The 72089-nt window shown below is 36.8% G+C and overlaps 5 protein-coding genes and 1 pseudogene across 9 annotated transcripts in view; 3 read left to right on the forward strand and 3 right to left on the reverse strand.

The window, feature by feature from the left end:
* Positions 1–5404: 5404 nt before the first annotated feature.
* Positions 5405–6285, forward strand: LOC147491288 (uncharacterized). The gene is made up of 3 exons (XM_086567222.1): positions 5405–5647; positions 5735–5833; positions 5917–6285. The coding sequence occupies exons 1-3, from the start codon at positions 5405–5407 to the stop codon at positions 6283–6285; spliced, it is 711 nt and encodes a 236-aa protein (XP_086423348.1).
* A 2243-nt stretch (positions 6286–8528) lies between these two features.
* LOC147491289 (WD repeat-containing protein ATCSA-1-like) lies at positions 8529–18056 on the forward strand. 4 transcript variants are annotated; one of them, XR_015198282.1, is made up of 10 exons: positions 8625–8966; positions 9042–9302; positions 9380–9539; positions 10115–10290; positions 15787–16027; positions 16430–16584; positions 16684–16773; positions 16855–16995; positions 17418–17489; positions 17593–17972. XR_015198282.1 is itself a non-coding variant. In XM_086565386.1 (9 exons), exons 1-9 carry the CDS (start codon positions 8817–8819, stop codon positions 17650–17652), a joined length of 1365 nt encoding a protein of 454 aa, XP_086421512.1. In that variant the 5' UTR covers positions 8529–8816; the 3' UTR covers positions 17653–18056. The 4 variants fall into 4 exon arrangements, 2 of the variants coding, with proteins under 2 accessions (XP_086421512.1, XP_086421513.1); XR_015198280.1 differs by having other exon boundaries at positions 16855–16932; XM_086565386.1 differs by lacking the exon at positions 16855–16995 and having other exon boundaries at positions 8529–8966; positions 17593–18056.
* A 1064-nt stretch (positions 18057–19120) lies between these two features.
* LOC147491290 (adenylyl-sulfate kinase 3-like) lies at positions 19121–23249 on the reverse strand (annotated as a pseudogene). Its single transcript, XR_015198900.1, has 7 exons — positions 22125–23249; positions 21369–21509; positions 20738–20887; positions 20476–20592; positions 20283–20367; positions 19763–19809; positions 19121–19519 (listed from the first exon to the last, which is right to left on the reverse strand). The product of XR_015198900.1 is annotated as an adenylyl-sulfate kinase 3-like (transcript).
* Positions 23250–24403: 1154 nt separating this feature from the next.
* LOC147491291 (Phototropic-responsive NPH3 family protein) lies at positions 24404–28895 on the reverse strand. The gene is made up of 4 exons (XM_086568864.1): positions 28691–28895; positions 28499–28568; positions 26420–26950; positions 24404–25350 (listed from the first exon to the last, which is right to left on the reverse strand). Exons 1-4 carry the CDS (start codon positions 28828–28830, stop codon positions 24571–24573), a joined length of 1521 nt encoding a protein of 506 aa, XP_086424990.1. The 5' UTR covers positions 28831–28895; the 3' UTR covers positions 24404–24570.
* Positions 28896–61815: 32920 nt separating this feature from the next.
* Positions 61816–63334, forward strand: LOC147491292 (uncharacterized). Its single transcript, XM_086567223.1, has 4 exons — positions 61816–62041; positions 62405–62650; positions 62800–62964; positions 63051–63334. The coding sequence occupies exons 1-4, from the start codon at positions 61816–61818 to the stop codon at positions 63332–63334; spliced, it is 921 nt and encodes a 306-aa protein (XP_086423349.1).
* A 7736-nt stretch (positions 63335–71070) lies between these two features.
* Positions 71071–72089, reverse strand: part of LOC147491293 (uncharacterized) — a 1901-nt gene continuing 882 nt past the window's right edge. Inside the window, exons 1-2 of the mRNA XM_086566673.1 lie at positions 71697–72089; positions 71071–71598 (exon numbers count right to left, since the gene is read on the reverse strand). The exon at positions 71697–72089 is cut by the window's right edge and continues 882 nt beyond it. Coding sequence (XP_086422799.1) covers positions 71521–71598; positions 71697–72089 — 471 coding nt within the window. The 3' untranslated portion in view covers positions 71071–71520. The remainder of the gene's footprint in view (positions 71599–71696) is intronic.

A 72089-nucleotide genomic window follows, 5' to 3' on the forward strand; every position in this document is an offset into this window, starting at 1 on the left:
ACTCTCCACCTTTTCTTTCAAATCTCTATTTTGGTATTAAGTGCATATTTTCAACTTTAATGTCTTTCTTAATGTTTGTGTAGGAAGAAAATCCTAGCTTAAATATTATAACCTTACTCCTTAGTTCCCTTAATTGTAACATCCAATTTGTAGTTGTTCTAAACTTTAGGTTAGTTCGAATCCTTATTCAAACTCTATGAAACGAAGATCGTGAGTAAGGAACCTTGAGTGCTTTTGCATCAATTTAGAGAGTTCAAAACTCTAAGTAGTAGTAACAAGCATATATCAGTGTGGAACAAAGTTTGGGTAAGGTGAAATCCACAGACTTGACATGCTCCGCTGAGTTCAAAGTACCGGTGGCTAGAATCCGGATAAAGTTGGATATAAAGGAAAGACTTTTAAAAGGACTAGATATGAGAACAGAAGAAGGAGAAGTCTTTTCAGTGACTTTCAAGTATGAGAAATTAGACATCTTCTGTTATTTTTGTGGGAGGAATGGCCATGATGTATACTTTTGTCAGCAAAAAGAGAAATATCGATTCTAGTATGTTGTGGTGTGGGGGTTCCCCTCGTGATGTTAAACATAATTTCTCCTTTATGATGAGGGCTACAATTTTCTTTAATGGAGTGGTGAATCCAAATCCTACATCGGTAACCTTCTCAGGTACACCTTGAAAATTAAGGTTTGATCAGATTCCGGCTAGGGATAAAGCTGCACAGAGTAGTAGGAACTGGTCTGGTGGGGGATCTTGGCTACACCCCCAAGGAATAGACACATGTCTAGGGATAAAGGTTGTAATACCATTGGAACAGGGACTGCTGAGGACCTCCTTTCGTCAGTTACAACGGGTATGGTTGGTTCTAGGTTTGTTGCAAAGGTTAGTGATGGTGGAACAGTTGGAAACATAGCGGCTATGAGTAGGAGCTTGGGTTCTGTGTCTTTTGGACCTGAGCAAACTCTAGTAGGCTCAAGTAGTGTGGCTAATAGTGTATGTGGTTGCGTTGGGCCTGGTGGAGAGCTTATTAAAGGTAACCCAGTTCGGTTTGAATATCCTGTGGGAACAAAAGACATGGAGCTGGATCGGCAAGGTGGTCTAGGCCTTCTGTTAGACTTTCAAGTTCAAGCCCAAGGGAACCAAGGTACAAATGCTAGGCCCATGCAAGAAACAGGTTTACAAGATCGGGCTCTAGTTGTGTGGGGGAATAAGCTTAGTACGGAGATGGGCTTGGACTTGGTGGTGGCAGCTGGGAAGGATGGAGGTTGTCGGGCCCATTCTATCACAGCTGTCTCTGGAGAGTTAAGGGATGCGTTGGTTTTGGGCAGTGAACCTGGTGAGGTAGACTCGATAGTTTCTGGGGTTCTTTTTTGGGAACAAGGGATAATCTTGTGGTAGAGAATCCCAGGCTTCTGTTTCCTTTGATTTCCAAGGATTTTATTCCTTTTCTTGAGAATATTGATACAGATGGGTCTATTAAACCTTATCTCCCTCCAGGTCAAGCTTATCCTAGCTTCCGGTTCATTGGTCTTCCTACACTTGGAAGGTGGTATAAGACGCTGGCTTTTCAAGGTTCGAGAAAGAGTGGGGTAAAAAGATGTAATAGGAAGTTGCAAGGGGTTTGTGTGGGTTCTAAGAGGAAGTTGTGCACAAGTTTAGGAATAGAAGAAGTAGATATGGATAATGACGATTGGGAAAGAAAGAGTATAAGAAAGGCTGAAAATAACTCGAAGAAGGCTAAAAGGGATGCGGATGATCTGCGAGCTAGGGGTTTAGGGCACTTGCTGATCTCGGAGGATGCCCCTATCATCTCGGTGTCTAGTGATACTATGGAGTCAAGTGAGCCTTCTTTCTCAGATCATTCTATGGACTCTAGTGTTCCATTGGAAGTCTCAAGTCTTGATATTCCTGAAGAAGAGATACCATCGGATGAGTTCTCTAATGAAGAAGAACCTTTTGAAGATTCTAATTAAACAAAATATGGTGGTGTATAATGGTGACCACCATGAGGAGGTGTCGGTTGGGAATGTGCTGGTGGATTTGGTTTAAGGTAGTCAAAATGGGACATGTTATGATTCTGAGGATAGTATCTCTCAACCTCTGCCTCTGGCCATGGATGGTTCGTCTATAAAGTGTTGTCGTCAACTCAAGTTCAAGCATCAAAGCAAAAGTAACAGTTAAAAAGACCCAAGGGGCTCTAATAGTGGGTATTGTGGAGATAAAAGTACGAGTGTTAGTGCTGAGTCTGGTAGCAGTGGAGGTCTGTGTGGTCCTCTTCCAGGGTTCGCAGTGGTTGTCCCCAAACAGCTGCCTCGTCAGAAATGATTCACGCCTGGAATTGCTGGGGAATAGGTTCCTCCACCCATTCCCCGGCAGTTTAAAATATAAAGGATCTAGTCCGTCAACACCAACCGGATATTATATGTTTGTCTGAAACAAAAGTGAAGGATGATAAGATAAGTAAGTTAGGTAAAGTTATTAAGTATGATCATGTGTTTTGTGTTCCTGCTGCGGGACTTCGTGGAGGGCTGGCTATCTTATGGAAGGTTGGAGTTAACCTGGAAGTGCTAGGAGCTACGGCTAACCAAATCTCAAGTAAACTTATTAATTATCATAGTTTTGATCATTGGTATTTTACTTTTGTCTATGGGGAACCAAATGCTAATATGAGACATAGATTTTGGACAGAGTTGAGAGAATGTGCCCCTTATATACTTGGGCCTTGGTTGGTTTTTGGAGACTTTAACGCTATTAAAACTTTAGATGAGAAAATTGGGGGGAGATAGAATTTCTCTAAATGCATGGCTGATTTTAACTCTGTGATTGATGATCTTGGTTTAGTGGACTTGGGCTATAAAGGCCCAAAGTTCACTTGAAATAATAACAGGAGGATAAAAGATAATATCTTAGAAAGACTTGATCGTGCTCTGGCTTCACATGATTGGATTGCTCTTTTTCCTAATATGCTTGTTAAAAATATAGTTAATGCTACTTCTGATCACTTATCCTTGATGATAAATCTTAAAGTTTCTGAAGACCTTGTGGATAGACCTTTTAGATTCTATAATATGTGGTTGAAAGATGCCTCCTGTAAACCTAAAATAGATAAAGCTTGGAACTCCATAACTCATAACTTACCTGATTGGAATGTGATTCATAAGTTAAAAAAGACTGCTCATAACCTTTAGATTTGGAATAAGAAAATTTTGGGGAATATATTTTCTCTAATATCAAACAAACCCAAAAAGAACTAGATAGAGTGCTTCAAAATTATTTTAATCCTGATAATCATAAGAAAGCTAAGATGTTAAAAATGGTGTTGTTTGATTGGTATGAAAAAGAAGAAGCTTTTTGGAAACAGAAGTCTAGTCAACACTGGATTAAATAAGATGGTAGGAACACTAAGTTTTTTCACCTGTCTACTATTTATAAAAGGAGAAAAAATAATATTGATAAAATTAAGGATGATAATGGTATCTGGCAAGAAGGTAGGAACAATGTAGGAGCTATTGTTAACTCTTATTTTGATAATATTTTTGATTCCGTGCATCCTATAGATAATGATAATATTTTAGATTTGTTTAAACCTTTGCATTACGGATAGGGAGAATCATATCCTTACTGCTTGTCCCTCTGATGATGATATTTGGCATGTGGTTAAAAAACTCGGGGCTTTAAAATCACCTGGACCAAATGGGTTCCAAGGGATCTTTTATCAACAATGTTGGGATGTGGTAAGAAATAGTATAAAAGCTTGTGTTAAGGATTTGTTTACTAATGGTAGGATGAACCCTAGTTTAAATGAAACTTTTCTTACTCTCATTCCTAAGATCTCCAATCTTGACCATGTTTCTAAGTTTATACCTATAAGCTTATGCAATTTTTGTTACAATATTATATCTAAGATCCTTGCTATAAGGTTAAAGGCTCATATTAATAAGATAGTTTCTCCTTTTCAATGGGCTTTTATTAAAGGTAGAAGTATAGGGGATAATATAGGTTTAGCTTGTGAGATTTTTAACACGATGAAAAAGATGAAAACTAAAAAAAGGTTTGATGCGTTAAAGATGGATATGTCAAAAGCCTATAACAGGGTGGAATGGTCCTTTATTGATAAAAATTTTCAATAATTAGGGTTTAATGAAAAATGTAGATTGCTTATCTCTCAATGTTTATCTACTGTTTTTTTTAAAGTTTTGCTTAATGGTGTCCCCTTAGAGTCTGCAATTCCTAGTAGAGGCCTCAAACAAGGAGATCTTCTCTCCCTTTACTTGTTTATTCTTGTCTCTGAGGCCTTATCTAGGATGATAGCATCTGAGGAACACTCTAAGGACTTGCATGGTATCAAGATTAGAAAGGATGCACCATCTATTACTCATTTACTTTATGCTGATTATCTGATTCTGATTTAGTATAAAGTGGTAAGTTGAAAAAGGTTTTAGATGATTACTATGATATCTCTAGTCAAATGATTAATTATGATAAGTCTAGTATTTTTTGTAGTAATAATGTGCATAGTAGACATAAAAAGATTTTAAAAAAGTTTTGGAAAATGAGGTTTTTTTATTATCATGAAAAATACCTAGGAGTACCTACAGTTTTATCTAGGAAAAAAAGTGATGATTTTGATTGCCTGGTGGATAAAGTCCATGGAAAGATTAAAGGTTGGAAGGCTAAAGTTTTGTCCTTTCTTTGGTAGAACTACTCTGATTCAGGCAGTTGTTCAAGCAACCCCTCTCTTTGCTATGTCTACTTATCTCCTCCTAAGTTCCACTTGTGAGAAGATTGATAAGGCATGCAGGAACTTCTAGTGGTATGGCACAGAAGATAGCAAAAGCATCCACACCATTGGGTGGGATAACATATGCAAACCTAAAGCTAGTGGTGGCTTAGGCTTAAGAAAAGCACAAGATATAAATCAAGCTATGCTAGCTAAGCTTTCTTGGAAAGCTCTCACAGATAAAAAGTCTATATGGGCCAGAACTTTCAGGGCCATATATGGTAGGAAATGGTTTGATGTTAAAAAGAACCCTCCTCCATATGCCTTTTGGTTTTGGAAAGGGGTTCATAAAGTTGGTCAGAAAATCCTAGAGGGATGTATCTGGGGCATTGGTAAGGGTGAGGATGTGCTGGTCATGAGCTATCTTTAGCTCAGTCTTAACAATCAACCTATCCTTATTTATGATCTCCTTCCTTTGAGACAAGACCTTCAAACTCTCAAAGTGAAGGATATTATTTTGGATGATGGTAGTGGATGGGACACAAATAGGATTGACCACCTATTCCCATATACTATTGGAAACCTTATAAAGCAAGTCATGATTAGACCTCTGTTTGTTGGGAAAGATACTATTATATGGTTGGATACCAGAAATGGTATTTTGTCTGTCAAATCTGCCTATCAAAGAATGGTAGGGAATGGTGGCATGGAACATTCCTCCTCTTTCAACATTAATACCATCAAAGCTATATGGAAAGCTCCTGTCCCAGCTAACATACTTTTGTTCCTATGGAAGTTGTACATGGGAATCTTTCCTACTGGGGATTTGCTAAGGAGAAGAGGGATTAAAGGAGAGTTCTCTTGTCCTCTATGCTGGATGGAGCAAGAGGACCTTATGCATATTTTCTTCAAGTGCGAATGGTCTAAGTCAGTTTGGTTTGCATCTAACTTGGGGGGGAGGGGAACTAGATGAGTGGGACACTACACAATAAGAGACTGGGTTGACCTTCTTGTACAGTGGACTAAGGAGGCAAATCTAGGAATTGCTGAAAAAGGAAGTCTGGCTCTCCTTATACTACAAGGCATATGGGAGACAAGGAATAAGGCAAAGTTGAAGGCATAGCCAGCAACAGAGAGGATCTGCTCAGAAGAACATTAGTCCAATGGATGAGATGTCTCGAAGCCTTTGGTGATATTCAGGGAGTAGGGAATAACAGTTCCCAAATACAACGATCTAGGACTCATAACAACATCCCTTATAATGATTTATTTCCTGTTATTGAATTAGAGACTATACTAATAAGGTTTGATGTTGCTTTTGATAGGGGGACAGGAGATGTGACAGCTGGAGCTTTGGCTTGGGATAGCGAAGGCACCCTAAAGGGAGCAGCGATCAGAAGGTTCAGAGCAGTAGATGTGGAGGAGGCTGAGATGGTGGCCTTGGAGGTGGCTGCAAAGCTGGATCGAAGTGCAGGAGAGAACTCCATTTTGTTTGAGGGAGATAGTCTGTTAGTAATTCAAAATGTTGTATCTCCTTTGGAGCATAACTCTCATAGTTGGAAACTATAACATATTAAGTTGTTGATAGAGGAGCTATGCAGGCCTCTTAACTTTTGTAAATTTAGTTGGATTAACAAGAGGTATAATGGAGAGGCTCATGAGCTGGCTCAATGGGCATATCATGGCCAGCAAATTAGTCTGCTACCACAATACCTAGTGGACAGTAGTATTGTACCCTTGATGTTTTAATATATGAGATGTTGTTAGCGAACAAAAAAAAAAAAAAAAAAACAAACTATATATGTAGAAATTTACAATCATTCTGCCTTTCTCATTGCATAAACTAAAGTGTATTGGATTAATAGCATACACATAGTAAACAAATGGTTAAGGTAAACAATTCTTCTTATCTTCCTCAATATTGTTTACCTATATAGCAAATAATTCAATTTAATCCAAATATCTATTCTTATGAGTTTCATATATTTAATTATGTTTTCCTATATACAAAATTATATTGCAGGGTCATGGAGTAGAAAAATTACAAATTATGTAAAAATAAGTTGCTAAAGGAAATTCTAAAAGCATAACTTGATGTTCAACAAGATCCGTTGTGCAACACAAAAATAGAGATCGGATGATTCATCAGCAGTGTAATAGCATATGTACCAAAAGACATATTTTTTAACAATGAAAACGTCATAGTTTAAGAATTCTATGGAAGCCCTACATATTCTATAGAAAAACCACAAGATTCGGCTGATTTTAATGCAATAAAATTTATAAAAGATGAACATGAAATAGAAATTGAAAACTTCAATTTCAAATAACTCTTGAAGAAAATAAAAGAAGTTGAAGAAAAACGAATTCAATTTGACACCATTAAAAACGTTATGCTAGATTGTATGATTGAAGAAAAAAAAACAAAGACAAGATTTTTGAGCTCAAGGAAATAATTTAAGAGATGAAAGAAAATGAGAAAATTAGTTGGAAAGATATTAGCAACAAAGACAAGAAAAAGGATTTGGTAATAAAGAAAAGGAAAGCATCACAATAAATACCGAGGTTCAATGCTTCTCATTTATGAAAGTTTATCACTATTGAATCTGTCTTTAATTTTTTATTTAAATTTCATATATGATTAACAACTATGTTTGATAATCTTTTCAAGTTTATATGCATTAATTTTATTTCTAGTTTGATTTATTTCCAATACCATATTGTCATGTATAATATTTTCTTAAATAGAGGAAATTGGTTGCCTACATGTGCCTGGAAAATGGGGTAGCATTGGGCGAGCTTGGGGTGGTTCATTTATTTCCTTTATTTGAGTGCTGGGTAGGCATTCCACCTTCAGAGGCAGGTGGCCCAGGTAAGCGCATAGAACAACCATCATGTCTTTACAACTGTTTTAATGATGACAAAATTACAAAAAACAGCTAACTACTCATGAGTCATGATCATAAGTAGAATCGTAAATTAACAAAAAGGAGACGAACCATATGTACGAACCACACCATATCTACCAAAACATGTCAATCTATCAGAATCACTAAGTAGTAAGTGTCACTCTGAAGAGTACTAGCCGTCCCAGCCAATCCGTATATATAGTGGAACAGAGATGCACTCTATATTATTTGTGTTATACATTACTTTGAAGTTTGACTTGAGTATCTGCAGCTAACGTTCATATTTGTCAAACACGTTCACATTGGTGTGTAGTAACTTTTCTGAGTATTGGTCACAACCAAAGCAATCAAGAATGTAGTAAGCTTTTAGAATATTGCTCGGTCAAAACCAATGCTAATTTTAAAGTATATTTCAACATGTATAATATTAGATTGAGGCCGGGCGTATGCCCGGGTCCAAAAACTATGTTATCTAATATCTAGACTCTATCATCACATACCCACTTCAGATAAGTCCCCATTGACCATGAAGGGGCAAGTATGTAAACACACCCAACGACAAAAATCCTTTCTCATATATATATGTACCCCCTAGATGACCTAGAATTTCCCCCTCACTAGATAGAAAATTAGGGTCTCTCTCCAAACACGCGGTCAACTTGGTTTGACTGTTAATTTTTAGGTTAATAACTGAAAATGACACAATTGTCCCCACCTAAGTAAAATTGAACATTTTTTTTTTGAAAACAATGAGAGCTTTTGTATCATTTTCAATTGTTTGACTTGAAAGGTTGACCATGTATTTAGGGGAGACTCTAATTTCCCATCTAGTTGGGGGAGATCCTAATTGGATCATTGGGTCGGGGTAATACTAGTTAACCTAAACAAAATTTGAGAGTTTGTATAAACGAACCAAGCTCGAGCTCGAGTGCTCGACACACGTGAACAAATGTTTTCCAGTTGTGGTCTAAAATTCCAGCCCATTTTAGACCCAAAGGCACTGTACCCAATTCGATTAGACACCTCACATGGGTAACTCAAGATTTATGCGATTCTAATAAAAGTCTGAAAACTCTTCTGTTCTTCAGCACAACAACGATCCATTTAATTAATTAATTAAGAGGTCATATCTGAAGAAGAAGAGTATTAAAGTAAGATAAAAGAGTGTTGGGTAAGTAAGATGCGCGGGAAATGTGGAAGCAGGTCGGAGAACGAGAAGTGGGTAAACTTAAACCTCATTCTTTCGCTAATCGTATTAAATCCAATCGCATCTCTTCCCTCCAACTCAGCAATCACAAAGAAATCGTTTCCGCTCACCGAGGCGCTGTCAATTCCCTCCAGGTCTCCTAAAAACCATATCACAGTAAACAAATTATTTTTTTCTTTATTTACTCACACTAATAATTGTGGGACCAGGTTGATTTGACAGACGGACGATATTTACTAGCTGGTGCATCAGATGGTTCCGCCGCCGTTTACGATATCCAATGTGCAGCACGTTACGAGGGAGGTGGCTTGGTTGCAAAGCACGAGTCTATTTTTGTTGTTGACAAGCAACATGAGCAGGGTCATAAATATGCAGTGTCTTCAGCTGTATGGTATCCTATTGACACGGGCTTGTTCGTCACCGGCTCGTTTGATCACTATGTTAATGTCTGGGATACAAATACTACACAGGTATGTGTTTCCCATAAGAAATTTACTCTGTCATCAATTTTATTCTTCCTAATGTCAATAATTATTATTACTTGTAGGTAGTCATGAATTTTAAAATGCCGGGTAAAGTGTACCGGACAGCTATGTCGTCAGTAGCTAAGTCTCACATGCTAATTGCTACTGGAACTGAAGATGTTCAAGTGCGTTTATGTGATATTGCTTCAGGGGCGTTCACTCACACGTTGTCTGGTCACCGTGGTAAGATGATGGTCTCAGTATGAATTATTTTCCGTATCTCTTGATAGAATTGTTTAGGTCATTTTAGAACAAAAACACATGATCCCTGTAAATGAAAAAAATGTTTGGACAAATGGTGCGGTGCCCTGATGAACACTGTTCTAATGCTTTCAGTATGTGTAATATATACGATGTCCTTAGAGTATTAGACATATGAAATCTAAGTTCCTGTGTTTTCTTTTCCTAATATGACAATGACTACATAATTTTTTTGTATCTATTCTACGCGTACAGATGAAGATACAATCTCGATTCACATGTGTATACATAATTATTACTTACATACGTACCGTATTACCATGAATATTAAAAGTGTCATCATTTTAGATTTTTACTTGTGGGTATTTGTAATGTTTCAATCTTTTTTCGTGTGTGGAAATTGAAGCGTGAAGTGTCTGCATGAATAATGGATTCTAGTTTTGGACTCTAAGTAGTTTTGCATAACATTCTATTTATTGGAATTTGGCTTTTGGATTGGTTTGGAAGTCATTGTATGGCTCAATGACATTTTTTTCATTTCATTGTTGTTATGGCAGACGGTGTAATGACAGTGGAGTGGTCTAATTCAAGTGAGTGGGTTTTGATGACTGGTGGGTGTGATGGTGCTATTCGTTTTTGGGACATACGACGTGCAGGATGTTTTCTCGTTTTAGATCAGTCCCGGAGTCAAGTTGGGAGACGACCACCTTTTCTTCTAAAGTCCTCCTTGAAAGTAAGTGCCTTCTTTCAAAATGCCACGAATGTCGTGATATTTGCCGAAACTTCAAGAATCGGCATTGAATTGTTCAATGACGAAATCTCCATGACATGTGTCGAGATTTAAGGTGCTGAAACTATTATAGTATTGGCACTATCTCCTGTGATCAGAAATATCCGCAATTTAGAGTATCTGTCAGCTATGAAGCACCGATACGTCCCTAAGGGTGAAGTATCCGTGTCGGATACGTGTCCCACACGGATACGCCCCGATATGCGTCGGATACGTGATTTAGAGTATCCGATTTTATAATTAATTTTTTAATTTATGACATGTGGGGATAGTAATCTCACAAATACAAGAAATTTTTTTGGAACTTCAACAAAAAAAAAACAAGTGAAATAAAATCCAAGTTAAGAAGAGATGCAAGAGAAGAAAGATGAAGTGAATCTAAGTTATACATGTAAGTTGCTGTTTAATGTGTTTGAATTTGTCATTTTATGAAGTAGAATTCCCATTTTAATTTGAATTTGGTGAAAAATGCTCAATTATATAATATTTATATATATATTATTCAAATGTGTCAATGATGTATCCGTGTCCTATATTTTTTAAAAATGCTGTGTCCGTGTCACGCATCGGTATCCGTGCTTCCTAGTCTGTCAGTGACCCAATTTTATGGATTTAGTTTATGCATTGTGGAGTCTACTACCCTACTACATTTACTACATGATCTAAACTTCACAAGCCACATATAGAAGTCTAGCTTCTGTCAAAACAAGGAAAGGAAAAAGGTCTTACTTGTTACACTCCAAATTTCGACAAAATCGGAAAAAAATATTTGTTCTCGATTCTTCGATTTTTGAGATGTGAAAAGCAAACCAAACTTCCAAAAACATATATTTTAATTATTTCAATAATTTGAAACCAATAATTTTTTTAAAATTAACCAAAGTCCTCTTTATTACAAAAAGGAAAGGGATAGAGCCACTCCCATTAGAGCCACTCCCAAAACGTACAAGGTCATATCTCATCCTACAAGTTGAATTAAGGGCTGATATTTTGTAGATATGATCTCCCTACCATGAATAACATGCCCACTAAATTTCAGTTCATTCAAATACGTCTAACCTAATCAAATGTTATTATGAAATCGGAAAATTCTGGACCATTAGATAAATGTTCAAAATTGAACACTAGTTATGCAAGTTTAGACATCCAAATAGGATGAAATTTTGTAGGTAAGCTATCTATTGTGAGAAGATCATATCCACAAAAAATTAGGTCTGAATTCAATTTATAAGTCGATGGAGTGGCTCTATCCATCCCCTTACAAAAATTCACAAATTAGGATTAAGTTACAAACTTTCCTTTAAACAACGCTAACGCAAACCACATGCAACAAACAACCTTCTTCAATATTAATCTTGTCAAGACTTATCGACTGTGTTTATATATGAACACACCCGATAAGCAAATATGCAAATCGGGTCAGTATTATAAACAATACTGGTATGAGTAGCCCAATCGTTAATTTCTCTACCGAGGTGCTTTAATTTCCTACTAATCACACAACAGCCATACATACAATAGTTAAAACAGGTAGTTCCTCCATTGAGACACCTTAGCTTCAAACTAGATCAATTGCATCTAACAATAACTAAATGACAAAAGTAAAACTTATTCTATACTTATACTAGTGTAGGCCTTATCACAGAGTGGGTCATACATGCATAAATAATTAATTCTACCCACTATTCTGCAAAACTGATGTGAGTGCAAATAAATTACATTAAAACATAATATATCATATACAAAATTCTAATCATTCCATCAAACCAAGGAGAACAAACTCTACGACAAATTTCACAACCATAATCAATCATTTATTATTGTGTCAACATAGACTTTGACAAATAATAATTATTATTTAGAGTTTCTTCAAGTGTCCCTAGAATAACGTCGTTTTTATGTTTTACTTAGTTTTCTGTTTACTACAATCGCTCCCTTCTATCGAGCTGAATATGCACATCCGTATACCTCATTCGTAGAATGAACCACACTGGTGTAGTTACCCTAAGCGAGATGTCGTATACAAAGTAACCCCCATACGGACGCCAAAACTATTTGAGTAAGCTTTTATTAGCCATAAAATATCGCGCGTTTTGTATTGAATTGACGACGAGATAAATAAAGTCATCATTTGGCTACAAGGGCTCCAAGTTCCCTTGAAACAAAATCACATTCCTTTCACAAGGATTAATTATATAATCAAATGAGTTGTGGTAGCTAGAAACTAGGATTTTCGTTATGTAACTTATTCAGGTATCACACATTCGTATCTCATAACCATTTAACTGTATCACATGCCAAATAAATCATTACCTTAAGCCACAACGTTTGGAACTATCATCAATTCCACTCTATCACGTGCAAATAAAATATATTGCACTATACCATGTATTTATATCTCATATATCATTATCATTCTCATTCTTTCACGTGGCAAATAAACTATTGCACTATAACACAATATTTGGAATTATCACAATAGATCTCATGACCATAAAAATCCTTTAACTCGTCAATCTAAAATCCAACGAAACATTTCCATTTAAACATGTCTCAAAATCTATCCAAAGACACTACTATTTCATAACAACTCAATTATAAATACGATGCCAATTTTATTACGCAATCATTCATCCAAAAATATTGTATAATAGATGACCACCTTAAATATCAAATATCACAATTATATCATTCATACAAGAAGTCATGGTGAATAAGAGCATACTACATCACAAATCATTGCATTGATAATTACAATTATAGCACCTATTAAATGTCATGAATGATTCATCAAAAATATTGCAAAAACCGTTCTAACAATTAACAACACAATTATAGCTTTCACTAAATACTATAATCAGTCTTAAAAGTGCTGCAAATAGTAATATAGCATATCTAACAGCAGTTACAACATTTACAAAAATGCCATTACTAAACAGTAATGCTACGGTATCAAACATTGACGTCACAATACTGAACAATAATGCTACAATACCAAACAGTGACACTACTAATGAACAGTATGCTACAGTATATATTTCTAGTCTTTTTCGGAAAACAGATCTATAATACATATTAAAGCAATATAATTTACTACTAGAGAAGCAACATTCCTTGGTCCTTAGCCATTAAGAAATTCTCACCATTTATTAAAGATTTAATGAAATCTAAGCCAACAAGAAAATCAAGAGTAACTCATATTAAACTAGCACTTACAACACCTTGCATTAAATTATAAATCTAATCCGTATTCATGATTTCATTCACATAAAACAAACAATAAAGTATTTCTTTCATAATATACATATAATATATTTGATACCACACAAAAATATTGGCAACTCACCTTTTGTATTAGTGAAAAGAATGTATGTAATAGAAACTTATGTCACACCACGCCAAAAATTTGAACAAAAGCCAAGTAAAGAACAAGATCCGCCCTTTCTTCTTTCTTCTCTCCTTTTTTTTTTTTTTTTAGTTATGTTCTACTCATTCTAAGCAAAATCCCTTATTTCCTTCATTCTCTTGTATTCTAAACAACATTCCCCTTTTACAAGATGTTCCCATGCATAAATATAGAATATTATTCTAAATACAAAAGTGCTGCAAATGGTATAATCAGTCTTAAAAGTGCTGCAAATAATAATATAGCATATCTAACAGCAGTTACAACATTTACAAAAACGCCATTAATAAACAGTAATGCTACAGTACCAAACATTGTCGCCACAATACTGAACAGTAATGCTACAATACCAAACAGTGACGCTAATCAGTCTTAAAAGTGCTGCAAATAATAATATAGCATATCTAACAGCAGTTACAACATTTACAAAAACGCCATTAATAAACAGTAATGCTACAGTATCAAACATTGTCGCCACAATACTGAACAGTAATGCTACAATACCAAACAGTGACGCTACTAATGAACAGTACATTATAATATATATTTATAGGTTTTTTCGGAAAACAGGTCTATAGCACATATTAAAGCAATATAATTTACTACTAGAGAAGCAAAATTCCTTAGTCCTCAACCATGAAGAAATTCTCACCATTTATTAAAGATTTAATTAAATCTAAGCCAACAAGAAAATCAAGAGTAACTCATATTAAACTAGCACTTACAACACCTTGCATTAAATTATAAATCTAATCTGTATTCATGATTTCATTCACATAAAACAAACAATAAAGTATTTATTTCATAATATACATATAATATATTTAATACCACACAAAAATATTGGCAACTCACCCTTTGTATTAGTGAAAAGAATGTATGTAATAGAAACTACGTCACACCATGCCAAAAATTCAAACAAAAGCCAAGTAAAGAACAAGATCCGCCCTTTCTTCTTTCTTCTTTCTTCTTTCCTTTTTTTTTTGGTTATGTTCTACTCATTCTAAGCAAAAACCCTTATTTTGTTCGTTCTTTTGTATTCTAAACAACATTCCTCTTTTACAAGATATCCCCATGCATAAATATAGAATATTATTCTCTATGAAAAGTACCCAATTTATTATATTTCTTATATTAATATCTTCTTTTATCTCTTTTGAAAACTTTCCATACATTAGAAGTCTCTACACAAAAATTTAAAATTCAAAACGCTAAATTCCTTTAATACCAACTTCGAAAATATTCTCTTATTTTCCCTCTTTTCTCTTTTTATAATTAAAAAAAAGTCAAACCACACATTGATCATACATTAAATATCTAATTCCAAAAATACTAAATATTGCAAAATAATAATTTATAAAAATAGGGGTCTTACAATACTGCTACATTATATCTTGATATAAATGTTGAAATTCTTATATTCTAAAAGAAGGTTAAACAACACCACCACTAGAAGACCAACCAACCCCAACCCTGGACTCCAAAACAAATGAATTCAGTTCCCAAACAACAGGACAAAAACGTTTCTGTTAGTGAGGAAAAATTATTGTAAGAGTTACTTCTTATCTCTCACTCTCTCTTTTATACTACTAGAAGGAAAGATCAACCTTGAAATAAATCAGAGGGGGTGATTCTCGCATAATTGTGGTTATATGCATACAGAAAGTATCCATTCATGTTTTAGTATGTATGGACGATTGGTGATCTCATCTGGTTGTCATACTGTTGTGACTGACACATGTTGCTGGAAAATTAATCATGCGAGCTGCTCTGCCACCTCTTTTTTGGCAATACTTTATGTGTTTTCCTTTTTGAAGCCCGTCTATTAGTTGTTCTTCAAATTTTCAGTTGCGATGTTTGAAAGTTGTACAGTTTCTTTTCTAGTTTGCTTATTTTTGTTTCAGTATGTTTTGTCAGGGTTTAATGCTTACATATATGATTCATAAGTAGCGTATAATTTCTAACATATAAAAATTCTGGTCATGGAACGTTTACACATATGATATCCTCTTAATCCATTTAATCTTACTTAGGGATCGACATCAAATTCCATTCCAGGGAGCCAGTCTTCATTTCCAAAAGCTAGGATGCTGCATAAGAAAGCTGCTTATGGCAATGGAACGAAACACACATCAACAACTCATAAAAACAAGGGTTCCACAAGCCAAAGACTACATCCTGGGATGCTGTCTAGCCATGACCGTGCAACTGCTCATTATGGTGCTGTAATAGGGCTAAAAGTATGTGAAGACAGCATGTACTTGTTGAGCGCAGGTCAACTTCCTATTTCTTATTTATTTATTTTTTTTGATAATTTATTTATAATGGATGGGTAGTTGGGAAAAGAGATACTAACGTACATATCTGGGAAGGGTTCAGGAAAGAGGTTGTTATTACCATCTGGTTGGTTGTTCATCTCTAAGTGGGATCACGAAATGCTACCTCCCTATCTTATGCATATGCTGCAGTTATATGCTTTTGACGTCTATCTTACTTTCTTGGACTGGTTTGTTGGGCTCCGCACCTTTGCCATTATTGTTATGTCCCCTTCTCTAATTCCTTTTTGGAAAAGTTTGAGTTTTTATGTGCAAATGAATACTTTATATCTTCTCTACTTTCTCTGTATGAAGCAACTATTGGACCGTTTGGGTCTTGAACTCTGTACTTGTTTTTCAGGTTCTGATTCACGACTAAGGTTGTGGGATATTGAATCTGGTTGCAACACACTTGTCAATTTTGAAGCTACGCGCCTACAGACTAGCAAAGGAATACAGCTAGCTGTTACTCAGGGTTCATCACTTGTGTTTGTTCCATGTATGTCTGCTGTCAAAGTAAGTATTATTGTATAACTTTGTTATTCTTTGTGCTGTCTAGAAGAAATTAATTCAGTAATACTCCGAATTTTAATTTTTCGAGCACGTCTTTTGCAGGCGTTTGATGTGTGGTCTGGACGGACATTCTTGACATTTCGGGGACACTATGAAAATGTGAATTGTTGCTGGTTTAGCTCGCAGGATCAGGTGTGTCTGCATATCCAATTATAATTTTCAATATATGTTAACAATTGAGAACTAAATATAAACTGTACCCTGAGATTGTAGGTCTTCTGGTCGTTCTGTCTATTCGAATTTCGAACTGCCAGGCCCAGATGTATTTACAAGTCGCCATAGAAGAAAAATGTAAGCTAACATTGCAGCTGGAAATCACCATTATGCCTTCTGAACTAGCAGCCTTATTTTAAGGTTCTGTTCTCTTTTGCTAAACAAATATGTATGACATGAGAGCAAAGTTTGCTGTGGAACCTAAGAAATTAGAAGCAAAATTAAATTATGTTCTAACAAAGTGTAAAAAGGTCAACTAAGGCTCTCTTTCTGTGTGTGTGTGTGTGTTATGGTGTTAGCATTTGTTATATTTTGACAATTAAAAAAAGAAGAAAGAACCGTTAGTATTTGTTCTCTGCAGCTTCACTTACTTTTGTAAAAGTACCACCCATTATGTTTGATAAATATAAAACAAGGTAAGTGGAAGCATGAGGCAGACATGTCATATTGTCCTTGAAGATGGGTACATCCAATTCCTGGTTTGCTTTTAGACATTTGATTAACTTCCACATCCTTATAATGACTAGGAACGTTCACCTGATTTGGTCAATGTTTGTTTACAGGAATTGTATACAGGTAGCAACGACAGACAGATCCTTGTTTGGTCTCCATCCAGATCAGTGCATGCCGAAGTGGTACTCTCTGATACTAGAATTTCGTTGTCTTTTCTTCTGTGAACAAATTAATACTGTTAAAGATTTGTGCTGATGTATTCGCGTGTATATTTTGATTATGCAGGATGAGAGGGGTGGAGAAGCTCTGATGTCCACTTCTGATCAGGATAACTGGAGTGACTGAAGAATGAAATCTGCTCCATGGCTGCTGAGATTAGTGTTTTTGTATTTGCAAAGCCCCCCTTTTCATTGTATATGTCTCATCTAATGTATAGTAGTTTCTTTGTTGGTTTCTATCCATGGATTAGGTTCAAAATAGTGCATTCTAGGGTTTACAAAATAGATCTATCCTGAATTTTACAACTAGTCAAAGTTGCAGTTTTTTGTTTACATCTAGTGATAGGTAACTAGGATTCTGAGCTTTGTGTGCACCGTTCAGACTGCGAAAAAACAGAGCTTGTAAATTGATGTAGGCGAAGAATAAAGGTGAAAGATTTATCTTCCTGTAATCGAGCAGAGCTCTATTTGTTGAGCACCTGCTGTCAATCTTTTAAACTATGTCAGAGATTCTTTTGGTCCTTGTGACAACTGGATGGAGCCGGCAATTGTGTAATGCATCCATCAAATTCATAAATCACATTTCAGAACCTTAGGCTGCTTGCAGTTAGATATTGAGAAATGTTAAACTGTCAGGAAGTGATCTGCAAGATGATGTAGGTAAACGGTATTTGCAGTTGTCTGGAGTAAAATGGAGATTTATCACGTTTTTGTTTAATCTGCGGCTTTTACAATGGCATTTATTTTCTGTTTGTTTAACAATTCTTCAATGACAGTAAACTATATTATAGAATGTGTACTACAATTAAATTCTTTGAAGTTACAATAAATCTGTGGTTATAGGTCATCATGTTAGACAGTTAAAATTCCGATCGTCTGAGCCAAAGGCCAGCTGTTTGCTCCTTAAAAACATCAAAATTAACTTTTTTACTTGAATGATTAGTATGGTGTAGAACAGTGATTGTGGTGCATAAAAGAAAAGACTTTTATGCGATTTATGGTCCTCGGTGCAGATCATCACCTCATGGTGTCATACGGTCATTTCCCTGTTGTTCAGAGAAACAGAGTAGATAACTTTTTACCTAAAAAACGTAGTAAAGAAATTTCGGGCATCATTCATGAGTATTGTAGTGTATCGTGCTTCATAATTGGCTGTGTCAATTTTGACCACTCCGATCCGTTAAATGTTAAGTCAAACAACTTGATAAACAATTGAAGATATATATGATTAAGGCCACTTTTACTGATTTTACTGATAGTAATTGTCAACTAATGCATCAGCTGGTAAAATTGTTTCTATCAAATGATTCATATTCATATTATATTTTATTCCTTGAGCATCAGAAATCAATTTCAAGTGAAAAAGGAATATATAAAATTTTTAAGCAATCCAAATTCAAAACTAATTATTTGATCAATCTCAGCCGTCTGAGGTACTATTATAAGAAAATTGTGTATAATTTCTTGGATAACTTCTCTGAGTTTGACAGTTTCTCCTACAGACAGTAAGATCATCAGTACAGAAGTCGTATATGAAGTTTTTCGATCCGATGTTGTTATTCTTTCAGTTTGATGATGAAAACTAAGAGAATGGAGAGTGAAATATATGGTCCGCACAGCCACATTGATTAAAGTAGATATACACATCCGACACTGTTACAATCTTTTTCCTCAAAGGCCACATTCAATATTTCACTATATCTTTTCAACTCACTATTTACATATAAAAATAGAAGAATTAAAGGAGGAATAATCAATCAATTGGAGATAGAAAAATGGAAGATCACAAGAAGCTGTAGCTGGAGCAATTCTTGACAGGAACAGCTCCCTTTCTCAACTTCTACTGTTCTGCACAATGAGAGCTACAACATTAAGTTATCGTTAAGACTTACAACTCAGGCCTGCAAAAACCCGTTATCCTCCAAGTACAATATCACTTGTTTGGCCATGTCAGCAGGGGATGAACAGTTTCCATCTTTCGCTTGTAAAACAATCTGAGTGGAAAGCAGTTTTAACGTCAACCTTTGATTTGAAAGGATTGTTAGCATACAGTGCACAAAGGTAAACTCTACCTTGTGTCAAACACAGACTAAACATTCGGTCTAGTACAGATCCAACAAATATAAACACTACAGCAAATATACCAAAAACTAGTACTAATAATTTTTTAAATATATGCATGGTCCGATCTTCTCCAGGTTAAACCAATTTAATTATGAGATAAATAACACACACACCTCACAGTTGGATGGTGGTTCGTAAGGATCATCAATCCCTGTAAAACCTATAGAGACATGAAGAGTACGGAAAGGTCAGAGATACTTTACACATAGCTACCATCAATTAGGATCCAAGAAAGGTACTGAAGATATATTATTCATTGCTTATTTTTAATGCAAAGCACATAAAAAGGGAAAAAATGAAAACCCTCAAACAAAAGCTACCAACCAAAAAGTTTAGACCAAGACAGTGATCTTAAGCTACTGACAACTACAGCTGACTTGTTGGATTAAGATGCCATACCAGCAGATAGTACCAAAACAGAAAAAGAGAAAATAAGCAAACAAACTCCCCAGATTCTTGCCTATCTAGATTTGAGACTTGTTTGACTAGTTCACCTTTTTAAACAACCAAATTTAAATGCATCAGATCTACAAACAATCCAAATTGTTCGATCCAATTGAAAAACCCTAATCTTCTGAGAATGTCACAACTTAAAATCTTAGTCAAACTCTAGTACAGGAACTTAGATAGCACCTTTAATCTTTCCAGCACGTGCAAGCTTGTACAGGCCTTTCGAGTCCCTTGCCTCACATAGTTGCAGGGTTGCATCCATAAAAACCTGTAAAATGTAGCATTTATAAGTAACATTGGAAAGTAATTAGAGTTAAAGGCAAGTTTATATGCAGAATAGAGAATATATCAGAAAAAGGAAAAAAATAAAACCAACCTCAATAAAATTCCCCTCTGGCAAAAGTGTGACATGCATCGCGGTCTCTTCTATATGGAGATATTAAACTAGCAATGCAAATCACACCAGCATCTGCAAATAGCTTTGCTACTTCCCCTAAAATAAAATATGTAAAAAGATTAAAATGATGGGCGTTGAATGGAATCATATACCGAAAGTTAAGCATCAGTCCCAGAATCCATTGCCTTCAGATTCTTCCTGGTTTTGGAAATTACTTGGGAGCAACATTACTAAAACTCACCAATTCTTCGTATATTTTCTGCTCGATCTTCTGCTTTGAAACTAAGATCACGGTTTAGGCCATGCCTAACATTGTCTCCATCAAGGATGTAAGTTAGATTTCCCCTAAAGTGCAAACCACGACTTAAAGCACAAGCTAAAGTGCTTTTACCTGGAAATCAAATGCAAGTATCTCACTGAAGAATTTAATAAAAGCATTAATTGAACATACGTAGTAACTGTTTTCGAACACACAATGTGTTGCAGCAAGAACCCCACATAACTGTTTAGTTGCATACTTGCCTAAAGTACATTATAATCGCTAATCATAATCCTAAAAGGAAATATCAATTTCACGACTGTCAAATGTCAGGCTGCAAATCATGCTTATAATCTGGTTAAGTGCAACAGACATGGAAGGGCAATGAAAGACATGGATGTCACATGCACATTCAATCAATAAGTCCTGAACTGCAGATGCAATAATGCAAGTTACATAAACAACTTAGAGTGCTGCTAGCACCATACACTTCAGCCTGCATTCTGAAAGCTAAAGAGAGCACTCTAGTCATAAAATCCTAGAAATGGAGGCAGCAGCAAATGAAACCTATCCATGATCTAGTTATGCATATAAATTAAGAAACGCCACATACCTGAACCGCTGAGACCCGTAATCCATATGACACATCCCTTTTGCTGAAGTAACTTTTCTCTATCCTGTTTTCCAATTGAACATTCATGCCAGACAATATTTGTTGATTTTCCAACACTAGATACCGCGAGGTGATTATTCCCTTATCAGAAAATTAACGAAGTATCAGATATCATCATTTGAACCAAATTGGAAATAAAACTTAAAAAGAACTAACAACAGAATGGCCTAATAGCTATCCAAACAATAACTCCTACAAAATGATCAAGTATATTCTGTTCAACCAATTTATATGATCCCCAAGAACTAATATAAATAACCGGTATTATATCAGACTTGCTGATTTAAAGGTGATTTCGTAAAGCAATATTAAAACATAAAAATAGCCACTGTATTATCAGTTTCTAACCATTTAGTTGACATTTATCAACAATGATTCATTGATTCCTTGACTAATTATTGAAAAAGTGTGGCCGGAAATATTTTCGATTAGCCTCTAAACCAAAATGCTCTTAAAAACGATAACCAAACATTGTAAGAAGAACGAAAACAACATGATCCAAAAAAAACACCGAATTATCAGCGAAGAGAGAAATTTTCCCGTTAAAAAAACAATTAAAAATGATGACCCAGTTTCCTCAATTTGTTCCCAACAATCCAAAGAAATGCACAACGAAAAATCCAACAAATGAGCTCAACAAGAAAGCAATCAAAAGATTTCGAGAAAAAAAAAAAGATGATTTCAAGAGCAATATACCATTACAAGGAAAGCAATCTTTTGCCTCATTCAATCCAGAATCCTTCAAATTCACAAAAGTCGTTTTCGACTCTTCAATCGCCTTAGTAACACCAAAGTTTTTAGATTTCAAAACAATCCTATCAAATCCAACTTCATCATATTCCTTCAAATTCAAGAACCCCAACTTTGTCAAAGAATTTGAAGATGGAGAAAAGTTACGAGAAGAAGAAGAAGAAATTTTTAATATAGATTTGGTTCCAAGTGAAGTCATATTGAAATGAAAATTTAATGAGAGAGAAAGAGTGGTGTGTGTGTATTTTATATATGTGAGAAAAACGAGGAGATGAGAAAAGAAAGTAATAATTGGATTGAAAGGATTGTCTTGAGAGAGAGAACGTGAAACTCGTGAAAACAGAGATTTGGGGAAGAGGAAATTTAACTGTTCTGTTTTTTTTTTTTTAACGGATTTATGGAAAGCGGGAAATAAACGGTTAGTTTGTTAAAACCACCGGATATCAAACAAGTAATCACTTTCACATACATACATCGATTCATTAGGGGCAAGTCTGTTAATTTTTTTTAGATTAAATTTTTCAAAAGTAGATTATGCATGTTTTCCTTCTTATCACTATACAAATTGCCGTCTCTTTCTCTTTACTAGTTTACATAGCTGAATGGGTTCAAAGTTCAAAGAAACTTTCAGACTGAATTACAAACAAAAGTTGTAGTTCACTATATTAAAGAGAAATTTGATAGCTACCAATCACCAAAATCAATCTTTCGTATCGTAACTTCCGATTTTCTTATGAGTGTTGTTTCTATGTAAGTATTGAGAACTTTAGTTAAATCTTCACAATCACTACCCAACTTATCCACAAAAACGATGTTCATCAAACAAATATTTTGTTTTCTTGAACTTCAACAATCGTTTTTGGTTCCATCCAATATCCTAAACTTACAAAAATAAAATATAAAAAACTAAAAATTACATTTGAAACCATACAAATTCCTAGTTAAAACAAAGCAAAAAGTTATTTGATACAATATTGTATGTGTGTGAGTATGAACTACGAAGTTTGATATGAAAGTTGGGCAAGAATAATTAATCGACGAGTAACACTACTAAGAAAAGCAATTCTCTGTACTTTAAGAATTGAGGCTTTCATTGGCTAAATATTATCTTTTTGCACTAATGCTGATGCACCAGCACAATTGATGTGATTTGTTGGCTCATGCTTTATATCAATTCGAAATGATATGCAAATATATCATTTTGCAACCAGTCTTAACAGTTTTACGAACAACACGTACTTCACGTAAAATGGACTCGGTATACATGCCATTTAAGTGATCAAATAGATTTCTAGGAGTATTCAATCATTTAAAAGTTATGTATTACTTCTAACATATACTGCGATCAATAGTTCAATACAAGTACATAATTTTGATGTCATTGTTATTGAGGCACATGAATGATGAATCAAATGTCCTTTTTTATGGGTAACAAATGTTTATAAACGAATAAAAGCTATAAAACTGATTTTTCTTTTTCCATTTCATAAATTTCTGTGTAGTTTAAATCAATTAATAAGACACTAGATTAGCTTGTAATACGATCAGAATATTTTAGTTCAAACCAACTGAGATGAGGGATCATATTGCTCAATTCCAACCCCACAACACGTATTCCCTTAAGACTGGTCTGCTATCACTTGACTTATTTGAATGTATGTATCTCAAGAGTCAAGAGGAATGCAACACTGATAGAGAAAGCAGCTTGTAAGGTCAAGTTAGGTGCACTTGCTATTATATTCTAGTTCTATAGATTACATACGTACAGGGTATGGATCGGAGTTATAGACAATGGAACTTATGTTTGATTCCATATACTTTTTTTCTCAAGTATTTTATTTTATCCTCATCACAACTCACTGTAATTAATCTTATCAAGAAAGCACATCATTAAAATAGCTGAAGTGGTTGCAAAGGGAAATAAAGTATTGTCTGATCATATATCTCATGCTTGTTCATTTACAAATCAACGGGTTTGATATAGGGATTGTTTTCTTGTTGACGACGTACATACTTCATGCTCTGTAATGCATAGTAGGAAGATATAACTGGTTTGTCTTTCACTTTTGGCTCATGAAATTCTCGAGTCATCGTTAATTTCATAACATTGTGAAGCAGTTGGATAAGGAAACAGCAGTTGACACATCTAGCACACTGTCACAAGAATCAATATATATGATCTTGACAGTTTTTTTGTTAAATTTAGTTAACATTTTCTGCGAATATGTCACTAAATTCTACATCTCTTCTTGAAATTGGAAAGAAAGTCATATCTTCTGGTAACTCTACATGTTCTAACAACTATTCTGTTTCATATAAACAAATATTGAATATCTTGCAATCACAAAGCAAAAGAAATTAAAAAGAACAGAGGAATATAAAAGCTTGCTGCTTACACATAGGAACGACTACGCCGGTGAGGTGGGAGGTCCTCTTTGTAAACTACAACACCACCTCCATCTTCTTCCACATCTCTAAGTCTATTTCCATCCACTTTGTTCGAAACCATACTTTCGGAATCCTGTTTGGATGATGCTGACGACATTCTTAAGGCAGTCTTTAGTCCATTCATCAACTTCCTTCCAAAGCTCTTCTCTGTTTTTGTTCCGACACTCTCATTAATAGATATCTCTGATGAAGATGAAGATGAAAACCCTCCATCTCTCTCTTTTCTACCACTGAACCGCATGCTTATTGAATGAGATCCTTTTTCTTCTTTCACAACCTTTCTCTCTGAACTAAACCTAAAGCTTGCTGACCGTCCCGACTCAATAGATTCTCTCTTTTCCTTAGACGAATCCAATACTTTTTTCATGCTCATTAGATCCTTCTCTAGGCTCTCAATTTTAGAACTCGTGACCTCCATAGAGGCCTTAAGCACTGCCACTTGGCGCAACGCTGCATCACGCTGAAGTATAACACCAAGAGTTAGGGTTTGCTCGTCGTTGTGTGGTTGATGAGGAGACTGACGAGTGTTGGTGGCAGATGTAGTGGTGCAGATGATTGTACGGCGAGTGTTTAATTGCTCAACCAACATCGCTCGGACTATAAATCTCAATGGCATTCTTGGGTTCTGGACTGCATGCATTATAATGTGTGGCGATAGCCTGTTGCAGTCCACTGAGTTGCAGATTCGGGTTTTCTCTTCTTCAGTAACTTTGCCTGTATGTTCCTGTGTCAAATAATGTTGTGTTATGATCATAAATTAAGAACTACCAGGTCTGGACAACTAATGATTTAAAGGTACATTATATTCATACTCATGCAGATAACTTTCAGCAAACAGTAGTACGTATTAATTTTAGAACTAAGACTCTTGAGAGACAATAGTGTAAGGCTATGGCTGATCGGCATGGCAGAAACTTCAAGTTACTTTCCTAGGAGAGTCTATAACATAGCATCTGCTACAATATGTCATCTCCATTTCAGTCTGGATAAATGTAAATTTGTAGTAGAAATGAAAGTGGTCTATTGTTGGATATACTAGACCCTTTATACTATACCTAATACAGCCTCATTTCTTCCTCTGTTCCCATATAAGGATCAGTGCTTCACAGTTTTACATTGTATTTTAATGCTGTGAGAGAGACCTACCCCGTCAAAATCATGTAAAGCCGTGAAGGTAAAGCAACTGGTAACATTGATTATTGGGCGTACTGATTTTTTTTTTGGTAAGAGCATTCCCAATGCAGGTGAATATGGTGGGAATGTGAAAATATTCACCTCCAAATAGTTTAAAAATTTTGCCCAATGCAAAGGTGAATATGAAGGTGACTATTTTCCCAAGTCAAAACAAGGGTGAAATCTTCAACCGAGATAGTGGCTGAGTTGTGAACTTTGGACATCTGGTGTGTTTTTTTTTTTAAATTCGGTTTTTTTTTCGGACGGAATGTTGTCTCGCGTGTTTTCGATTTTTTTTTGGTTTTATTTTAAACTTCAGACGAGATGTTTCATTTTGTCTGGCAAGTTTTTTCGAATGACAGAATCCAATATCCCATCCAAGATTATTTTTCATCTTTGCATTGGGCAGTCTCACCAAAATAGTGAAAAAGAGAAGAAATACTGCCCAACGTAGAGATGAATAATAGTGGCTTGTATTGGGAATGTTGTTACTCAATTGTAATAGGCAGAGCGTTCAAAATTCAAACTGCAACTTAATTAGCCAAATGATTCAACTTGCATTTAAAACAAATATGTGGATTTCAACTTTCAAGTCAATGGCCAAAATTAAACTGTCATACCTGGATGTACAAGTCAACGATTCTATAAAGGAGATCATGATTTTCACTGAACCGCTCTTGCAATGAGTAAGCGATCATTTGGAAATCATCGGTAGTTAACGACATTATATCATCAACCCAACCATTGACTTCACCAAAACCGTTGGCTTCATCATTAGTCAAAGTCAACGCCTCGACGCATTTACTAACCATTGACGCTGACTCGGCTTCTGGAAGCAATGCCAAGCATGAACGGAGAACAATTGTTGCATACTCTTTGTTAACAGAAACAGCTTGACGGAAGTAACTTTCCGTTTTTTGCAGTAAGTTATTATCACCCTTACCGCCATCTGTCGTCGTCATGTGGAGCAACTCGGCAGCAAGTCTTAAAGCTGCTACGTTAAAAGGCGTTATAATGATTTGGTAAGTGTAGCAGTAGTCAACAATGGATGAGAATGTTTCTGCCGTTATTTTCAACGGAGGTGAGATAGTAATCTCGTTGGTGTCCTTCAGACGTTGTTTGAGGTAGCCACTTTTGGACACCAGAGGATCCTAGGGAAAAAGAAATAAATGATAGTTACTGTTACTGCATGCCCTCTTAAAAACATTTATTGTGAAAAGGTACTGTTCTCTGCAATTCAAAAGGACTGAGAAAATATTTAACAATATCAAACACGTAAAAATAATTTCTTAAGAACACAATTTTAATCTCAGAAGGTAACATTATAAAAAACGACTAAAAAATGCATCAAATTTTACACTTTTTGACAATATAGGGACTAAATTTTTTTTTCCTGAAAGTTTGGAGACCAAACTGTTTGATTTTTGCCGTTAAATTTCTTTACCACCGTTTTTAATTTGTATTAATTTGTATTTTTTTTTTTTCAACATTGCAAATTAGAAAATTTATATTAATTTTTTTTCAACATTACAAATTAATTTATATTAATTTTTTTTTTCAACATTACAAATTAATTTTTATTTGTATTAATTTATAAAATAAAAATTAATACAAATTATAAATGGTGTTAGAGAAATTTGACAGAAGTTCTTACATTACAAAAATCAAACAATTTGGTCCCCAAACTATAAAGAAAAAAAGTTTGGTCCCCCATATTATTAAAACTTGAAAAGTTTGATACCTTTTTAGTTGTTTTTTCTAATTTTATCCTGTACTTGTTTTACTTTGGTAGTAAATGGCCATGAGATTTGCGTTTTCTTTAAGTATGGACTAGTGGACTACCAGTCTACCACACATGTGGAATGATTCCAGATTCAATTCAAACAACATGACTTATTACTTATCTGAGGCCCGACATTCAGAATTTTATCGTGAGAAGTTGAGAATGGAAGGGGACCAGAGCTTATTCATTTCACCATTTTTTAAAACCCTCAAAATTAAACATGTAGTACTGTAATCTAAAATCCTGCTTTTGCAACTTGCTGTGGATCCGTTACTATATGCTTTAAAAGCTACAATATAAGATTATAAGGCATAATAATATTAAAAACAGCAAGCATTTAGAGTTTTAGGTAACACACATTTACTTCTTGTGAGCTGAAAGGAAAAGTCTCAATATTTTCATGCTACAGTCGATCAAGTTAAGTTGTTGAGTATCGCTTCCGCTACCTCATTAGTTATTACTAATCAAACTAGTATGATAAAGAATCAGTGCTTCTCAATTATACAATTTTACATGGTGATGGTGTTAGAAACTTTTTCCCCATAAACCAAAGAAAATGTTGTGAAAAAAAAAGAAAAAAATGAAAGAAAATGGTACGACGCTTTTTTGGGATCACATTGATTGCCGGAATTTATGAAAATAAAACAAGATTAATAATTAAAAGGGCCCCAATTAAAATGATCACATTGCATTTCCCAAGGTGTTGGAATTTTTTCAGTCCCATCATATTTTGTCTCATAAATTAAGAAAACAACATCGCTACAAATATCTCCAATTTAGTCAAACATAGCGTTATCATTCATTTTCCTTGGAAAAAAAGAGAGAGATGGAAATCATCAAATAACCCCCTTGAGAAAGAAACTATGTAATATTTTTTATCTGAAAAATAATTACTGTGTAAAATTAGAAGTATTACCTTGTGAAGGTGGAAACATTTATCTTGGACATGTATCACAACATCGGTTTCGATTCCGGTAGCTAGAGACCTAATTTTTATAAATGGAATTGAATATAAAACAAGAACAATTAGAAGAAATGAAAGTACATTATGAATAAAACACAAAAAACAAATATCTAACTAAATATAAGATCAAAAGGAAGTTCTTACCATGTCTTGGCTATACTTTGAAGGGGAGTTGGGGGAGAAGGAGAAAGAGTAGGTGAAAGTGAAGGAGAGTTTGAGGTGTAGTCTTCATGATCTTCTTCATAGATGGTCTCAACTACCTCTAAATCTTTCCATCCCCTCATATTTTTCCCCTCCCTAAAAAAAAATGCAATCACAGCTCCCAAAAAATATTCAATTGTTTTTATTGACATTAAGGTTTATGTAAGAAGTTGGGTCTCTATTAAATTGGTGAGGCATTAACTGTACCATGTGATGAATCATAAATGCTGCCTTCCCTTGATCCCATTTCCTTTTAACCGTCCCGTTTCCAATAATTGTGGAAGGTTTACTGGATCATATAAAACTATGAGAGGTTTCTTATTAACTTTGGTCTTATCAAAATTTTCACTAAGCAGTGCACCTAAAATAAAAGGAAAAATGGAATTGCATTTTAGAAATTTTGAACTGCAGGACTGTTATTTTTCCTCACCCTATAAGGATGGAACAAGGGGATCACACTCTCAAAGAACGGAAAAATTCCATTAGTACATTATTAGCGGAAGTTGGCAGATCTTATGAAGAATGTTAGAGAGTAGAGACTACAAAGAATTTGCACTTCAGAAAAAAAAAAAAATAAATAAAAAATATAAAAATAAAAAATAAAAAATAAATCCAAAATTCATCTACTACACCTCTAAAGTTAAATTCATGATTTGGTATGTTGCTCCAATGAAAAAAAAAAAAAAAAAAAAAAAAAAAAAAAACATACAGAAGGGGGTTATTAACAGACCATGAATTAGTTTATATATAGTTCAATTTTTACCGATTTGCATCTACCATAGATATTTCTTTTTTAGGCAACGCAAACTTTTTATTAGCTTTAATGCATTTCTATGGATCAGAGGGCAGATTTACCTACCCAGCATGCTAGCACCTAAAGTAAAGTCCATGCTTGGGAAGGAATGTTCTTGGTGAGATTTTCTAACTTTATCTTTGGGTGTGTTTAGCAACCAAAATTTTAAGGTGAAATTCAGAATATATTTCCCAAAATCAATAAATTGTAAATTTTTATAGGAGGCAGAATTTTAAGATTACTATATATTCAAGAATTGTAAGTCTTGGAATTATATTTTCAATTCCAATTCCCTATGAGAACTTCCAAACAGACTTTTGTGTCATTATTATATATATCAGATTTCATCACAATGATTATTATTATTATTATTATTATTTTTGGCAAATGAGAATTACGTCTTTGCTCAACTTCTTTAGAATCAGAGAAGTCAATATAGAGCATTAGCATTCTTAATTTCTTATAATGTAGTGGTAGGTTCCCCCCAAAAAAATTCACAAGACTGGGATAGACTATTGGCTACATTTGTGAACAATTATCAGATATTTGACAATAATGGGATTTTGTAACGAATCTATCATTATATAAAAACACAAATTCATAAAGATAACTGATGAAACATAATGTCTACAAAGAGCATGAAGTCATGCACAGAACCTAATGATAAAACAAACAAATAACAATGTCAAACATCCAATCATATATATGGGTTTTACCTTCTTTCCATTATCCAAATATCTCTCTTATACTCTTATATTCTTACAAGATTTAATTTCTATCAATTATGGGGCAAATTAATTCTATAAAAAAAACTTGGAAACCATTTACCAACCTTTCCCTTTCAGCTATTCCTTCTAATTGTCTTCAAGAGGTTGGGACTGCCGCTTTAAATTCAACCTGGGCTTCTCCACTGCCTATTTTCCCTTGTCACTCCCAGAAGATCCTGGTTTCACTGACGTTTCACTTGTATGCAACTCAATGACAGTTTCCACATGACCGGGATTGGATGGCGGTCGGTACCCCTAATTGCAGATAATAGTTAATTATAAACATTCAATAAATTTAAATTCTAAACTACCCAACTTTAAGAATATAAAACTAGAAATCCAACTTCAAACAACTAGCAAAAAACGTAGCATTACCTGCTTATAATCAACGATAGGTGGCTCCGAAGTGTCCAGTGGCTTTGATCTTGGAAGGAGCTTTATCTTAGGCCGTTCGACTACTTCTGTAGGTATCACAGGTTGCATTTGTGACCCACCCAATTTACATTCAGCAGAAGCTGGACGAATCACCTCACGGTTGAATGATAAATTTGGCTTTTTAGCTTCAGTGTATAGTACATTTGGGGCATCACCATTTCCTTATAATACACATTCCCAGTGCCCAAATTTTCATCCTCAACTACTCGACCCTTCTCCTCATACCTCCCCCTCATTCGATTAAAATCACCCTTATCATTCTCCACTCCGCTATACGAATTCGACCGAAAATCAGTATCATCCGAGAACCTAATAACTTCAACATCATGGATTTACAAACCATATAAACAAACATTCACAAACTATAGCTATATTCACAAATTATATTCTACCCAATCTAGAGTTAATGCAAAACTAGGTAAAAAAAATCGACTTTATAGAACAACCTCATACTTAGAATGAGAAACCCACACAAATCCAAAGAAGAAGAAGAAACACGTACCTTGATGTGAGAACACACAGAAAACCTATTCACATCAATTTTAAAAATATAATGAATAATGTTACTTCATTTGAGCTCAATAGCTAAACCCATCGAAAAAAATACTATCTTTAAAATCAAAATTGAGAACGAGTTAGAGTGGAAAGAGACACATGAGTTAAAGGGAAAAAAAAATTACCTTTGATTGATGGCGTTGAAAAGAGAGACCCAATTTGGAGAGAATATATGCGTTGAATTTCCTGAAAAAGAACACAAATTTGAAGGTGAGCTAGAGAGCTAAGTGTTTGTGAGATATTGAAAATTAGTTGAAGGAGTGAGCTGAGGGAGATGACCTTGCCTCCCTCTTGTTGTAGTTGTGTGAGTGACCTAAAATTTTTAGACTACGTTATTTTCTTTTGTGGGGGTACTAAAACATTTTTGGCGTTGGTGAGAGTTTTCCAGGTCCATTTCGGGATGATGGTTGCCAAATCTCTAGAAATAGTCGGCATACAAGAAATATCCGTCAAAAGTGTACAATAGTTATTAACCGTCAGATATATCGACGACATAAAATAGAGGGATGTCTGTCGAGTAAGAATTTTTATTAACAAAATGGAAAATAACTAATCCGATGGGCATTATTTGGTGGCCAACTAGCTAGAACCATCGGAAACATCCAACAGATCATAGCCGTCGGCGTACCTTTATTAGGTCTGTCGGGTAAACTCAATTTTTGGTAGTGAAATCTCTTTAACATCTAGTCTCTACTTACCATCATATGAACAACATAAAAGCACAACATATCATGTTTCTACTGAAAACACAAATTCTAACTCACCTTGTTGAAGAAATACGAAACAAAGACAATAAAAATAATATTTTATTTTTCTTATTTCTTTTTGGCTTCTTCTTCTTCCTCCTTTTTTTTTGTTCTTGGAGGCTAGGGTTTTCAAAAAATAGAATCCCTTTTTCAAATTTAATTAAAACCTAAATATTAAAACACTTTTTCTTGTCATTATGGACCTCCAAATGTTGCAAAAGGGGCCCAAAATCCATATGCCAACATTGTTTGGATTTTCTTACTAATGTGGGCTAAAAATATTGGTTTTTAAACATATTACAACTACATATATTTTATTTAAACAATTATATCAATATGAAAAATGCGGGTGTTACAATTGATGAAGGTAGTTTGGGGATTCGTAGACTCATGCAAATGAATTATGCAGTACTGATGAAGTTGGGAAGTCAAGCAGCTAGGGAGAAAGTGATTTTGCATTATTCATGAAAGCAAAATATTTTAATCTAGATGGAGAGATGAGTGAATCCTACAAGCCCACTTCTATTTGGCCTTGAATCAAGAAAGTTTTAATTGACATATCAAAGAGAATGCAATAGGTTTTGCTACTGGAGAAAAGGTCGATATATGGAGAGACAATTTTCTAGGAAATAAATCCTTGAAGAACTTGCTTAACATTAGCTCTATGAACTTGAAGGGTTGTTGGGCAAAAGAGTGTGATTTGTTGGAAGGAGATAACTGGCACATTCCTGATGCAGTACAAGCGGTAATGAATAGTGTCAATAAAAGCTCGACATCAGTACTGAAATGTAGTGCTGATTTTGAAGGTTATGTCATATGGTGTCCTGACTTGCAGTGTAACTTTTCAGTGAAGTTTGCATATGAAGAGATTCGGTCAAGAAAGCCGGTGGTTGAATGGTACAAGACTATATGGAGTGGATGTATCCACCCTCGTACACCAGCACTAGCCTGAAAAATCATACAAAGGGGAATAACAACTGATGATCATATACAACAAATGGGTATTCCTTTATCCTTTTGTTGTCAATTGTGTGGAGCTGAGACTGAAAATAACAAGCATCTGTTCTAGCAATGCAAGTTCTCTAAATAGTTGTGGAGTTGGATCAAACAGGTTTTTCACATCAGTAACTGCCATTGATAACCTACACGACGTTCTGAAGCCTAGTCAGAGATGGAGTTCTAGGATAAAAGATTTGTGGAAATATGGTATTGCTTTATGTCTAGTGAGCATCTGGAAAGAAAAAAATAAGGTTCACTTTGATGGTAAGAAACCTAGGCTTGTGGACTGCAAACAGTATGTAAGACTACAACTCAAGATTATATGTAAACTTGTTGGGGATTATACCAATACCAATCGATTCCCCCACTACATAGATAACTTCGTATATGGAAACAATTCAACTCCGGACAAAATCTAAATATCACAAACTACCTATACTAACATGCCCAACTCGCTAAACAACTATCAACAACAAATAATAATGCAAAGTAGTAAAGGCAAACCACAAAACAAAGATTTACCGTGGTTCGGCCAATGGTGCCTACTTCCACAAGAGCTAGTTCTTTATAAAAGGAAGGAAGATTACAATCACTCCTTGCAGTCTCTCACCTTACTAGATCACTCTTATCTCTTTACAGGGTTGTATCTTTGTAAATGTTATCTCTCAATCTTGATAGCTTTCAAGATTGGGTTTCTCTCCCTTTGTTTTAGTCTGGATTCCAATCCTTCTGACTTGGTTAGTTAGGTTTCCAAAACCTTGATTTTGGTTTTATCTCCAAAAAACCAAATTTCGCGGTTACTGTAGCGAAGCCCACGAAAATTAGAGCCGCCCCTTTGGCTGGGTTGGCCAAAAACTTGGAGGCTGGAAAAGGTGCACCCCTTTGAGCTGGTCGCCTTCCACTTGGAGACCTGCGGCATGGGCGCAGGTGCGCTACTCGAGCCGCGATCGGGCTTTGACATATTCAACGCTTGAAGCTCCGTTTCTCTCGACTCTGTTTCTCTCCTCATGTGAGGGATAACTCCAACGATCTCCCCTCTCCGAGCGGTGAGGGGGATACCTCCATGCAATTTCAAATCAGCAGAGGAGTGCGCTACCATTTCGGCGGTAGCACAACAAATATCAAACTTACCTTCGGTAAGACTTTAGTCATCATATCCGACCCGTTCTTGTCGGTATGGATCTTCTCGATACACAAATGCTTGTGGCGAGTACTTCTCTAATCCAATGATAACGCGCGTGTATGTTCTTGGATCTAGAATGAAAACTCGGATTCTTGCCCAAGTGGATGGCGCTCTGACTGTCACATAGAACTACAAACTGTTTCTGCTTTAGCCCTAGTTTGTCGAAGAACCTCTTCATCCATAACATCTCTTTGCAACACTAAGTGGATGCAATATACTCGGCTTCTGTAGTGGAGAGGGCAACACACTTTTGCAACTTTGATTGCCAAGAAACTGCTCCCCCTGCAAAAGTAACCAGATAACCGGCGGTGGACTTCATCGAGTCAACATCACCTGCCATGTCTACATCAGTGTAGCCTTCAAGTAAGGGCTTACTTCCACCAAAACACAAACATGATTTGGAAGTGCCCTTGAGATATCTCAATATCCACTTAATACCTTCCCAATGTTCTTTACCCGGATTTGACAGAAATCTGCTTACAACCCTAACGGCGAAAGCAATATCCGGTCTAGTACACACCATGGCATACATCAAACTGCCCACTGCGGATGCATAAGGAATCTTTTCCATCTGACTCTGCTTATGCTCACCCTTAGGACACTTCTCTTTGGTCATGCGGAACTGGCCACCAAGCGGACAATTGATCGGCAGCGATCCATGTTGAATCTCTTCAACACGCTTCTACCGATGTAGCTTTCTTGAGAAAGCCACAACTTCCACTCTTTCGTCACGAGTGATCCATCTGCATCTAGGGGTGGGCAATGGGCGGGTCGGGCTAGCCCGACCCTAAACATTTAAAGCCCCTTCAAATATTAGGGGCGGGTCAACCCGACCCTAAAATCGATATAGGTCGGTCGGGGGTAGGGTCACAAGTCTAAATCTCGAGCCGACCGACCCTAGCCCTCTTTAAGGGCTTTAGGGATTAGCTTTAGGGCGGGCCTATATATTTTTTTTTTTTACTACATCAGTTTTAAAACTCATTTATATTACAAAATGTACAATAATCTACAAACTCAAAGTCCAACCAATCTAGTAATAATAATCGTATAAGTCCAAAAATTTAAAATGCATATCCACAATCTAATGAACTGAAGTACATCGAGGAGTTGAAATTTGTTCTTCCTTGTACTCAAACCTCACTAAAATTACATTTAACATTGAAATACATAGACAAATAATTATATTATCATTTTAAAGGAAGAAGTAATAGATATAAAGAAGAAACATAATAGTTTTGGTTAAGGGTCATGGAAGTTGTTAAACTATTTGTAATATCATAAATTATTTCTATAATAGATTCAAACAAATATAATATTACCTTTCTTCTAATTTAAAAGTGATTCAAGCTTTGTATATGGAAATGAAAATATTGGCTTTTGAACAAGTGATGGAGAAAGGTTTGAGATTACAAATGTCATTTTTCTGACAAAGGTTGTTTTTTGGTTTCTATGTTACAAAATGTGCGCTCGTATTTTGCTTTAATGGTGTGAAAAGAAACTTTTAGTTTTAGACTTGACTTGGATGTGAATAAAAATATAATTTATAAGAAATAAGTGAGAAAAGAAATTGAGAATAATAAGTTATGGACTTTGACTTGATGATCAAAGGAATAAAGTCTTATTTTTTATTAGGCTAGTGCTCATTGTTCTTCATGGCACGCTAAGTTGACAAGTTTTTGTTATATAAGACAAGTTATTGGAAGTACCCTTGGGTGTAAGTGATAAATTATAAAGGACAATGTTATTTTAATTGAAAATATTTAACAAAGAGTTGGACAATTATGGTATGTGTATTTATAGTGAAAGTGTGAAACAGGGCCGGTTAGGGCTTTGTTAGGGCTTGGTTAGGGTCGGGTTAAATTCGGACTAATGAGGGCTGAATTAGGGTCGGGCCTATGTTTTAGAATCTTAGCCTAGCCACCGCCCTAGAAGGCATTAGGGGGGCGGCCCCTAAACTCTGTGAGGGCTTTAGTTGTGAGGGCTTTATAGGGCTTAGGGTCGGGTCGGTCAGGGCCGGGTTAGGGTCGTTAGGGCCAAATTCCCACCCCTATCTGCATCCCAAGTATCTGCTTTGCCTGACCCAAACCCTTCATCTCAAAGGACTTACTCAAGTCTTTCTTCAGCTTGGATATCTTGTTGATGTTTGGGCCAACTATCAACATATCATCCACATACAGCAATAGCACTATGAAATCCCCATCTGGAAATCTCTGAACAAATGCACAATAATCGGAAGCAGACTTCTTGTATCCTTGCTTCGCCATAAAGGAGTCAAACTTTATGTACCACTGTCTTGGTGCTTGCTTCAACCCATACAAGCTCTTTATCAGCTTGCATACTAGGTGCTCCTTGCCTTTGACCTCAAACCCCTCTGGATGGTCCATGTAGACATCTTCTTCAAGGTCTCCATGAAGAAAAACTGTCTTAACATCTAGCTGCTCAACCTCTAGGTTCATACTTACGGCCATACCTAATACCACCCGGATAGAAGTCATCTTCACTACAAGAGAGAAAATCTCATCAAAGTCAATCCCTTTCCTTTGACCGAATCCCTTCACAACAAGGCGAGCTTTGTGCCTTGGGTGAAGATTGTTCTCCTCATGCTTGACTTTGTATATCCACTTATTCTTGAGAACTTTTCTCCCTGTGGGTTTCTCAACTAACTCATAAGTGTGAATCTTATGCAAAGAATTCATCTCGTCATGCATGGCCTTCAACCACTTTTCTTTATGCGTACCTTCAAGTGCCTCTTGATAGTACATAGGTTCTCCACTATCCGATAGTAAGCGTCGCATTATGTGGTGGATACCTGGTTGAAGCTAGTCTCCCTCTGTCGGACCTCCTTGCCCCATCTGGCGGTGCCTCGGGAGGATGCACTTCCGCTGCTCTCGGTGGTGGTTCATGCATCTCATCTGCATCTTCTATACCAATAGGTTCTATCCCATCATGAGCAATAGGATTCTCATCATGAGCTTCAAACTCATGGTTCTCTACATTCTCAATGCCTTCTGCACGTTCCACAGTAGGAACTTCTGGTTCTGAATCAACAAGATTATTGGTGAAAGCCTGTAGCTTCTCACCCTTCTCAAAGTCTGCTATGGTTTGGTCTTCTAAGAACACAACATCTCGACTTCGGATTACCTTCTTGTAAATCGGATCATAGAGTTTGTAACCAAACTTTTCATCTCCATAACCCAGAAAAATGCACTGCTTGGCTTTGTCATCAAGCTTGGATCTCTCATCCTTCGGAATATGCACAAATGCCCTGCACCCAAATACCCTCAAGTATCCATAATCAACATCTCTGCCTGACCATACTCTCTCTGGATAATCACTATTTAGAGGCTTTGCGGCGGCGACAGGTTGATCACATGCGGTACTGACGCATTGCTTCTACCCCGGTAGCTTCTAGGTAACTTAGAGTGAGATAGCATGCATCTCATCCTCTCTATAATGGTACGGTTCATTCTCTCGCTATTCCATTCATTGCGGTGTCTTGGGAACGGTGCGCTCATGGCCGAATCCCATGACTCGGCAATACTCTTCAAATGGCCCAATGTACTCACCCCCATTCTCGGCGAATACACTTCAACAACTTCCCGGTCTCTCTTTCCACCATGTTGTGGAATTTCTCAAACACGCCAAGTACTTCATCCTTGGTCTTTGGACTATAGGCCCATATCTTTCTTGGCGATCATCAATGAATGTCAAGAAGTACGAAAACTCCCGGTGGGACTTTACTCTCATAGGACCACATAAGTCTGTGTGCACTAGTTCAAGGACAATGTCCTTTATGTGAGAAGGGAATCTTTGGAAAGACACCCTGTGTTACTTTCCTACCAAACAGTGAGTACATGTATTTAAATGTGTACCTTTAATGTCTAGCATGGCCTTTTGCTTAGCAAGAACTTCCATCCCTTTTATGCCCATGTGACACAGTCTCTTGTGCCACAGTTCAGATGAAGCTTCTTCTTTTGCCGCATTCACTTCTGCTTTACACAAACTAGCTTGTGTTTTGTAAAGAGAGCAAGTTTTCTTTCCTCTGGCTGCTACAATGGAACCTCTGCTCAATTTCCATACCCCGTTACCAAATGAGTTTACAAAGCCATAGTCATCTAATTTCCCAGCCGAAATTAGGTTTACCCGTATGTCAGGGACATGTCTTACATCCTTGAGTGTCAAGGTGTAGCCGACATTGGTTTCTACATGAACATCTCCAATGCCTATAATCTTCGAGATGCCATTACCTATCTATTACTTCACCATATTCACCATAAATTTGTAGGTAGTGAAGAATCCCCAATGCGGCGGTGTGGCGTGATAGGATGCTCGTATCTATCACCCACTCGTATCGACATGAGGTACTAAGACAAAGACACACCATAATCGACACAATTCCCACACAGGTCATCGACTAGTGCGGTAGTATCTCGCACTGTGTTTCCGTTCCTACGCACCATGTCTTCATGTACAGTTATTCTTCTCATCCCTCTTCGGTGTTTTGCACTCATATCTGAAGTGGCCTTTGGTGGCACAATAGTAACATTGCCCCTCTGCCTTAGGAGTTCTAGCTTCACCCCTAGATTTACTTCTGTCATCACCTCTAGAACGAGATGGTTTTCTGTTTCGACCTCTCCCCGTTTCTCGTGAAAAGGATCTCGAGTGAGAGGAGCTGCTTCTTGCACTCCTTCTAGTCTCCTCATTCAACAAAGGCGTGGTAGCCATCTCCATGGTAACAATTCCATCCTTGGCTGCTCCATGTAGAGAAACCGCTAATGTCTCCCAACTTCGGGTAGAGAGCCTAATAGAAACAAAGCCTCAACCGTCTCCCAAATTGATATTCATCAAATGCATCGATTGATGATATTCGTACTTCATTAAGATGCTTTCGGACATTGAAGAACCTTCTTGGTACTTCGTGTCTGCAAACTTCTTAACGACTAGCACTTTGTTTCCATCCGACTTCCTCTCATAAAGGTCTTAGAGTTTCTTCCACTGACTGAAGGTTGTAGTCTCTTGGGACATGATAAAAGTTAAATGAATAGTTTACCTACGAAATGAACTATAAAACTCAAAACGTAAGTAAACTAAAACTATCTTATGTGCCTAAATTTTATCAAAGATTCTACTCTCATATCCTATGAGATATAGTGGAGTAGATGATTCGTTCCACTCCTAGTCCTTCCGCATGGTAATGTTCTCTACGTATAAATAATCTAAACTAAAGTCTAATGAGAGATTTACGAAATGGCAACTAGACTACGATGCAACTACCCACAAGATGCAACTAGTCGATTATCAGAACAACTATGGGAATGCTACGTTGATTCTATGATAAGGAGTTAGAGGGAGATTGATTCCACCTTAACTTCGACTTAATCCTACTAACGATGAATCGTCGTAATCCGAATATTGAAGCGCCGAGAAGAATAATATGGTTACTCCTAATCCCCTAATTACACATGGCATTTCTACCAATTCATAACTAGTATGTGAGCGATTAAACCCATTCTCATGGTGAACTAATCGTTTCTAGATTGGAAAGAAAATTACGACGACTCTACGATAATCGGAATCAAGCTTTCATCAAGGCTTCTCAACCCCCTCAATGGAGGTTTAGCCGAGAATCATCACGCTATCATTCCCAATGGAATTCAAACAAGACATGATAGAAAGATTGAAACTTTGCATGTTTAAACCCAATTCAAAACTACTAATGCAATAATTGAATTAAACTAATAATGACAATTACTTAAATCTACGAATTGAAACTAAACAATTAATGGAAATGAAACTAACTTATGGAGAACACTATTTTATTAATCTAATGAATAATAAAACAATGATCCAAATACTAAATTAATAATCTAACTAATCTAAGTCTAGCTATCTACGTAATAAGGGAATTTAGATCTACACAATTGTAATGACAAGAATCAAAATTGACAAACTAGCTATTTTATTAATCAAACTAATTAAGAATAATGATTCTAAGAGTTTAATCTAAAACAAGAATTGAATTTAACTAAACTTAATTTTATAACATGAAAACTAGATCTATAATTATCTATAGTTTTAGGTCTAACTAGCAACCATTAACAAAGAGTGAAGCTTTGGTTTTTATACTTTCAGATCCAAAAATCATGCATGGGCTTGGAGCCATGTTTTGGGCCAGAGAATCAGGCTCAAAACCCAATTCTTTCAGTCCAAAATGGCCTCTTCAGCTGTAGTTGGCTTCAACAAACTTTTCGTCCACTTTTGCTCCTCTGATTGGATCAAGGCTTATACCATTGGAAAGCTCTTTCCGAGCCGGTCGTTTTGACATAAGGTAGGCCCTATTCCGAGGTCTGAGTCCAAAGATATGGCCTTCGGAAGTTCTGCTGACTTGTGTCTTTTTGTTTTACGCGCGCGTCGACTTTTCAGCTTTTGACCGGGCTTTAGAAAGGCTTTGTCTTCTTGAATCTTGGCCTTTAGTCACGAAACTCCTTAGTAACCGACCTTTGCTCCTTTATCTCGCTAAAGTGGCACATTTATGCACATAATTGACTTTGAAGCCTGAAATGCATAAAAACACGTAATCAGTGTTAACTCTTAATTATTACTCACATAATTGGTCTAATAGTATGACTGTTACAGGGTTAAAACTACAGTTTTGGGCTCTTATGAAACCACCCCCAAACAGCATTTGCTTGTCCTCAAGCAAAGATGAGAAATTAGAATAAGTGACCAAAAATGGAGTTCTAACTACTCTCGTTTTATTTGAGTCGCGATTGCATTGACCATATGCAACAAGGCCTTAAACCACTAGGAATTCCCTAGTGGACGAGTTATAGCCTCATGAGAGTTTTCCAGTGAAGGTACTCACAAACTTCATCTATACTACAACGACTAAGAAATAAAACTATTGTTTCCTTATTCATGCTCTAAATTAACTATACCTCTCACTAGCAATGCATATAGAGTAATCAAGTCGAAACCTAAGCTAATATATGCATAATAATCAATCATCTACAATAAACATATATACAATGAGTAATACTATGAAATGCCTAGCAGGTTCGTTTCTGAAATTCGGGTTCGCATCCTTAAGTAGGTTCTCACAATAATAGTCAAGATACAACACTCTAATTTTTCCACTCAAGTTCATTTACTCGATTAATGCGGTGGGCACACTTTGCCTTACAATCTCAATGACAACAAGGAAGCGGAGTCGATCAAACACATCGCCACTTACTATCACACTAATATATTCCTAATTGAGCTAAAGGTCTTTATTAGGTGTTACGGGATTAGGAGATGGTTTAAGAAGGAAAGAAATGGATATTCAAAAGGACAAGTCCGAGATAATAGAGTCTTCATATTATGTAACTTAGAGAAAACCTTGTTATTTTCTTTTGCTTCTATACTTTGTTTCCATCCTTAGCCATATTTTTTTCTTTTTCTTTTCTTTGGCTTTTGACTCCCTTTTATTCTATTTTTGGAGTTTTTATTTTATTTCTATTTTCTATTTTATTTTCTTTGGATGGAAACTTCTTTTCTTTATTTTCTGAAGCAATTAACTAACTTTTGTATACACATGTTTTTCTCTTATTCTTTCTTCCTCATTCTATTCTCAGACTTATCTAAATTGGGTAGGTTGAATTTTTTATTTTGTTTTGTTTTGTAACAGGGTAAAGGATTTGTGGTTTATGAAAGGCTAAAGAAAGGTTGAGAGGGGCTTACTAGCGGAAAATAATTCATAGGTTTGAATTTTTGGCTATATTGATCCAAAGAGAGCCTAAATTCTCGCTTAGGATATGGTTTAGTGATAAAGCAAGTGGACGTGTGATTTCTCTATCCGGATTTTACTTCTCCCTTGTGTTATTTCTCAAATGTTTATTTCATATAAGGCTTTAGGCTATATTCTCACAGGATTTGTAGAATAAGTACTCTAGCTTAGATTTTGAAACTTCTTGCTAACAATCATCGATACTCATGTAATATATTTATAGATAGATGCAAAGATTATTACCTATATATTAACCTAAGTTTCTAAAATTATTCTAATGCAAAATCTCATTGAGACTTCTAGATTATTAAGAGCATAAAGAAGGAAAACAATACCAATATTCCTAAGTGTATAGCATGAACTTATTTATTTATATTTTTGAATTTTTGAAATTTTGACTAGAAAACAAATGCATATTATACATATCTATATCCTAACAGGATGCCTTAATTACACGTGTTTCTATGCCCCCAAACAAGAAGCATGCTTTGTCCTCAAAGTATTTTAAATAAAGAGGGTAGGAAAAATACCATTGAAACGCAGCGTGAAATTCAGGGGAACATCGCAAAACAAAGTTAGAGCGTACTAATATAGGAAATAAAAAGCCGACTTAACTCTATCTGAGTTCTACCCATTATGGGGTTAACAAGAATGAAATTGCTTGGGACATAAGCGGACACTAACTAGAATTAAAACTAACCTTATCTCCGATTACTCATCATCTTCCTCATCCTCTTCTTCTATAAAGAAGTGAGGTTCCTTCGGCGATCTGCCATGCCATGATAATTTGCGGGCTTCCGGCCATTTATCAACTATTATTGCTAACCTATTAAGAGCCACTTGGTCTGATGGGGTGTAGGGTGCAACATGATGAGGTTGTATCCTCCACCCTTGCCAAGTCATTGCACGGAAAGATCGAATAATACTATTTGTGGGTCTTACGATTGTTGGCCGTAATCCAATCCGTGAAAGCGTGTACAAAAATAGGAAAGAAACATAGCATAATACGGAAATTAGAGCAGGCATAAGAAGGAACTTATGCCTCATGTTATGGGATCGAGCTAAACTAGACATCAAGTTTCGGGAAGGTCATGACACATACGTCCGAGTGGCTAAAGCAAGGAAGGCGCCGCAAGTGGCATCATTCACGAAGAAAAATGCCATTCCCCTAAAATGTTTAGCATGATCCAAAACATAACAGTTCCTATGTTCATGGACAGGGCTACCAAAGGTGGCGTTATATTCCCCTTGGTCCTCGATACGGAAAATGCCGCCCCATACGACTCATGCAAAAACTCATAAGTGTAGACATACATATTATCTACCCAATAACACCATGGGTCTTGTATTTCATTGGGCATAGCAAGTCCAAGCACAAATGCTAGCAAGAACCTGGTAATTTCCATTGGTTCATTATCGATGTTGATGGAGAACACTTGTTCTCCATCTGGTCTCTCAAAGAAAATGCAGTTATAATAAAAATAAGATGCTAGTGTTGGAGAATAAAGTGCATCAGGTCTTACCATAAGCGGTTCCCAGCCTACGTATGTGATCGCTTCGTGAAACCAAGCACCGTAAGTAGTGTTTTGGAACAAATCTTGAAAGACTGTTCGGTATCAATGTAGGAGATGTCATCTCAAAATTATGCTCTGAAATAGCTGCGAATGATCGGGGAACACCCTTGAGAAAAACTGGAATTTTTCTGGTCCACGGAAGTCGGTGCAAGTCGCTCTACTTGAAGGCGCTGGCTCTGAAGTTTTAAATTCCGGTGTTTGGCGTGGTCGCTCACCTTGAAGCCTTGAAGTGCGCTCGACAAAAATTCTGAAAAAATGGAGGAGCGAGTCGCTCCTCAGGAAGCGCTTGGGCGCTCGAGGTCTTGAAGATCGGAAATTGAGGCGAAGCGTGGGAATCGTGGGAGTGAAAGGTGAGTGATGGAGGTTAGGTGTAGTGTGAGTTGTGAGTGTAGAATGAATGAAGTTTATATAGGTTTAAAGTTGCTAAAACGGATGGGAAGTTGCCAAAAAGTTTTTTACGGTAGTTTCGGAAATCCTAAACTTTCCAAACCAAAGCGGAAACAACTCATTTCCTTGATTCTAAAACAAACCTAGTATCTTTTTAGGTTGAATTTAGGATAGAATCTACCTATTTAATTGAGATTTCATATACTTATTCATAGATTTGCCTAAACGGCCATATTTTCACCTTGACTCATAATAAATTCTAAAACAAGGGTCATATAAAAATCATGCTGGAATAGATAACACCACCCCCAAACAATTTGGGAAGGTGGGATCAATATTAAACAACCACGCACAATGAAAATAACCTCATTATATTAAAATTTTCATTCGAAGTACATTTCACTACAAAATTCAAATTATTGAATTAAACTTACATTAAAATAAATAACAATAATGAAACTACAAATAAACATCAAACGATACTATCCCTAACCACTTCGGCATGGTAGCGGAGGGTACCTTCGAGGAGATGGCTCACGAGCTCCCGATCAGGCGGCACCATTCGATCTTTTCGGTGACGGCGCTCGTGCCTCGATGGTGTGTTCTCGGAAGGAGAATCCCGTGAGGTGGGAATCGTGCAAGCATGTCGGCCGGGCGGGCGCCGAGCTTCTAGCTCGCCCCTCATCTGTTCCCACCACTTTCGTCCTCTCCCGCTGGGATCGGATCTCGAAGTTATGATGGATAGTGTTGAGTCGGAGGTCTTCGAGATAGTGTTGAGTGAGCGATGCCACGATGAATTACGGCCATGCGTTCGTGATCGACCAACACCTCTCCGGGGCATCCGCATCAAAACAAGTCAAGTCCTCCTCATCCTCCTCGGCATTCTCATTTCCCCATCCTCCTCGGCATTCTAATTTCCACCATCCTCCTCGCCCTCTACCCTATCCTCCGGGCAACCTCCAAACTCGTTGGACACAATCCTTATAGATGCGAGGATTTGATTGTAGGGTGATATAAGACCTATCGGACGTCGAGTCTGCTCTCAACTTCAAAGCATGATCTTGGTTATCAACACGGGGAGAGGTGCAACAGCCTTCCCTACTCCCCTAATCATGCTAAGTAAAAACTCCAAGATCTGAACTTCGTATTACGCTCACGGAGTATCCATAAAATGTGGAGGCAGTTCGGGCCGATGTCGCCGACTTTCTCCTTTCCCGGGACATTAGACCAATCCATCGAGCTGCTGCGGCCGGTGGTTGGTTCGAGGGATGCTGGGGAAACTATCTCGCATTGTAGTTTTCCCGATAGCTATCCACGTGCATCAACGGCTCTACCCCATTATATTGGGACTCTGTAACATGACATCGGATGGATTCTAGGTGGAATGCCTAGAATCTCGACCAACAACCCAGTAGTTACTTCCTTCCTCCTCTTCGCCGCCACCATAACAAAATTCTAGTCCCTCCAACTCCCTCGTGTTGTAGAAGCGTCGGACGGACTAAGTCGCCGTGGTAAAAAAGGCTTCGGTCGAAAGTACCACAAGCTATTCAGATCTCTCGATCATTTTGTCACCGAAAAAGCGTGTGAAGTGGTCTCCGAAGAAAAGCTTGTCTCGCAAAATTCGGCGTTGTTGAGCCATTTTAGTGTTTGGAATGTAGTGGGGGTTTAAATGGGATGTGGTGTTGGAATTTGAATCGACCATGAAAGAAGCAATGGTGGTGGTGGTGGTGGTGGTGATGACTTGAATTTGTAAATTTTTCGTGGGTTTTGGTGATGTAAGTTGGTGGATTTGGTGGTGGTTTGGTTTTAGAGGAGATTTGAATTGGATTTTTGATGGTTGGCGTGGGTTAATTTGGTTTCTTTTAATTTTTTTTTAAAGGTTTGGAGCTTTAGTGGTCGATTAATGGCGATTTGGAAAGATGAAATGACTGTTTGGGGAAAGGTAAGGCGGGGTGGCTTCTTACCCGGTCTTGTGTGGGTTGGGCCCAAGCCCAATTCGAAATTTTTGAATTTTTCGATTTTTCGCGAAACTTCAAATCAAAATTGCCGCTTCGTTACCGATCCGATTTTTGCGAATGAGATATGGAAATGATCAGGATAGAATTTCCAATCCAATGATCCATAAAAATACTCTATTCTGACCGTGGATGACATATAAGATAGTGGAAAATGCCTCGAAGTGCGTGCATGACGTACGTTATGCGAATGACTGAACTCTAAATTCATGATTATGTAAACCGGATCGAAATACAATTAAACGGCCTAAGCAACTCTAATGGGACATAAAACATTCTAGGGCCGGAACACGAACACCCACCCCCAAACAAATTTTTACAACAAAACTTAGAAAATTTGTTTTTTAGCAGTGGGTCTTTTAAAGTCAGATTCCCGAGACTTCCTAGATTACTATGTTTATTCTTTAAATATATATATATTTTACTTTTATAATGAAAAACAATAAACAAGAAAGACATAATTCACCCCATAGAGAAACATGACTCAAAAATCCGAGAAAACATGCAAGAGTGGAAAACGTGAATTATGTTAAACATGGACTTAGGATTCGGTACTTACAGCTACACACTCTGTAGGGAGGGCCCGGTTACCTTAATGGTGCACTCACCAATATATGGAAATGAAAGGAAATGCACCAAACACAAAAGTTGAGTCGTTTATAGTCAGATACTCGAGACTTTATCTAAACATATGTATGAACATGCATTTTATCATATATCAACAACCGAAATAGTTGTGGATCATTCCATAAATAAATATCACAGAAAACATATCCAAACACAATCAAGCACTAAGATTTCCTATGACGCTAGTGAAATGAAAGTGAAGTCGGATAACCCTATTACGTAACCTAGCATGCACCTTCTTTTTCATTTTTGAACGAGAGGGTGTTCTAGTAAATAAGTGTGGAAAAGTGAATGGTTGTGGAGAATATGGTGGATATGGATAAGTTGTAGAAGGAAAGCATGTAAACAATGAGGATGTGGGTTTAGCACAAAACTCATTCATGGTGTATGTAGGGGATTTGTTTCAAGTCTGAAAATGAAGGTGTCAAATGCTTTGTTCTTCCAAGTATTTGTTTACTAGGTGGATTTAAAAATTATGAAGCCTGAGAAGAAATAAAATGATCGAGTGCAAACTCGAGATTCCTTTGAAAGGGTGGAAGGAGGGGAGTCGAGGTGGATCTTGTGCAAAGTAGTTCTTGATAGGGTGAATCATCACCTACTCTAAGAAACTCATCGAATTCCTCATCTAGATTGGTCATATCCCGTTACTATGATAGTCCTCTACATCTTTGAGAAAGTCATCTATCTCATCCTCATCCGTAATATGTGTATCGACTAGTGTAGGGATGAAAATGTTGGAGTCTGAACTTCCAAAGGAAAGAAATTTGGGCATATGATTATCGGGGAGCGTGTTGTTGAAATAATCTGAGCAAAGCTCTCGATCATGCTAACCTCTCCTTGCCCGAGACGAATCGGTAGCGTGTCTTTGTTTTAAAAACATTGACTTCAATGACAAGATGGCCAAAAGACATGGACATTGAACCATCGCGACAATTAATGAGCATTGGTAGTTGCCGGAAAGGGCGCCCTAAGATGATCCGGGGACGAGTCGTTAACAACTTCGTATCGAGGATGACAAAATCAATGGGATAGTAGAAATCATGAATTTTTACGAGAACATTTTCGACCACACCCTTAGGATACTTAATAGACCGATCGGCTAATTGCAGCGTCATTTTAGTGGGTTGCATCTCGTCTAGACCTATTTGTCTATACAAATAAAAGCGGGAGTAAGTTAACACTAGCCCCGTGTCTAATAACGCGATTCGTCGTATAGGAATCTCCTAAGGTGCATTTATGCGATGGGACGAATTGGGGTCCTTGTACTTAACAATTCCATTATGTTCAAATAGAGTTGGGAATTGTTACGTTAAAAGGCATCTTTTGGTATATTTGTCTTACGCCTAGTAATACCTGACTCCTTAAAAACTTAGCATGGTGTGGTAGCTTTTTATAGCTCGAGGAAGGGAAGGTTTATAGTTAGATTCTTGAAAACGTCCCTAATCTCCTCATAATTAGTATCCCTAGTTAACACGGCTAATTTTTGTGGAAGCGGTGGTTTCGTCTATATTTAGCAATGGTATCACCTGGATGTTTAACCGTGGCTTTACGTTTCTTAGGTTGTGTTGTGGCCGGTACCTCTACGGTGGTAGGCTCTTCGGTTTCTATTTGGTATCTAGTAAAATAGCGGTGTAGGGGCTCTTGGTGGGGTAACTATAGGCATAGTTACTTTGTTATCAACCACTCTGCCCGGAAGCGGAGAGTGGTGATGGCCTTTAGCTCACCTACATTTTCATATTCATTACTAGAATTATCGGTTACCTCAAAGGCTATGTTTGTTGTTTTAGGATTAGGTATTTCGTGACCTGGAAACACACCTTTGGGTTGGGATTTATCTTGGGCCAACTATTGGCTTAAATTATTAACGGATTGTAGAAGCTGTTGGTTAGATTGAGTCATGGTTTGGAAAAGTTTTTGGCTCACTTGTATGAAGGTGTCAAGACGATCCGGTTGTGTGGGTGTAGTAGTCACGGATGGTGTGACTGGAACTATCTCGCGTGAATTATTTATGGGCTGATTTTGATAGTTATTATTTACCGGAACGATACCTCTATTAGCGTTATAATTATTATAACTACCTTGACCTTGTCGAGGTTGCACTTGGTTGTTGTAATTATTAAAATTACCCTGACCCTGTCCTTGTCGTGGTGGAGCTTGGATAAAACTGTGCGTTGGCCTAACATATTGATTATTGTACCCTGGAGGTGTGACATGTTGGTTATTTCTCCAACCGAAGTTGGGATTTTGTCTCCAAGGGGCGTTAGGTTCACTATTAATGGAACAAGCCTGTTCATAGGCTATAGGACAGTGGAAGTCGGGATGCTCAAGGCTCCAACAGAAACTACATGGATTTGAATTTACATTCATGACGGGGATAGGCTTTTGTTGAACAGAAATGGCCTCTACCTTTTTAGTGAGTGATTCGATTAGAGTTCTAAGCTCGGGATCGTGTTTAATTTCAAACATACCGGCGGCCTTAACTGTATTAGAAGAACTAGCGGAGCGGTGGATATCGTCACTACCCCCCCAGTTGTTATTTCGCTTAGTTTGATCCTCTAAAATTTATAAGCCTCAGGCTCCTTTACTTAAGAAACTACCCCCATTCATTATGTCAAGGACTTCTTTATGGTGGTGTAGAAGTCCTTTGAAAAAGGCACGAACTAACGTGTCTTTCACTAAGTTATGATGTGGACACTTTATAAGGAGATCGGTGAAACGATTCCAAGCCTTTGAAAATGATTCATGAGGATTTTGTCGAAAGAAATGAATCTTGGAAAGCATCTCATCCGTCTTTAGGGGTGGGTAAAATGTTCCATAAACAAGTTTAAACAAGTTTAGCCCACGAGTCAATTAGGCGTTTGGGCTTTCGGCCTTTATCGGCTAAGGTAAAAGGGAATACCCTTAGTTTAATTTGTTCCGCACCAACCGTAGGATGGTGGAATGTTGTTAGGACTTGTTCAATCCTACGATGTGTTTGATAGGGTTTTTCATGGTCTAAACCGTGAAAAAGCGGGTAACAAATTAAAATATTTTGGGGATTCGAAATCCCCAATCGGGTCTGCTAGAAGCGATGCAAGATTTAGGGCTATCGCTCAAGGTTTTGTAAAAGTCCGAGAGAGGAGTCTCTCCTTCGTTCGGGCATTGTGTCAGGTGATGTGTGTGAAATAGTAGCTAGAGGTGTAGTGGGTGGTATACTAGATAGAATCGTTTGTTGACGTTGTTGTGTTTTTGTTCGACCAGACCTTAATCTCATACAAGGCTAAGACCAAATTTAGCTAAACACATTAACACTCCAAACAATTCTGATATACTAGTATAAACCTCTAATCGGAGATGCGAGGTGCGGAAGAAAGGAATACCTGATTGCGTCCTTGCTTCGCTTATGAATAGCGTCTTGTTTACGCGTGTTCAGTGTATATAAATAGTTAGTACACTGAAAAACTTGAAAAATTGAAGTTCGAATCAAACCTGTGGAAATTTGGCAAAAATCATTTCGGCGCAAAGATGCTTCGCTTAGCTTGGTCGCGTCCGTGTAACTCCAAGTTCAGTGTTTTTAACTCAAGTTACAGATGGGGCGGGTCGGTCGCTCAAGGTTCGAGCTTATGGTAGCAGTGCGCTCGCTCTGAAGCCGTCGCGCTCCGTGTATTTTTTCGTGGAACTTTTCAATGCGGAAACGGACAACCACAGTATGAATCAAACAAGGTGGGTGGGTTTAATGGGACTTTAAGAAAAGTACTTATACTATAAAAACAATCCGAAAGTGAAACTAAGATGGCAGCGGCGCCATTTGAGAAAAGTTAAAATGAATAGTTTACCTACGAAATGAACTATAAAACTCAAAACGTAAGTAAACTAAAACTATCTTATGTGCCTAAATTTTATCAAAGATTCTACTCTCATATCCTATGAGATATAGTGGAGTAGATGATTCGTTCCACTCCTAGTCCTTCCGCATGGTAATGTTCTCTACGTATAAATAATCTAAACTAAAGTCTAATGAGAGATTTACGAAATGGCAACTAGACTACGATGCAACTACCCACAAGATGCAACTAGTCGACTATCAGAACAACTATGGGAATGCTACGTTGATTCTATGATAAGGAGTTAGAGGGGGATTGATTCCACCTTAACTCGACTTAATCCTACTAACGACGAATCATCGTAATCCGAATTGAACTGCTTCGCAGAACAATATGGTTACTCCTAATCCTTAATTACACATGGCATTTCTACCAATTCATAACTAGTATGTGAACGATTAAACCCATTCTCATGGTGAACTAATCGTTTCTAGATTGGAAAGGAAAATTACGGCGACTTCTACGATAATCGAATCAAGCTTTCATCAAGGCTTCTCACCCCCTCAATGGAGGTTTAGCCAAGAATCATCATGCTATCATTCCCAATGGAATTCAAACAAGACATGATAGAAAGATTGAAACTTTGCTTGTTTAAACCCAATTCAAAACTACTAATGCAATAATTGAATTAAACTAATAATGACAATTAATTAAATCTACGAATTGAAACTAAACAATTAATGGAAATGAAACTAACTTATGGAGAACACTATTTTATTAATCTAATGAATAATAAAACAATGATCCAAATACTAAATTAATAATCTAACTAATCTAAGTCTAGCTATCTACGTAATAAGGGAATTTAGATCTACACAATTGTAATGACAAGAATCGAAATTGACAAACTAGCTATTTTATTAATCAAACTAATTAAGAATAATGATTCTAAGAGTTTAATCTAAAACAAGAATTGAATTTAACTAAACTTAATTTTATTACATGAAAACTAGATCTATAATTATCTATAGTTTTAGGTCTAACTAGCTACCATTAACAAAGAGTGAAGCTTTGGTTTTTATACTTTCAGATCCAAAAATCGTGCATGGGCTTGGAGCCATGTTTTGGGCAAGAGAATCAAGCCCAAAACCCAATTCTTTCAGTCCAAAAAGACCTCTTCAGCTGCAGTTGGCTTCAACAGACTTTTTGTCCACTTTTGCTCCTCTGATTGGATCAAGGCTTATACCATTGGAAAGCTCTTTCCGAGCCGATCGTTTTGACATAAGGTAGGCTCCATTCCGAGGTCTGAGTCTAAAGATACGGCCTTTGGAAGTTCTGCTGACTTGTGTGATTTGTTTACGCGGCGTCGACTTTTCAACTTTTGACCGGGCTTTAGAAAGGCTTTGTCTTCTTGAATCTTGGCCTTTAGTCACGGAACTCCTTAGTAACCGACCTTTGCTCCTTTATCTCGCTAAAGTGGCACATTTCTGCATATAATGGACTTTGAAGCCCGAAATGCATAAAACATGTAATCGGTGTTAACTCTTAATTATTACTCACATAATTGGTCTAATAGTATGACTGTTACAGGGTTAAAACTACAGTTTTGGGCTATTATCAGGATACATGGTGAAAGACACTGTCGTCAATCCACTGTCGAATGTATCCAATCGCTTTTCTGTCAAGCCTTTTTTTTCCACCTCATCGATCTTTTTCTCGGTTTTACTCCCTCATTCTCAATGGGAAGTGCCAAGTCCTTGCAGTATAGCAAGTCTTCCATCTTGGCTTTCCAGATGGTGTAGTTCTTCCTATTTAGACTCATCATGCGAGTGTTCACGGAATGGTCCATCTCTACAAGTTATTTAACCTCAAATCTTCTATCAGGAATTTCGTCAAACACCTTCTGACCAAGATTCGGATAACACCCTAGGCTATTCTAGCCAAGGCTCTGATACCACTTGTTGGGGATTATACCAATACCAATCGATTCCCCCACTACACAGATAACTCGTATATGGAAACAATTCAACTCCGGACAAAATCTAAATATCACAAACTACCTATACTAACATGCCCAACTCGCTAAACAACTATCAACAACAAATAATAATGCAAAGCAGTAAAGGCAAACCACAAAACAAAGATTTACCGTGGTTCGGCCAATGGTGCCTACTTCCACAAGAGCTAGTTCTTTATAAAGTGGGAAGGAAGATTACAATCACTCCTTGCAGTCTCTCACCTTACTAGATCACTCTTATCTCTTTACAGGGTTATATCTCTGTAAAGGTTATCTCTCAATCTTGATAGCTTTCAAGATTGGGTTTCTCTCCATTTGTTTTAGTCTGGATTCCAATCCTTCTGACTTGGTTATTTAGGTTTCCAAAACCTTGATTTTGGTTTTATCTCCAAAAAACCAAATTTTCGGGTTCTTGAGCGAAGCCCACGAAAAATTAGACTTGCGGGCGCTCTTTGAGTCTTGGTGGTAAAAACACTAGAGATCGAGCAGGTGCACCTTTTTGAGCACGGGTCGCGCCCACTCTACTAGAGACTTCTACGACATGGGCGCAGGTGCACCTACTCTGAGCGCAGTCGCGCTCTGACATATTCAACGCCGAATCAGCTCCGTTTCTCTCCAGCTCTGTTTCTCTCCTCATGTGAGGGATAACTCCAACAAAACTCTCAAGAGGCCACTGCTATAATAACCAACTAGAACTTGACATTCAAATTTTTTGGAATGTAGCTATTAGACTGCGTAGGGCATCACAAGTTAACCATTGTAATTAGAACCCACCCGAGCCAGATACAATTAAACTTAACACAGATCGATGGTGCATCAATAGGAAATCCTGGACCCTTTGGCATTGGCATCTCTTTCAGAGGAAGTAGAGGCCAATTCTTTTACACACTTAGCATGAACATAGGTCATGGTGATAACTACAAAGCTGAGTGTATGGCCATCCTTGTAGGTGTTGAGATAGCAATTCGAAAGGGGTGGAGAAAAATCTTGATTGAAACCGACTCTGAAGCAGCAGCACTCAAGCTTTTGAAACTGGATTGGTGCCATGGATGTTGCGACATAGATGGCTAACATGCACTGAGAACTTGCATAGATGGAGAATCTATCTTAACAACTTGGAGAGAGGGAAATTTCACAGTTGATTTACTTGCAAAACAGGGTGCCAGACTAACTGAGAACGAGGCATCTACCACTGATGGTCGACCAATTTGGTTACACAAGTGGGAGGCACCTTTTCAGCTTTTCTACAGATTTTAAATTGATACACCGTACTTGTTTATGGTTATAGTCATGAAGTAGGAGCATGCAATAGGGGTCAGCATGTTGGCCACCCTATACAACATTTTTTGTTTTTGTTTCAAGTTTTAATATAGTCTCACTTACCATGCAAAAAAAAAACCCCCTTCTGTTTCTGAAGGATTAAAAGCATATGAGCCAAACCAAAATTAACGGTGCTTGATTTTGACGTACTGTAAATATTGGCCCTAAGTCACTAAACTACTACTGCTTGATTTTTCCTAAGTGACTTTTGAGAAATACAACATCCACCAAAATTAAATTCACCTCCAATCACCACCACATTCGTTAGCTCTAACAAACTCACAAACTTTGAATCTTGATTTACTCGAGTCATCAACAGCTTGTGTCATGACTTGCTGGACATACAAGGACTGTCAAGTAATTTCTTTAGTTAGTAAGAAGAGTTAAGCAATTGTAATATCTTAAGTATAGTAGGATGTGAACACGTGTAGGGGGTTAAGAATAGAGCAAATCTCTTGGATCTGGTCTTGTTAAAAAGAGAGAAATGATTGTAAGACGACTAAGAAGAAACTAGAAGAAGGGAACAGAGGCTCTGTATTTGTATTTTTAGAGATAATTTTAGATCTAATTTTAATTGTTTTTGTTTCAATACTGTTCATGAACTCGGTTTACTATTTAGTGAACTAGGTTGTGAACTCGTTTTAAAAACTCAAGTCGTTCTGAGAACATAGCAACTTGATACCCACAATTCGCTCAATCAACTCATCTATGACCTCCCTGATCTTATTGTTATACTTGAATAACAACCTGTCTCGCTCTAATTTAGCATGTTTGTAAAACAACACCACCAAATCCTCGTGATAGAATTCATCCGGCCCATAGAACAATTTATCCCAATTTCTTCTTTTAATTTCTGCTTCGAAATATGGAGAGAAATTAAAGGTGGTGTTTGTTGTTGAACTCGACGAAAGATTTTTCCGGAACAACAATGCACCTAGCAGCTTTTGGTGCCATCGACTGCTTTTGAGGTTTAGTGGCCTGAAACGGAAGATTAGTGGAAGCAACTTAGGGTCTTTGGCCAGGCCGAGTAGGGATGTAAATGGGTCGAGTTGGGTCGGGAGTGGGTTTGCTTTCTCCATCCCCGATTTCATTTTCGTTCCCCATGCCCACTCCATCCCCACTTAAGAAGTAGTCGGGGATTCCCCATACCCGCCCAACTCCCCATTAACTAAAAAAACAAAAAAAAAAAAAAACTCCTTATTTATACTCACCTAAATAAACTATTTTTCAACTATAATTATATACATTTTATGAATTTGACATTAGCCAGAAAGATGATAATAGTTTCAAGAATGAGGTATTAAGTTTGAGCTTTACTCTTGCAATAGTTTTATAAATATGCATAATATATAGAAATTGGATACACTATATACTTAATTGGGGCGGGGTCGGGTAGGGACCATATTTTCTGTATCTGCCCCATTCCCACTCGAGTCGGAGATTCTCCATACCCATCCCCAATCCCCATTTAGCACTCTCCATACCCGCCCATTAGGGTCAGGTCTCCATAGATTCCCATCCCCATGGGTATTTTTTACCTCCCTAGTCTGGCGGAGGGTTATATTATATATTGGGCTTGAACAGTCGGTGCGTGCGCGACCTTAGCATGGAGAAAAATAGAACTCTGCCCACCGACCTTTGCCAACATTGGACCGCAGCAGCTGGGCCTCCAAAGCTAATTTGTGAGGCAAGCAAAAATTTTAATTTACAAGCCCAACCCAAACTGCAGCCGGATTCAATTTTCTCTATCGATGGGCTACCAGTAGCAAATTGTATGTAACCATTTGCCTAAAACTTTCGTTGAGCTCGGGTTGAGCGTCAACAACTATGTATCGCTCTTCAATAATAGACGACGACGTGCAACAGTGCAACTTTGGAGCTTATAGAATATGCGCAAAATAATTCTTGATTACTTCGCGTCTGATCACTTATAAAATGTGCACCTTGCTAACTTTTCCCCTCTTCGATCAGAAAACTATTATATATACCCTATGGAACTAAAGTATTATGTGCCTTGCTGAAAAAGGTCAGCATATACATTTCAGTCTTTGTATTTTCGCTAGGTAAAGTTGCATTCTATTAAAAATGAAAATCAATAATTAAGTGTACAGTGTTCTTAGGGGATAACAATCCACCTAGTATGATCAAGCTACCCTTACGTAAGTACCAAAAGCTAGGCATATCCAATTTATGAATTGACTTGGAAAAAAAAGGATTCTCGAAAAAAAATAATCAATTGACTATGTGCAGCAATTATTTGCTAGCTTCTAAATCATAATGTTACTATTACAACTTAGTTAAAAGTTACTTTTGTATCATCTATATAAATGAGAAATTGGGCAGCATCTACATACAATCCTTCAAACGATAAAACCACTATTTCAGCACCTGGCAAACTTTGTTCGTCACTTCCAGTCTTCCTAATTAAGTAGCAAATATAAGAAATCATATATTTAGTGTTCTAAAGATGGTCTCCAAAAGCCATGCATCAGCTCCTGCTCTCTTCCTCTCCCTGACTCCCTCAACCTCCTCTTCTTTACCATAGCCACTACACAATCGTCTTTCCCCAACTGATGTGCTTCAAAATTTTTAAGTTCACCTTTTAGTTGTAGAAATGTTAATGTTCAGTACCAGAGAATGTAGTAGCTGACTGCCTATGCACGGCCTTAGGGGGTCATGATCTCGGACTCGGAAGCATCAGTTTCAATCTCTGTGGTGCATTTGAAGATTTCTCATGTGCCTGATTAACGTTATCTTCTTATTCTTCTTGAGCATCCTTTGCAGTCTGAACTGCTTATTTAATTTGCCAATGCAACACTGAATGTGTCATTGCAATTCTTTTGGTTGATGGTAAACATGATCTGAAGAACCTGGTAAGAGAAGTAAGATGTATTTAATTTGCTAATAATAGATTATGTTCTGATGAAAAGATGACAAATAGGCAATCGACAAGGAATAGTCATTTTCCAATCTGGTTTGTACCACGCACACTTAAAACTGTTGTAGGCAAAATATGTATCCTCTTCTACGGCAAAATATTCATTTTCCAAGGAATACGCTCTTGTAGCATAGTTTTTGTTTGGTATTAATACACTCACTTTTTCTTGTTTATACATATACTGTTTTGTTTATACATCAATTGTGTAAGGACATCCTAATGCGTAAATAGTTGCTGCCAAACAGAGCCTAAAAGATCTCAAGATCAATTTAAGTCTTTGCCTGCCACAATGATGACAGGAAAGAAAAGCGTTCATATTCTTGCAACGCAGTTATAAACGAATACGTCATAATTTTCATTTGCAAGCCATATCGAAATTATCTCTTGTAGCTAAGCATCTATTCACACACACACACAAATCAAGATTATCGGGAAAAAAAAACACACGCACAAATCAGAGTTAACCAAATGCTACATCCTTGGAGATATAGTATTGCTACATTTATGTACGTGTGTTTGTCTTTGTAATGTCTTCTAAAACTTTTCTAACAGAAACACTAAAACATATTTGCATTCTTGTTGCTGTTTGGAATACCACACGTACTGCACAATATCAATTCTGTAGTGGACAAATATCGTCAATCCGATATTTCAGTCCTAATATCGTAACTAACTCGAAATATCGATATGACTGTTATTATTTTGAGTATAAGTTCATATATTACCGGAACAAGCGGGAAGAAAGAAGGAGAAGAATGAGAATGGACACGCGTCAGAATAGGATTGGGCACTACTATAACTGGAGGACTATATAAAGCGATGATCAAGAGAAATAAAGGAGATTGAATTCATTACAGAAATACTTGTAAAAAGAGAGAGAGAGAGAGAGCAACTTTGTAACCGCCATTGTTATTCAATACAAAAGCTCAGTTTTACATCCTTTCAATCTTCAATATTCATCCAAACATTAGTTCAATCTTAGTGATCTTACAGAGTTTTCCCGGAACACTACATTGGCGTCGTCTGTGATTCAAAGACAAGAAAAGTTCTTTATTTTATTCTTTCTTTGAAGATTGAATCAAATGGTAAAAGTTTTGAGATACATAATAATTGAGTGTGTTCAAGAAGATTCTATTAGATCAGTGAAGTTGTGTAAGGAGATATTCATTTTCTTGTCAAGATGCCTCCAAAGCATGCTACAACAAGTAAAACAATGATGGTTAATGAAGGGAGTACTTCTCAAGCAACATCCAAGAATGAGGAAAGAAGAACAAGGCGATCAGTTAGTAGATTGATGGAAGAAGTAGATGAGATACATGAAGAAGATGTATCTTTGAAAGCCTTGTTGAGAAGGTTGGAAGATTTGGAAAAGCAAAACAAAGTTTTAATGGCTGAAAATAAAGTTGTGAGAGAAGAGAATGAGAAGCGTGCAGTAGATGCTATATACGAGAAAGATGGAGAGGAGTCGAGTTTTGGTATTCGGTGTTAAGAAAGAGTCATCTCAAGAAAGTGAGAAAAAGCCACTTCGAAGAGGTGCAATCAGTAGCGAAGTCAACACCAAGGGTGGTGCAAGAGGAAGAGGTAAAATCACCAATTACAAAGGAAATGGTGCAGGAGATGATGTAGAGGCAATTTGGAGACAAGCTCCTGGAAAGGTATCAACTTCGATTCGTAAATTGGTAGATGATGTTAGTAGAAACCCGTTGAAAAAGGAAGTAGAAAGGGTACCATTACCTCAAAAATTCAAGAATCCAAAGTTCACCCAGTATGATGGGACCACTGACCCCATGGATCATCTCTTTAGTTATCGACACCAGTTCTCAATATATCATGGAACGGAGTATTGGGATTCCGTACTATGTCGATAATTTTCTTCGAGCCTTAAAGGCAAAGCATTGAAGTGGTTCTGTATAATAGTTGAGGGGACCATTTCATATTTTCGTGAAATCGAAGAAAGATTACTCACCAATTATGGTCATCAGAGGGTGAAGCCGAAACAGGTGTTAGTTCTATTCCAGCTGAAACAAGGGAAAAAAGAGTCTTTGAAGGATTTCTTGGCGAGATTCAAGGCCGAAACTCAATCGGTCGAGAGGCTCGATGAGTCTGAAATGACAGCCGTCACGGCTTTCCAAACAGGGGTGATACCTGGATCATATATGCACAAATATCTCTTGAGAAAAGAAGTTAAAAATCTACAAGAGTTGTATGACAAAGCTGACAGAGATATTAGAGTGGAAGAAGGAATAAATACAGCCATTGTGCCAACTGTATTGCAAGTGTCAAAGACAAGAAAGAGAGAAAAAGATAATGGAGATCGACACGAGAGTCGAGAACCCTCGAGGTCAGATAACAAAAGACCTCAGGAGCATTATACAAATCGGGATAATCAACCACATCAAAGAAGGAAGTATGATATGACGCTGAAAGAAGAGCTAGATCTCAGTAATTTTATCGCCATCAATACCACACCGGCAGATATATTAAGGAGGATTGCAAAAGAAAATTTCGTGACCTGGCCAAAATACACTCTCAGGGAGATGAAAGGCAAGCCTTACAGGCCTTACTGTTAATTCCACAAGATTGAGAACCATGAGAGAAACAGGTGCTTGCAGTTATTAAAAGAAATTGATAGGCTAATGAAAGATGGGAAATTGCGAGAATTCAGGGCTGATGTCAGACCTGCAGAAATAGCAACAATACATGATAAACCCCTTGGAGTAATAAATATGATCTACAAAGGAGAAATACCACAGAAGAAAATCATGGGAGATAAAATAAGAAAGATCTCAACAGTAAAAGAAGTGCTCGAGGTCAATGTTGAGCCTGTTCCAGTAAGTCAGAGTCTGGTATTAGCTAGCATCTTAGGAGCAATTATGTTCGTACCAGATGACCTGTCTAAGGTGATGTTGCCGCATGATAATGCATTATTAAATACTTTGCGTATCTCTGGATATGATTGTGCAAAAGATTCTCATAGATTGTGGTAGTTCTGTGAATATTTTATTTTGGAAAGCATTCACAGGCATTGGTCTCGATGAGACTTCATCTAAAGCCACCACAATTAAGTTTGTTTGGGTTTAATGGAAGCTCTACCAAGCCTGTGGGAAAAATAAAATTGCCAGTTCGAGCGAGACCTCAGATAGTGATGATGAAGTTTGTGGTCATAAAGCACCACTTCGATCACAATGCAATACTTGGTAGAAAGTGGATACACGATATGTGTGTTGTCCCAAGTACATTATACCAGGTAATCAGATTTCCCACAGTGTATGGTTTGCACAAAATTAGGGGGGATCAGTTGGAGTCAGAAAAGTGTAATTTCGTCACTGTAAAGGGGATGATGAGGGGAAAAAGCCAAGACACTGGGGGCGTCTTGGAAAGCTCTAACTAGCAGTTACAGCAAGCTTTACTTAATGACACGGATATGCAAATACATGAGCAGGTAAAGTTCATACAAGAGCTAAAGTAAAATGAAGAATCTTGGGAAAGAAAAACAATAGAGGCGGTGGAAAAAATTGATATTGGTACAAGAGAAAGAGAGCGTCATACGTTCATTGGTACATAAATGTCTGCCACTATAAAAATGAGTTGATGGTCTTTTTAAAAGAGAATCAAGATGTTTTTGGATAGTCAATGTCGGACCTCACCGGTATCGACCCAGCTATATGTTCACACAAGCTAAATATGGAAGAAAATGCAACTCTAGTCTATCAAAAGCATCAAAAGGTTAGACCAATGTATGAAGAGCGGTGTAAGCTGAGATGCAAAAAATGTTAAATAATGGCATAATTAGAGAAGTGGATCATTCTCAGTGGGTAGCGAACATAGTAGTAGTGCCCAAGAAGGATGGTAGAGTTCGAATTTGCGTCAACTTTACCGATGTAAATAAGAAGTATCCTAAGGATCATTATCCGATGCCAAGGATAGATGAGTTGGTGGATCGAACAGCTGATTTTGAATTAATCAGTTTCTGCGATGGATATTCGAGATATTTTCAGATTCTAATGGCTATTATAGACCAATTAAAAATGGCGTTCGTCGTTAATGGAGGTATATACTGTTTCATCAGAATGCTATTTGGATTGACAAATGTTGGAGCCACTTATCAAAGGATAGTAGAGAAGATGTTTAAGAGGCTCATCAAACGAATTGTCGAGGTTTATATCGACAATATGGTCATAAATTCCATGAAAGTTGAAGATCATGTGAAGGACCTCGACACTGTGTTCCGAATATTGCGAGAGTTTAACATGAAGCTTAACCCAGAAAAATGTACTTTCGGGGTCAGCACTAGCAAATTTTTGGGATACATTGTTACCAAGCGAGGCATCGATGCTAATCCTGATTAGATACGAGTGCTTTAGCAAATGTCATCACCAACAACTAGAAATCAGATACAAAGGCTGACTGGTAGAATAGCTGCACTCAACAGATTCATATCCGGAACCTCTGATCAATGTAAGCTGCTTTTCAAGTTGCTTAAAAAGAATACTAAATTTTGTTGGAATGAAGAATGTGAAGAAGCATTTTCTGAATTAAAGAAATATTTACAAGAAATGCCGACACTTACAAAGCCATATGAGGGAGAAAGTTTGCTTCTCTATTTGGCCGTGTCAGAATTTGCTATAAGTTCGGTATTGGTAAAAGTTGAAAAGGGTGTTGAAAAACTAGTGTATTTTTAAAGCAAAACAATGCTCGAGGCAGAGACACGATATTCGATACTGGAGAAATATGCTTTGGCATTTTTATTCTCATCTCAGAGGCTGAAGTCGTATTTTCAATCACACTCTATGATCATTATGACGAATCTCCCATTAAAGCAGACTCTAGCGAAAACTGCCAAATCAGAAAGAATGTCGAAATGGTCAGTACTAATAAATGAATTTGGTATTGAATACCGAAATTGAGTATCAGAGAAAAGTCAAGTACTAGTCGACTCCTTGGTTGATTTTTCATGTGAGGATGCTAGTTGGGGCATGGAAGAGGAGGAGTTCTCAACGGTGCAAGAACCCAAAGATATTATCGATATATATATGATGATCCATGGGTTGGAACAAATGGTTGAAAACTATTTGTCGATGGATCATCTGGGAGTAAGGGATGTGTCATCGGGGTTGTATTGGTTACACCCGAAAATCAAAATGCTCAAAACAGCAGTAACGTTAGGATTCCATGCATCAAACAACGAGGCTGAGTATGAAGCATTAATAGTTGGACTTGAGATGGCCAAATCTCTTAAAGTGAAAGAATTATCAATTTTTAGTGACTCAATGATTGATGTCAGCCAGATTAATGGAGGATATTCAGCAAAATGTGATAACATGGTGGATTACTTGAGTTTTATAAAAACTAAGTTGAGGGACTTTAGTAAAATAAGGCTTCAACACCTCAATAGAAATGAAAACAGGCATGCAGACGCCCTAACTTATATGGCAGTGATGCTAGAAAACACGGAGGGTTGCACTTTGCACATCGGCGTCCAGGAGAGGCCAAGCATCAATGTCGACGAACCAGAGAATATGGAAATCGACACACTGGGGGCGTCATGGAAGGAAGCATATATATCATACTTACTTGAGGGTAAAGTACCTGAGGACAAAAATGAAGCCAGAAGAATCAAGTACGGAGTGCAAAGATATGTATTGATTGATAATTAGTTATATTGAAAGAATCCAAGAGGTCTACATCTGAAGTGTATATCACATGAGAATGCACATTTAATCATTGCAGAACTCCACGAAGGAGAATGTGGAAACCATTCAGCTGGAAGATCATTGGCAAATAAAATCATGAGTGAAGGATATTTTTGGCCCCAGATGCAAAGAGATTGTCTTCATTATGCTAAAAAGTGCATGCAATGCCAAATACATAAAAAGGCTATACACGTTCCAGCTGAGGAGTTGCACTGTGTATCGAACTCATGTCCTTTTGCGCTATGGGGCATGGATATTGTCGGTCCTCTAGCATCTGGAAGAGGTAAAAGATGATTCATGCTTGCAGTCACAGACTATTTCACCAAGTGGGTAGAGGTCATAGCCTTACAGCACATAAAGGAGCAAGATATGATAAATTTTATTTTCGAAGAGTAATATGTCGGTATGGGTTGCCATATGCCATTATATCAGATAACGAGCCACAGTTCGAGGGAGGAAAAGTAAAAGCTTGCTTGGAATCATACAAGGTGAAACATTTCACATCTGCGCCATATTATGCTCAGGGTAATGGACAAACAGAAGCAACAAATAAAACCATTATGGATAATATCAAGAAAAAGCTAGAAGACAAGAAAGGTCTCTGGGTGGAGGAATTAAACAACGTTCTATAGGCTTATAGAACGGCACCTTGAACTGCCACGGGTGAATATCTTTTACATTAGCTTATGTCATGGAAGTAGTAACCCCATCAGAAATGGTGGTATCGACATCCAGAACCAAAGTCTTAACGAATGGCCAAAATAATGAAGTAATGGCAGCAGAAGTCCTCAATCTTGAGGAAACAAGAGATCAAGCAAGATTAAGGCTCGATACATACCATCGGCAGCTCAGAAAAGCTTTCAACAAGAAAGTGAGAGAAAGACATTTTCAAGAAGGTGATTTGGTCTTGAAAATGGTTACTCAAGCAACTAAAGAGAAAGGGATTGGCAAACTAGCAACAGGCTAGGATGGGCCTTACATCATTAACAAAGTAGGAATCAATGGAGCTTAATTACTACTTAAAAACGGCTGAAGGTGTAATATTACCAAAGTCTCAAAATGTAAGCAATTTGAAAGCATTTTATCAACAAAGAATATTCTAAGTATCATGATGTATTTTTTTTTTGAAGTTATGCATTCAATAAAGAGATTGCTATTTCCAAAAGCAATATCTATACAATGTCACAAATCTTCGTATCTCTAGAATTATATGTTGATAATAGATGAAACAAAAATCCTGGTGATATGTAGATCCTCATCTCAATACCAGGTCAAACAAAAACCTTGGTGATCTGTAGATCATCTCGATACCAGGTCAAACAAAAACCTTGGTGATCTGTATATCCGCATCTCGATACTGTCAAACAAAAACCCTGATGATTTGTAGATCCTCATCTCGATACCAGGTCAAACAAAACCCTGGTGATCTATAGATCCTCATCTCGATACCATGTCAAAAAATCCAGTTCTTGGCAGTAATGTCAAGTTCGGGTAAAAAAATCCAGTTCTTGGCAGTAATATCGAGTTCGAGTAAAAAAAATCCAGTTCTTGGCAGCAATGTCGAGTTCGAGTAAAAAAATCCAGTTCTTGGCAGCAATGTCGAGTTTGGGTAAAAAAATTCAGTTGTTGGCAGCAATGTCGAGTTCGGGTAAAAAAATTCAGTTCTTGGCAGCAATGTCGAGTTCGGGTAAAAAAATCCAGTTCTTGGTAGCAATGTCGAGTTTGGGTAAAAAAAATCCGGTTTTGACAATAATATCGAGTTCAGGTAAAAAAATCCTGGTATTGGTAGAAATGTCAATATGAGGTCAAGATCGTGATGAAAATCTTGGTATTGGCAGAAATGTCGATGTCAGGTCAAGATTGTGATGAAAATCTTAGTAGATGGGGTATCGTAGGCTCAATACCAAGTCAAAGAAAAAGGAGGCAGACGCCTCAAGTATGTAACAATAAGGGATATTTTCTTTCTTATTTTTTGGTTCCAAATATGTCAAGGGAATAGTATTGAATTTCAAATTTGGTCTTTTTAAAGAATTGCAAATGTCATTTGATATAGTTGTACTGAAAATTTGGTGTTTTAAGCAAAAGTAGTGCGATAATAATTCATTAAAAAGGGACACCATAAGCAAAATAGGACGGTTACACATCGAATATAAAACTAAATAACATAAAGAAAGCATTAGTCTTCATCTTTGTCGTCATCCTCGTCTTCATCGTTATCTTCATTCTCATCATCACCATCGTCACCATCATCCTCATCATCACCGTCAGTCGAAGGCCCATCATTATTTTTTTTCATAAGAATATGGGTCTCGAAGCCATTCATCTTCATATTTTTCTTCTTCTATTATTTCTTATTTTTCTTTTTCTTCTTCTGGCTTTTCTTCATCATCAGAATGCTCCATGGTAGGACAGTCTGACAAGTGAGATCATTCTGGAAGAACCATCAAAACAATAAGAATAGTAAGGAAGTTTGAAACAAGAGACATTTTTTGTATAGGTTTGGTGTTTTTCAGTAAGAGGATTACAAAAGATGGTTTAGAATCATGTAGATGAAGGTCTTTTTATAGTATTAAAAAGTTATAAAAATGAGGGAACTTAATGGGAACTTAATGGTGAGTAGCAAGAAAACGAGAGAATTTAATGGTGATTAGAAAGAAAATGGAAAAAGTAAATGGTGATTAGTAAGAAAACGAGGAAATTTAATGGTAATTAGCAAGAAAATGAGGAAATTTAATGGTGATTACTAAGAAAACGAGGAAATATAGTGAAAAAGTAATTCTTGGTTATCTGTGCGCGGGACAGTTTAAGGTTTAAATGATAATTTACTAAACTTTAATGGCGTGGTTAATTCAGTACATGTTGGGTTTTTGAGCCAGTTGGTTGAATTTATTTATTATTGGTAAATATGAGTTTTTATATGGAGCAAATGTTGTAAGGTCCATTACCAAATTTGTGTTCAAGCAAGGTTACGAGTTCGAATCCTGGTATCGGTACCAGGTCAAATAAAAAATTCTAGTGATTTGTAGATCGTCATCTCGATACTAGGTCAAAAATTATGGATCAAAGCCAACAGTATCTATACAGATATATCAATCTCGAAGATATGATATCAATCGATACTACTTTTAATTTGAGTGGTATCGAAATTGAATTTTCTTTTCAAAATATTACTAAGTATCAATTGATACTACTTTTAATTGGAGTGGTATCGAAAGTCAAATTTTCTTTTCAAAATATAACTAAGTATCAATTGATACTGCTTTTAATTGGAGTGGTATCGAAAGTCGAATTTTCTTTTCAAAATATTACTAAGTATCAATTGATACTGCTTTTAGTTAGAGTGGTATCGAAAGTTGAATTTTCTTTACAAAATATTACTAAGTATCAATTGATACTGCTTTTAATTGGAGTGGTATCGAAAGTCGAATTTTATTTTCAAAATATTACTAAGTATCAATTGATACTGCTTTTAATTGGAGTGGTATTGAAAGTCGAATTTTCTTTTCAAAATATTACTAAGTATCAATTGATACTATTTTTAGTTGAAGTGGTATCAAAAGTCGAATTTTCTTTACAAAATATTACTATTTATCAATCAATACTGCTTTTAATTAGAGTGGTATCGAAAGTGAATTTTCTTTACAAAATATTACTAAGCATCAATTGATATTGCTTTTAATTAAAGTCGTATCGAAAGTCGAATTTTCTTTACAAAATGTTACTAAGTATCAATCGATACTACTTTTAATTAGAGTAGTATCGAAAGTGATTTTTCTTTACAAAATATTACTAAGTATCAATTGATATTGCTTTTAATTGGAGTGGTATTGAAAATTGAATTTTCTTTACAAAATATTACTAAGTATCAATTGATACTACTTTTAATTGGAGTTGTATCGAAAGTCGAATTTTCTTTTCAAAATATTACAAAGTATCAATTGATACTGATTTTAATTTGAGTGGTATCGAAAGTTGAATTTTCTTTTTAGATATGTTTCTAAACGTTAAAGGCTACTAATAGATATATTGTAAATATAAACAAACCAAAAGAAGCAAAAGAGATCTATTTCATATGTCGAAGGAAGTTTAAGAAAATAAGGCAAAATGGACATCTCATTGTATCAATATTACAAATTGGAGCAAATTTCAGGTCGTGGTGGAGTCTTTGGGTTGACCGAGAACGTTGCATCTGCCTTCGAGATCTAAGTCAACACCAGCAAGCATACTGATACCCTCTAGGGCAAAGGGATCAAGACGAAATGCGTCAAGATTGAGAGGTGGGATAGCCACATTAGTTTTTTCCACATCATCTTCATTGCTGGTTTTCTCAAACTCGATAGCCTGATCAGTTACAATGGTATCAGCTTGGAGAACTTTCTCAACATCGAGGGCAACTTCAGACGGAATATCGCTCTCATCATCAGACTCAAAGTTATATTGAGTAATAACATTGGTAGGAAGGTATTGTTTGAAGCTCTTCATAGTGGAAACACAATAATTCATATTTTGATCAACTTCAACCAACTCGAGATCGGCTTTTCTTATTTCAGCCATGAGTTCAGCTTTCTTTTTCTCAAAATTTATCTTTTCTTGTTTGAGTTTCGCTTCCATTTCGGAATAAGAGCACCTCAATCCCTCAGTTAATGCAGTATTCTCATCAATAAATGACTTCAGATTGGCATTCACAGTGTGTCGAGCGGTTTCGGATGCATGGAGTTTGGTGGTGGTAAAAGCATGGTTTTTCTTTTCTTCTTCAAGAGAATTTTGAAGTTGTTCTTTGTCTTTTTCCAATTTTTTATTATCGTCCCTAAGAAGGTGGAAGGAAGTCATATCGTGCTCAAACTGACTGACCGCAACAACTTTAGCCTGAAATCAAGAATACAACATATGAATACATTATAAATAATGGGCAAACCGATATAAAAGTAAGGCCAAAGGTATATACTTACTTTTTCGAGGGAAGAACACAAAATGTGAAATCATTCAGTAGTGGGAATTTTAGCCATTGCTAATCGATCTCGAGGAAGAATTGTGTTCATAACAAGAGCTTCTCCGAGTCCAAGTGTTGTGGATCAGAAAATAGAGAAGAAGAATTCATAACCCGGCCTTTTCTTGTTGTGAAGGATAAATCAACCACAAAAACTTCAGATGAAGAAGAAGGACAGCAATGGATGGAGCAGTGGTTTGAATAGTGGCTGGAATTAGGGGTGACTTCGGATCGGATCGGATCGGATTAACCTCCTTCGGAACCTAATATGCTAGCAAAATGATCCAATTTTTTTTGATTCAAAATATATTTCAATTTGAACTTTCGGAAATTTCGAATAACTCGAAATTTCGAATACTTGGTAAATTTTCAAAAATCTCTTTACTTTCAATTATTTTTAGAATATCGGCCAATGTTCATTGTAGGAAGAGAAACCATGTCCACAACACCAATGTACCAACAACAATACGCACTTGTTTTACCGAGAAAACCTATTTTTATTCAAACAAGTGATCCAAGAAAAAAAGCGAGAAAAAGAACCCGCGACCACCAATAGCAAGCAAGCATTGCATTGTTGAGGTATGAGTATTTGTAATGTTTCAATCTTTTTTTTCGTGTGTGGAAATTGAAGCGTGAAGTGTTGTGATAAATAATGGATTATGGTCTTGGACTCAAAGTAGCTTTACATAATATTCTATCTATTGGAATTTGGCTTTTGGATTGGTCCGAAGTCATTGTATGACTCAATGACATTTTTTTTCATATCATTGTTGTTATGGCGGGCGATGTAATGAAGAAAGTGGTCCAATTTAAGTGGGAAGTAGCGGCTAGGTTATGTTTTTGTTTTGTTTTTGGAAGTAAAAAACTAGAAAATGAATGAACGGTCGAGATCTAATCAAGTGGATAGTGAGAGAAGTATATATTTTCAGAATAAATTGGCAATAATATCGGAAATTTCGGAATTTTCGGATCGGATCGGATTTTAGAATTATATCCAAATCCGATCCAATTTTTTTTCGGAATTTTCGGAAATCGGAAAATCGGAAAATCGGCCCATGAAAACTACACCCAGAGCCAGACCAATTTCGGGTCGGATTTCGGAAAAATCGGAAATTCGGCAAAAAGAGACACCCCTAGCTGGAATAGCTAAAGATCTCGAGGGCACAGAGGCAGGTGCAGTACTGACTTAGATACCTTCGTAGGTGGTAACACTTGTGTGGTACAAGGTTATTTTCTTTTCTTTTGATGAAGTCCAGTATCAACATGTTTTTCTTTGGAAGGAATTGAAGCATGGGAGGAACTACCACTTGTTGATTTTTTCGAGTTCAGAAACTTGTTGGTGGATTTGTCTTGATCATGAGGAATGTGAGATGCCATATCTGTGTACAATAAACAACGATGATCAAACACATCTTGCAAAAGTGGATAATTATAGAAGTCTGGTATTTCTTGTTTGATTTTGGAAAAAAGATCTTCAGTCATATTAAAACCATTAATCATATAATCAAAATAACATCAAGGAGTGTTATCAGGCAATTTAGAAGAATCAAAAGTTTTTCTAAATCCTTTTTCATAAGAAGTTAAGAACAAGGCCGTAATGAACATGGAGTAGCTTTGGAAGGTATAACAAGTTGGGGTGGTGAATGATCTTGACCTCTAAGCACATTACTCTTTAAGGTATATAAAGGAGCAACATAATTGTCGACATCTTGTAAGTCAACATTCGAGGTTGGATTTCCATATTGATCAGCACCAGTTCTAGCAGTTACTTCTTCATCAGTGCCTCTTAGAAGATCCATTACTCTAGAAGATTATCCACAACTTCTCGAAGTCGCAGGTTTTAGTACTGAAACAAGGGCATAAGGATAGGCCAGTCAGATAAAAGGTTCGAGATGGAGTGTCAAAATTTTGTTTCAAGAGATGGGGTCATAGATAACATACCTCTAAGATTAAAAACACGGTGTACCAAGGAGAAAACAGCGACAGAAGCAAATGACTCCCATTGACCAGATATAATGAGAGGATAGAGTGGTCATCTAAAGTCACTATCTCGATTCATTCTTATGATACAGTGTCGGTTACTTCGTTTCTTGGGATAAAAATAACCACTAGGCTAATTTAAACCGCTTTTGTTTTTTTCAGTACGTTCGACAAAGGTATAGTGGGTTTGAATGTCGATGAGCCGGATTTTTTAGGATCTCCGCATATTAGGTTCGAGATGCACATTATAATAGTTACAAATGTACATCAATCTCCAAAAATTACCCGTGCCTTGGCTAGGAGAGATGGTCAAATGGTTCAGTACCTCTCGATCGAGGTCAGTCAAAGGGAATCGCAAACCAGCAGCTAGTTGCCTAACAGTGATGATGATTGACTAGGCATCACCACTTTGGCATTTGGTACCTCTCCTACATCCAACATAGTATTGAAGAGTGACAGTATCGGGTATCTGATATGCGGCTCTAACTAATGCTAAGTTGGGTCTTTTCGAGAAATGAGGATTTAAACCATCACTTCATATGCTGTTGTCCTCCATAATTTCGCGCTCAAATTCCGAGGTCACAGTTTCAAAATGATGGCATGCTAGGCCATCCGCAAGATACGTTGGGCGCCATGCTGGTTCATCAGTTTCAGTCCTTTGTGATGTCGAGGCTGAGGAAGAAGAGCTGATTCTATCTTCAGACTCGATACCTTCATTCGACATATCGGTATCACTAGAAATAATAATTTTTTTATTAGAATTATATCTTTCATCGATATTACTATAGCTATACTCAATATTATTGTATAATATATTATTTATTAAACACATATCGAGTTTTTGTGGTGACAATGATTGGTTTCGAGGTGATTATATGTGTCTCAAAAGCATACGTTCTTGAAGTCGAAGCCAGGATCGTTTCGAGATTGTTTGCCTAAAATTAACACAAATTTTTCTCCTAGCCATACTGAAACAGAGCAAAATATATAATTAAAAAATCTAGTTAGTATAGTGGTTGTACAGATAAAACGTTCAAGTACAAACCCTAACCTTAACCCTCTTAATTCAAGAAGAGTAACATACGCGATATTAAGGATAAATAGGATAAAGGAAAAGCGATTATGATAGCAAGTAAGCATATTAAAGTTTTATTCTAGCTAACCTGCCAAGTTTGCAAGAAAATCTGATGAAGAGGACATCGAGTAATTTCAAATTGAAACTTTTCGGGTTTGTTAATGGTGGTGGGATTTGGAAATGTTTCGAGCTTTTTGCGAATAAGTGAAGAGAGAAAAAGTGAAAGCGAGTTTTTATATTTGATATTTTGATGTGGCTTTTCTGTTCCAACAGTAACCGTTTGATAATTTGAATTTTGAGTTATTTCATATTAAATTTTTGGTTTTTTTCCGATTGTTTCTCGAAATATTTAAATTTTCGAGATCGAGATTTGAAAATTTCGAAGAAGGCGATGTCGTGGACAAATATCGTTAACTTGATATTCCAGCCATAATATCCTAACTAACTCGAAATATCGACATGACTGTTAGTATTTTGCATATAAGTTCATATGTTATACAAACAAGCGAGAAGAAAGAAAGAGAAGAATGGGAATGGACACGCGTCAGGATAGGATTGGGCATCACAATATAAAGCGATGATCAAGAGAAAGAGAAAGAAAGGAGATTGAATTCATTACAGAAATACTTGTAAAACTAGAGCGAAATAGAGAGAGAGCAACTTTGTAACCGTCATTGTTATTCAATACAAAATCTCAGTTTTACATCATCTTAATCTTCAATATTCATTCAAACATTAGTTCAATATTAGTGATCTTAGAGATTTTCCCATAACACCACAAACCCAACCAATTCTAATCATCGGATTGACTCTATCAATTCGCGGACAAAATACTAACGAACCCGCATAATGTACTTGAAGAATTCTCAGTCCTAGCTATCGCATAGGCGCCTAAGTTGGGTCCCATATCTACTCTGTTCAACTCGAACGATCCTAAACCTTCAAGGCGTTCATAACTTTGTTGCCAACAATATATATTGCTCCTAGTTCCCCTGAAGCGACCGTGAGCTCTTTTATACAATGCCATTCAATCAATGGATACTCAATACATTCACATTGCGCTCACAGCCGCCTCAGAAACACTGGCATGGGAGCTTCTATGACCCAATTATCATGGTTTGTTTACCACCTTTGAGGCTCTTGCGGTGTTCGGTCGTGGTTGCCTTAAAAGACCAATGAGACTCTCTGCCTGTCAACACCGCCCAAGATAATAACGGTAAACAAACAGAAATCAAACGCAAATGAGGGGAAACAAAATAATCTAACAGAATTAAGTAGCAAGCAAACCTTCTCTTTAGCCCGAGATGTTCCCGATTCCAACAAAGAAATCAATGGTGGAATCGCTCCTTCACTAGCTACTATACTACAATACACCAAGTTCTCCTCACAAATCTGTAACAAAATTGCTGTTGCAATCTCTTTTTGCCGATTTGACCCAACTTCAACGATTTCAACCAGTACCGGTATACCATCCTCTTTAACTAGAGCCTCTTTTCCTTCTTTAAATGAAACCAAAATATTCAAAACACTAGCAGCTTTATCAACCATACCGGATTCGAAATCCGCCATTAAGTCCAATAAAGGTTTCATAATTCCAGCTTCAATGGCTCTAATTTTGTTCTCTTTCATAGAACACAACGAATAAAGCGCAGTCGAGGAGTCTTTCTTCCCACGACTACT

Source organism: Coptis chinensis, chromosome 6, assembly GCF_015680905.1.
Source record: "Coptis chinensis isolate HL-2020 chromosome 6, ASM1568090v1, whole genome shotgun sequence".
Classification (NCBI taxonomy): domain Eukaryota; kingdom Viridiplantae; phylum Streptophyta; class Magnoliopsida; order Ranunculales; family Ranunculaceae; genus Coptis; species Coptis chinensis.

Coding starts and splice junctions, on each gene's coding strand:
- LOC147491288 (XM_086567222.1), top strand. CDS start 5,405: ATGGTAGGGAATGGTGGCATGGAACATTCCTCCTCTTTCAACATTAAT. Junction 5,648..5,734: donor AGTGCGAATGGTCTAAGTCA/GTTTGGTTTGCA, acceptor CTTCTTGTACAG/TGGACTAAGGAGGCAAATCT. Junction 5,834..5,916: donor GGAATAAGGCAAAGTTGAAG/GCATAGCCAGCA, acceptor GGTGATATTCAG/GGAGTAGGGAATAACAGTTC.
- LOC147491289 (XM_086565386.1), top strand. CDS start 8,817: ATGTGGAAGCAGGTCGGAGAACGAGAAGTGGGTAAACTTAAACCTCAT. Junction 16,585..16,683: donor CATGTATGTCTGCTGTCAAA/GTAAGTATTATT, acceptor CGTCTTTTGCAG/GCGTTTGATGTGTGGTCTGG. Junction 16,774..17,417: donor GGTTTAGCTCGCAGGATCAG/GTGTGTCTGCAT, acceptor GTTTGTTTACAG/GAATTGTATACAGGTAGCAA.
- LOC147491291 (XM_086568864.1), bottom strand. CDS start 28,830: ATGAGGGGATGGAAAGATTTAGAGGTAGTTGAGACCATCTATGAAGAA. Junction 28,569..28,690: donor CAAAGTATAGCCAAGACATG/GTAAGAACTTCC, acceptor TATAAAAATTAG/GTCTCTAGCTACCGGAATCG. Junction 25,351..26,419: donor TCGTTGACTTGTACATCCAG/GTATGACAGTTT, acceptor TATTTGACACAG/GAACATACAGGCAAAGTTAC.
- LOC147491292 (XM_086567223.1), top strand. CDS start 61,816: ATGCTCAAAACAGCAGTAACGTTAGGATTCCATGCATCAAACAACGAG. Junction 62,651..62,799: donor TCCTCTAGCATCTGGAAGAG/GTAAAAGATGAT, acceptor CCATTATATCAG/ATAACGAGCCACAGTTCGAG. Junction 62,965..63,050: donor AAAGCTAGAAGACAAGAAAG/GTCTCTGGGTGG, acceptor CTTTTACATTAG/CTTATGTCATGGAAGTAGTA.